This window comes from Lactuca saligna, chromosome 8 (assembly GCF_052625555.1).
Source record: "Lactuca saligna cultivar CGN05327 chromosome 8, ASM5262555v1, whole genome shotgun sequence".
Lineage (NCBI taxonomy): Eukaryota > Viridiplantae > Streptophyta > Magnoliopsida > Asterales > Asteraceae > Lactuca > Lactuca saligna.
Genome location: NC_136424.1, coordinates 102160111 through 102232199, shown reverse-complemented (window position 1 = coordinate 102232199; position 72089 = coordinate 102160111). Strand labels below are relative to the sequence as shown.

Genomic DNA, 72089 nt, shown 5'->3' with positions numbered 1-72089 from the left:
GTGTATGCGACAAGGTTATATAAAATTTAGACGCGATCGACTTGGAAATGGCTGGGTCCGCCTTAGATCATGTTCCTTGTGTGGTTGTGAGTTTTGGGTAGACCGATTATGTTTGATGGGTTATTCGATCTTGATTTTTATATAACTTCATACATTGGGGGATTTTAGATGGAAGCTATAAGACTTTCTAGGAGCGCACCATCTTGGCTCAAAAACTTAAAAAGTTTAGAGCAACCTCTACCTGAGAGCATGCATGCATTAGGGCTGTAACATTATGAAACTACATTTCACTGCTTTTAAGTACAAAACAACTTTCATTTTGGAAATCATGCATACAAATGGTTTTTATACAGATTAAAAACCTAGGTAATGTTACTACTTAAGAATACGATGGTATTTATACATTTTGGTCCAAAGGAACTAAGACTACAATAAATTTTTACCAAGAAAATATAGGATTTTTTTGGAGGAGCACACGAACATTTTCAGGGAAGCAAGGAACTTATTTTCTAAAACAACAAAATCTTATGAACTCACCAACGTAAAAGTTGACACATTTTCAAAAAATTTCTTGTATTCTCAGGAAACCAGTAGGCAGGTACTGTCACACCCCAAAACCGAGAACGGCGGAAACATTCTGGGGCGGAGGACGTCATGTAGTGTATCACAACAATGTAAAGTAGTAAACAAGCAACAACATCATCCATTGCATTAATAGTATAATTTTAATTACAAGTGTGTTCTTTCATAGTATAAGACAACATAATGAATAACCAAAATAAAAGAGGAGTCTTGACTGCTCCGTCTTCACAATACCTGGTCGTTGTACCTGTCTATTTGTGACCTGAGAATACAAGTTATTTTGAAAGCGAGTATCAACAATAAAGCTAGTGAATTCATAAGTATTAATGTGTCTTTGATTTGTAAGACTGGAAAGTAAAGACTTCTAAACATTTGGAAAAAGTTTGTATCAGTATGAACTGTTTGAAAGTAGTTGAAAACGTTTGAACACCCTAGCAAATCCCTATGGTTTCTATTAGTATAAAAAGTAGTCTTCTACCAAGACCTAACTGTTTTGAAAGTAGCCTTCTACCAAGACTAGACTGTTTTGAAAGTATCCTTCTTCCAAGACTAGACTGTTTTGAAAGTATCCTTCTACCAAGACTAGACTGTACGCCTATTGATATTATTTTCTACCTCATCGATTATGTGGATGTGGCACATGGTAAAGGTATTAATAATATATTACCCGAATTTTTAATCCGTCTACAATTATCGTATGCAAAGTGTAAGTACTGTAGTATTTGTAATAAGTGACTACTTTGTACCAATTTTCCTTAATTGAGGGTTAAGGTATAATGTGATGGATAGAACCCATACTATACGCTCTTTATCAGGAGATTCTGGGAACCAAACACGAACCTGCATTTCTACAAGCTGTGAACATCCACATTACTATGATCATGTATACCCAATATAATAATCACAATGCAGAGTGATTCATTGGTATACTTAGATCCTGTACTTGTTCCATGCTATAGCACCTTGTTATGTCTGTTCTGATATCGTGTATTGTAAGTGTAATTGTGTAAGCATATTTATGTAAGCATATTCATGTAAGCGTATCTATGTAAACGTATTCATGTAAGCGTATCTATGTAGATGTATTCATGTAACATGTAATGTATTAGTATAGACTCATCAATGAACTGACTCTTGTGTGATTCCTTGTACTTGGAATGGTAAATAGTATCTCCTAACTACACCTATTATAGTTACTAGTGACGTACGAGTATAACCGGGAGTACACCTTTGCTACCCAAAGGTACTGAACTGACTCAGGTAAACCTTTATACCTATATATGTATACATGATATATAATTAATATTTAGACGACATTCAGACGAGCAACCGATGCCCTAAGGCCACATCCCAACGAGGAAAAGGAAATAAAGCGAGCTAGTCGTCCTAAGTCATTTAAAGATTATTTATATAACTATACATATCTAGGCATGCATTTTACAATATAAAAGCATAAAACAAAGTTTTGTAAAACCTTTGAAAAGTTTAATACTAAGAAATGATGACTTGATGTCAGTTTATAAAACGATTTGAAAGTATTTTGTTTGATAAGACAATTTAAGTATAAGGAAAACCTTTGTTTGAAAACACATTTGTGATAGAGTTTTAAAGGAAACTTACAGTATGTAAGACAATTTGATAAAGAGTTTTAAACTTGTAAAAACAGTTAAGAAAGTCATTTGAAGAAATCTGTTTGGTAAAACAGTTAACGTATAGTAAATCCATTTGCATGCTACTTATTAATCACATGTGATTGATATAATAACTAAACACGATTCAACTTGTATCCCACCCATAAAGCATTTATAAACATTTAAATGGTTAATTAAGGGGTATGAACTCACATGCAGCGAATGGATCAGATGGAAGTGTCGGACACGTGTTCGGTGTCAAGTGCATACTTAAACACACACAATGATCCTAATAACATATGAAGACATATGTATATACACAATTAGTGTTTATTACACTAATTAAACATGTATAAACATCCTAATGTGAGGAAAACACTTTGGTTAAAGTGTTAGGAGGCTATCGGGTTGCAACAAAGGAGTGCAAGGCCTTATATGGGAGTTTATGGTCAATGGACCATGTCTTAAGGAGTTTGTGTTGGATTAGTGTCTAAGTCCATAACTATTTTGGTATGTACTTGACCCGATTATGAGCATGGTCCTTTTGGGTTGCCTTCACCATAGCAATATGTAGGATGATTTAAGGAGAGAAAGGTTTAAATATGATTTATTAATATATTATGAGAATAATATATTAAAGGAGAAATCATATTGTTTAATTAATATTAGTCAAGAATTAATTAAGAATTAATTTTGTGGCTAAAAGAGATTAATTAAATATAGGGGACTGGACTGCAATTATTGGATAATTGAGTTATTGGGCTAAGGAATGCTATAGGAATAAGGGGTGAACGAAATTGTGATGGAAACCCATCATATTTTCGTCCATAGCCTTGTCCAGAAGGTTCCATGGGCTGCTTAGAGTTTAAGCTGTCCATTAGGGTTTTGACTGAAACCCTAGAAGCCCACACTAGTATATAAAGGACCCCTTAGGCCCCAAAAACGTGTACAACACTTCCATTAGGGTTTCCAGCCGTTTTTGGTGCCTCCTTTTCTTCTCCTCTTCATCCAAGTTGCATATGGTGTTTGTGACTCCATTAGAGGTACTACACTTGTGGTACTTGCTTTCAAGAGCTAAGGAAATTCAAGGAACTAGTTGTTATTGCTATATAACAACAAAAGGTATGTATTCTAGCTTTATATATGAATTTCGAAAATTATAGTAACATGCCAGGTTTCTTTTTGTGTTCATAAAGTTGTATAACTAATAGTGAAAACATAGATCCAATGCTAGGGTTGCATGCACACATAGGATTGTTTGTATAAAACCCATCAGTGGTATCAGAGCCATTGGTTTTTGTTTTCAATTAGATTTTATTCAAATTTGTGAACTTGACATATTAGGGTTTATGGCTAATGAACCCTAAAGGCTAGGTAATTTTCGCAATTAGGGTTGCAAAACCCTAGATGGCGATTTTTGCTAGGGTTTCACAAATCCTTTCCTTAGCCTCCAAAATTTTGAAATCTAGGGTTATCCAACCCTTGGATTTCGAAATTACCTCCTTCCCCAAGGTTAGATCCTAAATTTTAGGGATTTGGATAATCCCATATCTTGTAATTATCTTTTAATTGTTAAATATGGTAATTAAAGATCTTGAATTATCCCATCCCTTATTTTCGAGATTTAGAGAGGGATTCAAGGGATTAGGATATCTTAGATGTATAATTGGTAATTATCCTCATGATCTAGATAATCCCTTGTGATTTAATAATTTAAATTAATTGTTTAATTTATGGTAATTATTAAATCAAGAGTTTTAATATTTAAAATTTTAATTTAAATGTCTTAAATTCGAAAACTTTAAGTGAGATTAAAACCTAATTGTTTTGAAGAGTTTCAAAACTTGCCCTCAAGTTTTGGAATTTAAATTGTTGATTAAAAGTTAATTTTGAAAGTCTAAATTCCAAAACCCTGATTTTGAAAAGTTCAAATTAAACCCTTATGGTTTTATTAAATTAATTAAGTGTATAATTAAAAGAGATTTAATAAATCCATAATGATTTTGGTTAATTAAAAGTATAATTTAAGCCACCTAGTATTTTAAAAGTGTAAAATACACCCTTATACTATATATAACATTAAAAGTTTAATATTATATATGTATAACCAAAAAGTCAGTCTTACCGTTAGTAGGCCTCATTCACGAAGCTAGTCTATAAGGGGTGTTTAAGGAAATTGCCTATAAAATGGCGATTGAATGGGTATCCACTCTTACCCACCGCACTCTTGACTAGTGGAGGGTCGTTAGCCGAACAGGTAGGATAGGACAGAAACCTTCCATTATAAGTATAATGAAGTACAAAGTAACTAAATGCTTTTTTCAAATTCCCAAATCATAGTTACTTTAGGCAAAATGTGAAATTGTATGCTAACCCATGGAATTACAGTTCGTACCCTTGTCAAACGTTAGTGGAGCGTGTGTGGTTAACCGGCACACTAATTTGGGGATGACATTGGTGGCGAAGGGTGGCTCGATGCTTATCATAGATCAATGGAGCGTGTGTGGCTAACCGGCACATTGATTAGGTGATTGTAGCATTGGGTGCACCACGTGATTCGTATGGTTATTCACACCTTGTTTGTGATCGTCGGCATCCCAGTCACGAATAGTAGGGCATAATCGAGATTAAACATGCCATTGAAGAGTTCAATGAGTCTCAAAAGATCTAGGAGTTTCAATTCATTTAAAACTTAAACGTCTTTTTCGTTTTTCATGGTGGAAATTGGTAAATCGTCATTTACCTACCTTCAAATATTCTGCAACTAGATTACGGCATCCCTCTTCTAGGTTGTAGAGTATTGTGTTGGATCCTAGCTTGATGTTTCATTTGGGTGTTGCATCAAGAATTCTAATCAACTTAACTTGAATTTTCTCCCGTTTTGTAGATGTCTGAATCTTACAATGGTCTTCCCAAATCCTTTGGAACAAGCTTTCCAAATGAAGATGACGTTCCGAGATACGATCAAGGAAATGAGAGTCATGCTTCACTTCCTCCACCTCCTCCAATTATTCTCCCTGACCCACAAGTTCAAAGGCTTGAAAAGTTCAAGCTCACTCAAGCCCTTTTGACAAGTAAACATGAAGATGGGAAACCTTTGTGTGCGCACGTCTTAGAGATGAAGTCATACATTGATAGGTTAAACATGTTGGGTGTCGAGATTTCAAGTGAGTTAGCTGTTGACTGGGTTCTTCAGTCACTTCCTGAATCATATAGTGAGTTCGTTAGAGAGTACTATATGATGGACCACGACGTGACCCTAATTGATCTCACCTATTTGCTTATAGCTGCTGAATCAGCAATGATTTGGCGTGCTGGTCAAGCAAAATTGTCTAGTGAATCAAACTCCCAAACTTCAATGGACACTGGCAACATTGGAAGTCTAGAAAGAACTAAGTCTGTGATTGTCCGATGTGTTGTGCCAAAGGAGTCTATTTGCTTTTATTGCCAAGAGAAGGGGCATTGGAGACGAAGCTGCCCTAATTACCTGAGAGATCTAAGAGATGGGAGAGTCAAGTAGTATGGCTCTGCTTCAGGTAAAATCCATTAACTAACTCTTTTAAGTTCCTATTCTAGATTCTTAATACATGATGTGATAAGATTACATTTTGATGTTTTGTAGGATCAAGGAAAAGAGAGGAAGCTTGAGAAAAGAAGTGAGCTGAATCTAATCATGAAGAAATGGATTTCGATCGCATTACTTGAAGAATGGATTCTTGAGCTACTACTTGGAGTTAGAATAGATTGTTAAGAAATATGTAATAACATAGTTTTTCAATTGAATTACATTGTAAGGACAAATTTTTCCGCAATAAAATAAATTTTCATTTTATCTTATCCTTGCAATGGCATGTATGAAAAATTGATGTTTGAATGTTTCTATTATTAGAAATAATGGATTTGATTCTTAATTGTATTATTTGTGGAAGTGTCAAGAGTTTACCAAGTAAGGAGAGTTTCTCATCGCCCAAGTTTCAATTGGATAGAAACTTGGAATCATGCAATGTGTATTGTATGATGAATGGAAAACTTTCACATTTGGGAAACTTAGACTAATTCTTTGGCAAAGTGTCAGTTGAAAGACTAGGAGATCAGGTACACTAGGTTGTGCGTTGATCAAGTCCACCACAAGAGTGACAAAGATATTCGTCATGATTTACTAAAGTTTAGTAAATGTGATTATACTTATAAGATTAAGTGTAATTCTGAGATTGATTGAAAAAGTTTCAATGAATAGTAGAACGAATAAAAAAGAATCGAGTAGGCAGAAAGATAAAAGTTTCTCTTTTCTAGGAAGAAGGGAGAGTACCTTTTATTGTGTTTTATGATAAGTCTTAAAGATTAAGAACCATGTCTCAATAGATCCTCTAAGTGAGTCTTAGTGCAATTGCATGTCTAAGAAGAGGAATCAAGTATTGTAGAAATGGTTAAATCAAGAAGTCAATCATACTTCGTTCCAATATCAAGTCTTAAAGTCAAGATTGTGACATTGAGTGAAAAGTCTTAAGTAGGTTTATAACACTCATCAAATGTGGAATTTGGAAAAGTTTTCTTATTCTTGCACATTTGAAATTGGTAAGTTGTGATGTCTTGGATAAGACAAAGACCAACTAGGACCAATTGTGTGAAGTGTTTTGTCTTGATAAATGCTTCACTAACTCTTGAATATTTGTTTGTCAAGAAATGTTTCTTGACAAGAGAATCTTATATGTCAAGAAGTCAGTGGGAGTCTTAATGGTCTTGAAAAGTTTCAAGAACAAATCAAGAATAAACCTTATCGATCATCACTAGCACACGACTTGAGGTTTACAACCTATCGTGCTGATATTGTTTTGTTTCTTTGCCATTCCAATTGAGTTAATTGTGTATATGAGTTCTATGAGTTCTCATTTGAATACACACTAAAGCCTTAGTCGATGGAAAGTAAATTGATATGTAAGGACAAGTTACTAAACTACTTGGAAGGCATGGTGGGCACTCGTGTTACCATAGGGCAAGAAATCAAGATTAAGAAAGTTCAGTCCATATGAGTTTGGATTTGTCGCAAACCTTGTTTTTGGCAAATTCACATGGACAGGAACTCATACACCATAAAATCTAAGTGTCATAAGATTCCCTCCTTCATGAAAATGACTGTGAGGAAATGCTTCCACTAAGAGAGATTTTAATAAGATAGCAATTGTGAAAAATTGTATTCTCAAATTCGATTATGGTTACGGCATCCCTTTCCATAGTTCGAATTGTGAGATTTGGCAATTAGTTTCAACATTTGGAACTTAGTAACATAAGTTATGAATTGTTTAAACACACATATGAGCTATCTAAGGCAAAGGTGTATAAGGTTAAGAAGCTTAGATAAAGGCTTATCGAAGCATCTGGTATTAGAAATATGAATTTCAGAGATTCAATAGGCATTGTTTTCTGGAAGTTCATGTCAAAGCTAGTGGGAGCATAAATGTTATGCTTATATGATAATCATCATGATAGTGGGAGCATAAGTGTTATGCTTGTATGATTGTTATGGCGAGTATTGCAAGTTAGCAATATTAATTATAGAAAAACAAAGATTCCATTTGCAAAGTTGCATGGGTTGAAAAGTTGTTTTGCTATAATTATGGGAGAGAATATTATACTCCGTTTCAATATCTAAAGCTTAGATTAAGAAATTTTAATATTTTCAGTCAAAGGATACATTGTGTGTTCTTAAAATTCGATTATGATTACGGCATCCCTCTTCATAGTTCGAATTTTGAGAACATGACACATAAAATATTATGGCAAAAGATTGGTAAAGTATCATATCTTTATGTAAGACATTATGCATCGTGTCCCATACGCTTCGGGTATAGGATCGATTGTAAATGCTATAGTATTTTACCATTCTAAAATTTTCCAAATGTCTAGCGCATTAAGAGGGAAAAAGGAATAGAATTGGTTTTGACTGAAAGAATTTAACAACTATCAAAGGACGATCCAAAGTTCGCTGAGGGTTGATCGCTTGTAAGTAGTTGGAAGTATGGTATTGGATGGACCATATCGACATTATTATGAATAGATAAGATTCTATTAAGAATGAGTTGTCATATGGCAAATGTGGAAATGTTTCCATATTGGGAGTTGGATATTGAGAGTCTATGCCTAGATTAGAAACTTTTATGCAAGAAGGATGTTCAAAGGAATGTACTTTGAATGTGAGACTTCACATCTATGGAATTGTCTTGTAACAATTTCTAAGAAAGTACTTTGTAATTTCATTAGCTACGTCTTGGTGACTTTTGTGCTATGATTTTGCAAAGGGATCGTTGCATAAAATGTTAGAATCTAGCATATTCTAGTAGTGGCAAGAACCTTGTGTTCTTACACTAATAATTAGGATTAAGGAATTGTGAAATGAGCATCATTGGAAAAAATTTCAGGTGATCTATTTCGCAAAGCATGGACCGTAGGAAACAAAGTGTGCATGTTTAGAGCATGGGACAATTGTTAGTATAATTCAAGTAATGAGTTGATTATCCGAAACATTAAATGATAAATAATGAGTAATCAATATGGTGGATAAATAGAAGGGTTTTATTTACTCTCACAAGTTTGAGGCCATATAGGATTAAGTATTGTTGTCATGTTTCAATTTGCATGTTTTGACTTCCAGAATAACTAGGTTATTCAAACATCCACAGTTGGTCATACGTTGGGAGTAGGTATGAATAAAGACTGTCATGAATCTGTCTGTAGATTGTCTGAAGTGTTTAGACATGGCACAAGTTTGCTGCAGAGTTCGTGAGTGCTTTGATAAGATTAAAGTATTGGATTAAACCCACGCTCACTTGGATCACTTCATGGATTCATCACGAGTGATTAGTGAGACGATAATATTGTATATTCTTGAAACCGAGACGTGTGAGTTGCTATTTGTTAATCGGTTACACATTGATAATAAGTAAACGCACCAGTAACTTGGTGTTATAAAACTTATTGTTGTGTGTGATTCGATCAGTAAATACAAGCGAGCATTTGAGTCGAAGTTTATCCATTCCTTTTACCCAAAGTGGGATAAAAGCGATATCTATGGGCCTCTCGATGATTTAGTGATGACACCTAAGCGCTTGGCCAAGCCGGGACTAAGTTGATGTGTTCAATTGTAGTCTGTTGTCAGTCGTCATAAATCGGAAGTCGGGAAACAGTATAGAGAGAATGATTGAAATTCATGTCTTATGTCTATACGATATCTTGAGAATGGAGGAATATATAATCCCTTATCTAAAGGACACGTTATCTGATAAGATCAGAGTTGACAGCGGCTTTTGAAAGCTACGATTGCTGATCAGGTTCTGAAGTCATACGGAAAATAGTTATTAGACTTATCCAAGTGGGAGACTGTTGGATTAGTGTCTAAGTCCATAACTATTTTGGTATGTACTTGACCCGATTATGAGCATGGTCCTTTTGGGTTGCCTTCACCATAGCAATATGTAGGATGATTTAAGGAGAGAAAGGTTTAAATATGATTTATTAATATATTATGAGAATAATATATTAAAGGAGAAATCATATTGTTTAATTAATATTAGTCAAGAATTAATTAAGAATTAATTTTGTGGCTAAAAGAGATTAATTAAATATAGGGGACTGGACTGCAATTATTGGATAATTGAGTTATTGGGCTAAGGAATGCTATAGGAATAAGGGGTGAACGAAATTGTGATGGAAGCCCATCATATTTTCGTCCATAGCCTTGTCCAGAAGGTTCCATGGGCTGCTTAGAGTTTAAGCTGTCCATTAGGGTTTTGACTGAAACCCTAGAAGCCCACACTAGTATATAAAGGACCCCTTAGGCCCCAAAAACGTGTACAACACTTCCATTAGGGTTTCCAGCCGTTTTTGGTGCCTCCTTTTCTTCTCCTCTTCATCCAAGTTGCATATGGTGTTTGTGACTCCATTAGAGGTACTACACTTGTGGTACTTGCTTTCAAGAGCTAAGGAAATTCAAGGAACTAGTTGTTATTGCTATATAACAACAAAAGGTATGTATTCTAGCTTTATATATGAATTTCGAAAATTATAGTAACATGCCAGGTTTCTTTTTGTGTTCATAAAGTTGTATAACTAATAGTGAAAACATAGATCCAATGCTAGGGTTGCATGCACACATAGGATTGTTTGTATAAAACCCATCAGTTTGCGGCCCGGGGGAGTTTACTCTTGGACATAAACTCTCAATTGGGTCACCAACTGAGGCTCAAAACTATTATAACATAAGTGGTTAAGTGTTCCAAGGCTTAAACAAGAGGTTGGGTGGGTTTAAGGTCCATGAATGGCGTTGTATGGTGTTTACGGCCTTGGGACCACTTACCCATGAGTTTACGGACGTAAAATCATGGTATGAAGTACCAAATCGTGTAATCAAGTCCCTAGTTCAATGGTATAAGGTTCTATGCTAAGTTCCAAGGCTCACTAAGGGGTTAGGGTGTCATTTGCACCCTTAAAAGGGGTTTACAGCCCAAGAACATGTCTTGGCCGTAAACTCCTTGAATCCTGTGATTCCTTATGTTTTCTAAGCCTTAAACATGATAAACCTAGTGTACAATGAGTTAGAACAAGAGTACTTACGATCTAGGAGCTTGAATGGTCGGTTTTGGCCAAGAACACGAGTGTGTGTTCTTGGTGGAACTTGAAGATCTACAAAATGGAATGATTTCATGGATGAAATCATGTAAGATTACTAGTTTATGCAAGATAAAAACTAGTTAAGACAATAAGATTACGAGTTTTGAAGATCGGGGACAAAGATCGGGATGATACTTGAGAGGATTTGGGCCAAGAGGAGGAAAGGAATGAACAAAGTAGCCAAAACTTGACCTTATAGGAGGAGTTTACGGTACACATGGAGTTTACGGCCGTAAACTCCCATGTGGTGGCCGTGAACTCCTGGTCAAGATGTTTCAGAATTGTTCATTGAGATATAGATTCAGCAGATAAACCCCGACACTTATTCCTTAAGTGTACAATGCTCAGAACGCTCAAATAAACTCCTAATTGTGCTAAAAGATAACAACAATGAGTTTGACTTTTAATGAAGTGTTTGACTGAACTGGATGGAAAATTTCGGGTTGTCACAGGTACCCACATAGATTTTTAAGAAGACGGAGCATGATAGCTTCTAGTCTTAGCTTTTACTATATGCATTAGAGTTATTCAAGTTATGTTTCAAATACAATGTAAAGATTATATATTCAATACAATGGTTGTTGTTGCTTTGATTACAATTATTCAATTGTGATGATATTGTACACGACGTACTCCACCCTCGAACGTTTCCGCTGTCTCGGTTTGGGGGTGTGACAAAATGTGTCAAATGCAAAAGGTACAAACACATGTTGATTTTCTATACATGCATTATCGTGCTTTTCCACTTCGCGCACAACGCCTTTTAAAGCGGCATGCCCTGCTGTGAAACCCTCGCTCTTCAAACCGACGAAAGGAGAGACCCTAGTAAGATCCACACACGCTTGCTTCCCTCCTACCCATGTAAAGACCAAAATGTCAGCTGGTCTAAGTATGGATCTTCCATCCTGCGGGTCCGTCAAAAAGTTCACTGGCGCTTCTTCTTCGCAGAAATACCAACACGCCGAAAAGCATCAAGGAGAACATCCCTAACCACATCATGTCTTTACTTGAAACCAGGGAGTTCTCTACAATGAACTGCATGCTCCCCAAAGGTATCCAAACATGCCTTGCAGCAGACTGGGCATATCTCATCAATTGGGAAAGAGGCATCATGAGGCGGTAACGAAGGATAGTTCGGTACTCCAGAGGAGACATATGTTGGCCAAGGCCATCAATGGGAATAGTTAGCAGACAATCATGAGTGTGAGGTGCCCGAAGGCACTCAAAAACTAATTTTCGTCTAACAGTCATTTCGAAGTCGACTTCCATATCTTGGACGATTTTGCTAAAAAGGGCACACACCAATGCTTTTTGGGATTTAGCGGGGTGTCCTTATTAGTGAAACCGCTACAGTTGAATCCCGGAATCGTCTCGTGAAGACGAGTCATAACACATAGGTGATCAGAGTCCATACCACATATGCCACTGTCACGTAAGATGTGGTCTTGTAATGCCAAGATTGGTCGCTCGAGGTTACAAATGCGTAGGAGGAAACCTCGTATGCTGAGTACAAACCGAAACCACCAAAACGAATGGGTAAGGAAGCCAGAAGCCAATGAATGTCTCCAAAGAAGGGGCCTCCACATACCACCATATTCTCGATAGACATGCACAGTCCTTTGTTAAAGAACAAAGTTGCCTTTTCTATGTGCACCGGCTGGCAAGTCCTTAAACCAAAGAAAAGTTTTGCAATTTCCATACACGATCGAAGAAAAAGGAGCTTACTCTGCGAGTCACATAGTTGTGGAAGAAGACCCATCAAATCAACAACATTGACCGCTCTCTTCATGACCAACCCGCTAATAAACCTTGCATCCTTACTAATAGCCCTCCAAAGAGCTTCACCCCTAAAAAAGGTCTCCCTATATCCATTGGGAATAAATCAGCACGAAGCTTCCTACAATCACAGGAGGACCAAAAAATATATGTTTTCTTGATGTTCAACTCAAGACCCAAGCCTAGACCATTCAACCGAACAATGTTCAGCACTCTAGCCACCTCCTCTGAATCCCCAATGATAGTCCCATCATCCAGATACCAAGCATGGAGAAGGAGCTTACAATTGTTTCTAATCTTGTGTACAAGCGGGTGCAAGTCGAGGGAAAAAAGAAGAGGGCCCAAGGGGTCACCTTGCTGCACCCCAGTGGCAGACCATATATGTTGGTCTCCGATATAAAGTCTCGCTGCTTGCGCGTACAAGAAATTCACCCACAAAGAAATTGAAGGGCACATCCTGTTAACCTCGTGGAGCAATGCTGATGTATCTACCAGGTTAAAGGCATGCGATAAATCCACTGTCAGCATTACAAGAGACCCATCACCATTGTGTTCACTCAACACCCTATTGGCACTATGTAACACAACCTCAGCACCCCCGGACACACCAACCCCGAACTGAAAATCATTAAGGTACTTGGACATTTCTTTACCAACACCTTTCATGGCAACCTTGGAAACGAAACATCTCCATATAATGTCTACTGCAATTGGACGAATCTCGTTGTCAGGTTTAAGCAGAGGCGTGAGAGGAGCATATGCAATGAACTCTGCCAAAATAGTTAGGCATCTTCCCGCTAACCATAAATTAACCATTGAAGTGATAGCACGTATGAGATCTGTGGCTATAGCAGACCCTTCTCCACAAAGGGCATCCAATAAGTGTTGAGCCATCAAGCCATCTCTCCCGCAAGAAGTTCCTTTAGGGAAAGATTTGATGCAACCAAATACACAGTCAAAGTCTGCTACAAGGGGAGGTTTAGAAATTATGGGGCTCGTCATTGATGGAGGTAGCCTGAAAGGGTGTTTGTCCTCCAAAGCTTTAATAGTATCGCCATTAAATGGTGCAACACCCGATACGCATAACTCTTTCACAGCTACGGTAAAATGCTCATTTGCAACCTTACAGAGACACTTCGTGATGTTGGTGTTACTTGATGTAGACTCCTTCTGAAAGATACCTCCACCCTGTCTCATGGCCCAAACCTCGAGATTGTTTAACATATTTTGAACTAACTTCTTGATACCATCCTCTTTCCCCCATGTATCCAAGGACTTCAGGATGGAGCTTTGCTGTAAGGATTTTCTATTCCCAAACCTACATTATTGTCTATTTTTTTTTTGCCTAAACACCTGCAGTTTGCAGCGAGGAAGAAGTAACAAACAAATCCAAGCATCAACTGAGCCAGACTGGGCAATCACCTTGTAAAGAACAGTTTTCAAAGCCTAAGAGAAAGCAAGGCGACAACTATGGGGGATACTCTTGATAGTAGTTATAGGCACTTTAAAACACGATCAAGGAGCCCAACATAAAAAACTGAACCCCCACGAGCGTTTGTCACTAACTCTTTAGTCGACGGCTTTAAAATACCGATAATGTACTGACTCGAGCCGTCAGCCCGGTAACAAACTCAAATTGCCCCTCCGGTTTCAAGTTTAGTAGGGCACTACGCAACAGATGTTAGTTACAAACAATTTACTATAATAAATGAAGGTTTTTTTTATCACATGTTCTCTTCTTCTTCATTTGGACACTTGACATTTTTTAAAATTTTAAAATTTTCTATTTTCCACTTGTCATTTTATTCTATTTTTCATTTTATAAAATTAAAATGGCACATTTAATGTGTAATGTAATATATATGTAAAATATTTATTAGAAAGAGTTTATATATGTAATGTATTCAATACATTAAAGTTTCAATAATTTTAAGAATTCAATTTTTTTTTCATTTTTCTTATAAATTCAAACTTTTCAAATTCTTAAAATTTCATATTTTTTGTAATTAAACTCATGTAATACATAGGTCTCACACCTAGTATTAAAGAAACTAAATCTCTCATTATCCAAAACTTCAAAAAATCACTAACAAAATTAGAATAAATTTTCTTTAAAATTAAAATAAGGAAACCATGTAAATGCTAAATAAAAGCATCTATTCTATTTTACAAGAGTAAATTACACGAATGGTCCCTATGGTTTAGGGTAATTTGCACGTTTGGTCCCTAACTTAATTTTTTAACTCGGAAGGTCCCTATTGTTTGTTTTTGTTACGTGCTTGGTCCATTTCTTATCTAAAAAGACTATTTTGCCATTGATTTTCTAATTTTTTAAATAAACGCATTCTCAATCTCATTCTCTCACCTTACCTTACCTACCTCACCATTTTTTCCTATTTAAATAATAATCTTTTAGGTAAGATAGGGACCAAGCGCGTAACAAAAACAAACTGTAGGGACCAAGCTTGTAACAAAAACAAACATTAGGGACCTTCCGAGTTAAAAAAATAAGTTAGGGACCAAACGTGCAAATTAACCAAAACCATAGGGACCATTCGTGTAATTTACTCATTTTACAATCGTTTGATCGAAGCTTTGAAGCTTTGACTCTAATAAAAAAAAATCACCCTAAAATATTATTGAGGCCGTCAGAAAATTTTCTCAAACCTAACCAGAAGAAGAAAACCGTCACCAGACTAACTATTCTTCTCCGTGAACTCTTTCTCTCCTCTGTCGGACTTCGGATTGATCTCCTCCGATGTATATTCTCTCTCCTCTGCAGAAGTCGCCGGATTGATCCCTTATATATAGTTTCTCTCTTTCACCTCCAAGAAGTCGCCATATTACCCATCACTAAACACTGTCGTGTGCTCCTCATGTTGTTGCTTTTTTCTTCGATCTCCTCCGCCTGAGTAAACGTATGTGGACTCTCTCTCTCTCTCTCTCTCTCTCTCTCTCTCTCTCTCTCTCTCTCTCTCTCTCTCTCTCTCTCTCCGAATGAAAAATATTGTAAAGACGTACTCAATACATCAATGCATAAAGGGTGATATGAAAACTAAAAACGCTAACTGAAAAGCTGCAAAATATTACTTTATTTTTTATTTTATTAATCTATTTTTGAAAGCAAATTAACAAAAGTTGATAAAATAAAAATATCATTAAAATATAAGTATGATAGTAAATACTTACGATCATAAAGCATACATTATTTGCTTGTTGACAAAACCATAATAAATTATGAGAATGATATATATGATTTAGACGGAACTGATATTGTTTTTAAGATAAAAATCCTATCATGCTTTTTAAGATTTTTATGTTATCCTTAATTGAATTATTTGTCAGATTATGTGATTTGTTATTTTATTTTGTTGTATGTTATAACTTTGCTATGTAGTATATAACTACATGAAAAACCAATATACTAGTGATGAGTTTCTACAAAGAAAACATCAAAACCCTGTCAAATATGTTTTGGATGAAAATAATTTCATTGTATTCTTAAGAACTGATCTAAAGTTGCTCATCTTGTTTTATAATTTTGAACCAAGTTAAACTTGTATATATAATATATTTTAAAGTCTTTGTTTTCGGCCCCCCTCCTTCGTGTTCCGCCTCTGTTGTTAGCCGACCCCATTTTGTTTATATGAATAATACTAGGAGTCTCGTCTAAGACGTATGTGGATTAAAGAGTAGTTTATGACTATATTAGATTTGTCGTTCAAAAAAAATACTAGTACTATTTAGTTGGGATAACGACTTAAAAGAGTAATATATTTTTCGATTTATACACATTTGGTCAACGAGTTTTTTTCCATCCGCATTTACCTATTCAACTTGTTTAAGCGGTACACATTTAGTTTGTATGACTGGCTACTCCAAGTAATCTGAAAAAATAACTTAATATGGTAATATATTTCTCATTTTGTATACATTTAATAGTTAATATTTTTTTGTATATGTAATCATTAATATTTTTGTGTTGCAAAATAAATCATTATTATTTTAGTACACATACAATACTTATGATCGGTTTGTTTAGGTCTTTCTCAAGGCATCATACGTGGGAAAATAATTAATAATGTGTTCAGGACTATTGATGTTTATGGCCACCACGGTCTTGGCTGCTTGATTGCTTAGGTCTTACGGTTTGGCTTAGGTATTATGTTCTAAACGTCGTAACTTCTTCATACAATCTCGGATTTAACGATTTTTATATCCATGTGTTCTTTATGAACGGATATAAAAATAATATATTTTTATTTTCAATCTTTATATTCATGTGTTCTAAATGTATGTATGAAAGTTTTTTTTATAAAAAACTTAATGGTTGAAGTAGTATTAATTTCAATTACATAAACATAAAATCGAATACATAAAAAATAATAACATGAGCACATGACATGGTTAACACCAAATAATATTTCAACATATATTTTTACGACTATTCCTTAAATACATAATTTAAAAATCATGAAGCTTTAATATGCGATTATATAATACTTTTATACCTTTCTAAATAGGTTAATACTCAAACTTAATAGTATATTATTAATACTACAACTACGTGTATATACATGAATACAAATAATTTTTGGTCTTACCATGCTATAGATGTGGGGGTGAGGAAAAACATAACCAAAAACCAAAAAACCGCAAAATAACCAAAAATCGGGACCGAAAAACCAAAACTAAACATAAAACCGATGGTGTAGTTTTTAATTTTAAAAAATAGCAATATTTGGTGCGATTTGGTTTTAGTTTGTATAACTGCACCATAATAACCGAAATAACCAACATATATTTATTATATACATTGAATTTATATTTTATATAATACTTATATCGAATTTATATATTATTTATTTAATACGTATATTGTCAAAAAAAAAAAACGTTTTTAAGTTTCACTCAGCTCGAAGCTAGGAACAATTAGACACATTGAAAATCAAAATCGCTTCTTGTGACTAAGACTCTAGAAGATCTGTTTAACCATTACAAGGGCAAAGTAGAAAAAATGAATGTACAAAACACACGCGATAATGTTCTTAGTGAAAATTCAAGTATCTTTGGTGAGATGGATATATATTTGGAGCTAGACTTTGACAAACATGATGATGAGAGTCAACATACTAAGAGTGAGATGGAGATCTATCTAGCAGATGGAAGAGAAAAAATGGCCCAAAAGGTTGATCTTTTGTGATGATGGAAACCAAATTCAATCAAATTCCCTATACTATCTACATAAGCTAGGCATGTTTTAGAAATGTTGATCTCGTCGGTTGCATCAAACTTAACATTTAGTATGGGTGGCGTAGTTATTGATAAGTATAGGAATTCACTTAACTCTGACACCACGGAAGCTTTAATTTGTACACAAGATTGGATAAGGTGTTCATCGGTGGATCTTGTGTAACACCCGAATTGTCAGGTAAAGCCCTTAGCCATTATTTCCTACATTTGGATCCTTGGGCTCGAGTACGTTGGGCGTACACATGGTACGTCGAACGTACTTGTCACACCCCCAAACCAAGGATGGCGGAAACTTCTGGAGGTGGAGGACTTCATGTATAGTATCATAACAACGAGTATAATAGTGATCAAAGTAAATACAATCATCGTAAATATAATCGAGAAAGTTACATGGTTTCATGAGTTACATGTTTCAAAATCGATTACAATCTAATGATTAAAAGAGTTTGTCTGATGTCGTAGCGTTCCATCCTCAAAAACTGGTAGTTACCTATTTTTATTGATTACTTGAGAATACAAGTAATTTTGAAAGAGTGTCAAGAATTAAGTTGGTTAGTGCATAAGCTTTTGTATATAGAGTTGAAAACCTTTCTTTGTAAATGTAGTGAATCTTCAAGAAAAATTCAATATTTTCCTTATAAAATGAGTTGTAGTCTTAAGACTAAAAGACCGAAGTGTACAAGTATTTACCATACTTATGATAGTATTTGCAGTTTTAAATAAATAAAATCCTTTTGAATGCAAGAATCCCCGTAAACTATATGTGTCGTTGTTTCCCTATGTGAGTTATTATAATTGTACAATTGACATAGTAAGCCTGTTACGACGTACTTCGGGTGTCGAAATGTTTTGACATTTGTCACCCCAGACCTGCCGGTCTAGCTGTTGCAAGCAACTAAGGTGCGGGATTGTCAGTCCTAAATATAGATCTATATACAAGTATCACACTCTCCCTACATGAGATTATGGTTATAATACAAGACTTTAACCAATACTCTAAAGAATACAATGAAGTAGTGTCTCACAAATTTGATTCAACGACTTTACGTGTAGTGTAAATGAAACCCCTTTTTAAAGTATGAATCGAACCTTCCTTAGTATGTTCGTAGTGTTAGAGTACCATAAACTATACCTATTATAGTTTATCATATATGTTTGTAGTGAATGAAAATCCTTATGATGAATGACTATTTCTGTTTCATGACATTAAACTAACATAAAATACATTCATATAGTAGTAATTTATTGCTATACACTTTGCTCAACATGTTACAAAGTGTTAAAAAACTTATAAACTGTTTTTACTAGTTTTAACCTTTCTATCATTATTTTTGGAAAAATCACAAAAAAATCATTGTAAGTCGAAAATTAAAACCGTAAACTCCGAGAGTTTAGGAAATGTGACTAGCTTGTTCATAATTTTTATTATGATTTTTAGTGGTTTCTAACCAGTGTGAAAATGTCCATCTTCACAAGCTGGTACGAATTCATTTCTGAAATGATAGGCAGTTTTGTAAAAATCTTCATAAACTGTAGAAAAATCATATGAACATGTGCAAGTAGTCATTAGAAAGGTACAAACCTAAACTATTTGTATATTGAACAGTTTTGAATAATATTAAGTTTAAGATGGTCAAAACAGTTTGTGAATAGCCCATAACTTTTCTGTTGAAACTTGTTGGTTGAGTTATAATGCATTTGAAAGTTGTAACATGTATTCCCCCCCCCCCCCCTTAAAACTTGAAGAAAACATGAAAATACAGGGGTATGAACTCACCTTGAGTGATTCTCTGAGGTGGAAAGTTGAAGAATAGGGGTTTTCAAGCCAAGAACACTTGAAGGATGCTTGAAGATTTGAAGATTCTAAGAACAGATATGTTGATATTTAAGTAACTAATCCATGATTTGTATGAAAAAGTGACGAATATTTAGAAGTATAATGAAGAATTTACCAAGAATGGAGGAAAAGTTAGAGATCTTCCTAGGAAATTTTGAGTTCCAGAGAGAGGGAGTGAGAGAGAGAGAGAGAGAGAGAGAGAGAGAGAAATATGTTTGCTTTGGGTGGAGGCAAATGAGATATTGGAAATATGAAGAATAAAGATTTCTTTGAGTGGATTTGATTAAGGAAATTTGATGGAGTGTTGGGAAGAGTAGAAAAAGAATAATTATTTGACTAGGTAGAGTGTGAAGAGTGACATAGAGTTGATGTGGTGATGGCTTGGTGTCATAACTTTATGGAAAAGTCAACAAGCTTTTAAATATTATCTTGAACAAAAGACATGATTTATAAACAATAATTCCCAAAAATAGGAATAAAATATGAGTTTAGGGGGTCTAATATGTCAAAAATACGAATTGGGTGAAAATCCCACATCAAAATCATCAATAACGGGCTTAAAACACAAAAGTGATTAAAAACCGGGAAAAGGATGTGAGGTTGTGAAGGTAGGTTTGCAGGGTGAGGAGGTTCGTAGAGAGGAGAGGGATTTGCACTGAGGAGGTTCACGGGTGGGAGTGCTTTGGGTGCGAGAGGATTCATAGACGAGTGTAGAATATACGAGAGCTCTCGGTGAGGGGGCTGCGAACCTAGTCAGGAGCGAACTTGTCTGGTTCGCAGCGAACGTCATACCTGCGAGCTTGTCTGGTTCGTTGCGAGAGGAGTCAGATGCGAAATTGTCGGTTTTAGGGTGTGAATGCGGGGTTCATAACGAGAGGTAGGTTCATGCGAGATTTTCGGGCTAGAAGCAGACATTAACTAAGAAGCGAACATGTCTTACGAGGATGCGAGGGTTCACAGGTATTAGTAACCTGTGAACCTTCAAGCCTTTTTTTGGCTTATTTCTTCCATTTTGAGCCATTATCGACGAAGGGAAGGTTGCGGATGATATGGATTTCATATAAACATTAGAAAAGGTAATTTTTATCACCAAGAGGTTTGAGAGAGATTAGGAGAGATTTTGAGAGAGATTTAGGAGAGATAGAGATAGAGTGGGAGAGGTTGAGGGAGATTTTGTTTGTAGCATTTGTTAGCGTTTGGCTCCGCAATGCAAGGTTTGTACACCCCATTATGCCTTGTTGTGAGTGTTTTACACCCCGAAGGGTACATAATAGTGATTTCTAGAGTCGTTACATCACTCACCTTGGTTAGCATTTAAAATCTTTGAACATTTGAAACTTCAGAGTGACACTTTGTATTATGATATATAGTTGTACATTAGTAAACATAGAGTAAACCCTAACATACAAGCACTATTTGAGTTTACCGGTTTGACTCGTTGACTTGGTCTGACTTTGACTTGACCATAATTGGCGGTTGTCACAGTACTCTAGTGGCTGCATTAGGCGAGGTGTCCCCAATGTAAGTTGGGCGTACCCATGCATACGCAGGGTGTACGTGAGCCAGGAGCAAACCCTAATTTTCAGGGTTTACACCGAATTTAAGCGCATTTAACTCTCCTAACCTTTCACCCAATCAACCTCCATTGTCTCTTGAGCCCTATCTCGAAACCCTAATCAGTTTTCCAAAGAGATTAATCTCTTATGTGTGCTTTGTGTGTGTATGGTGCTTAGTGAAGAAGAAGAAGAAGACTTGTGAAGAAGATTTGGAATCAATCCAGCCGACTCACAATCTCTTCTTCCCCATATCTCTACAGATCCCAATCAAAGAAAGGTACATTCGATTTGCTACTGTTATTCGATTCAATTGCGTGTTTATATTCTGAAATTTGGTTTTTGATCTTGATAATCAACTTTCTATTTCCTGAATTTGCGGTTTGTTAGTCTCGATTGTGGAAATCTCTCTTAGGTTGTTGTCTATAGATTTAAAATCTACATGTGATCAATCACATTGATAAACTGTTCTTTCTGATGCTTTACAAATTGTTGAAGTTTGATTCGAAGAGCGAGATCTCTATACATTTTGGACATTCTGTTCGGTCGTTTTTCAGGAATTTTTAAGTATGACTATGTTAAATAGCCTCTTTTTCAAGTAGATCATGTTCTTTCCTCTACTGAAGTTGTTAATTGAACATCGTAGTTGTTGTATTTCGTGGTATAACGCTTAAACCACACCAAAACCACAGATGATTTACTGAATTCTGTGATAAGGAAACTGCCCGATTAGTTTCTCACTTCAATAATGATCCCAATGTGATACATTCGTTCAAAAATCATAAGAGAAAATTGCCAAAATTCATTCATTGCTAATTGAACTCTTATTAAAACAGAGATGGAAACCTTCCTATTCACATCAGAATCCGTGAACGAAGGCCACCCAGACAAGCTCTGCGATCAAGTCTCAGACGCCATTCTAGACACATGTCTAGAACAAGACCCGGAAAGCAAAGTTGCCTGTGAAACCTGCACCAAAACCAACATGGTCATGGTCTTCAGTGAAATCACCAACAAATCTAACGTTGATTACGAGAAAATCGTTCGTACAACTTGCAGAGAAATCGGATTCACATCTCCCAAAGTCGGACTAGATTTAACTGTTTTATGCATTGCTTCTGCAGGTGAGTTTTTTTTGTTTTCCCTTCACTTCTTCTCAGTTGTTTCTCGAATGAGATAAAAGATTTAGGGAATCAAATAATTTTAGAACCAAATGTAATTTATACTATGATATAAATTTATGATTAGAAATATATTCATTTTTTGTTAATGATATATATATATATATATATATATATATATATATATATATATATATATATATATATATATATATATATATATATATATTCATGTATGAATATAATTACAACTATGGAAATTCATATGTATTCTATTTTTTGTTCATGTCTCATATTAATTTATAATTAGAAGTGTATTTATATGTGATATATTCATGTATGAATATAATTACAATTATAGGAATTTATATGTATTTTTTATTTTGTTCATGTCTCTTCATTTATAATTAGATGTCATATGTGTTTTTCTAAATCCTTTTCATTTAATTGATTGTTAATTTTAATTATTTATTTATTTGACAGTGCGTAAAGGAAATCGAGATGCATCTACAAACGGGATGTTGGAGTGCTAATATACAACCAAACAATACAAAGTGTAAAAGATATCGCCTTATTCATTTATGATTATATAATAATAGTTAATTATTTTTATTCGAATTTTCGTTTATGTTATATCCATATGTGATTAAAGAAAAATAGATATGTATTACATTTTAACTTTTGTGTTACTATTATTTATCAAAAGATGTATAATCTAGATATATATCCAATATGCTTTTATTTATTTATGATTATAGTTGTATTGTAATTTTTCTCTATAAATTGCGTTATATTCATTTATTATTACAACTTAATTCATCTATTCATTCATGATTACAGCGGATTCATATATGATTACAAATATGTTTTATTTTTGTATGATTACACATATTTGGTTGAAATGTTAAATTCATTAATTTTTTTGATATACTGGTAAAAAAACAAAAAAAAGTTTTTAATCATGGTAAAAAAGTTTTTTTTTTAAATAATCTATTTGATTAAAAATATATTAAATTCATTTATAATATTTAGGTAAAAAATCAATTAATTAGATAACATCTCATGATTGTAGGAAATCATTAATTATCCATATTTAATTACATTATAAAATTCTTTTTACGCCCTTATGGAATGATTGGTCTACAATTGTTCACACATTCTCAACCTTTTAGGTGTTCTCATTTGATCATCTCCATATATATATATATATATATATATATATATATATATATATATATATATATATATATATATATATATATATATATATATATATATATATATATATAAATATTCTATTTATTTAATTCGATAAAGTTTAAATTTAAAAGCTAAAATTATATCCCTCATAAGCTAGTGTTACGGTCATGCACTAGAACATATGTCAAGTATCTTTTATGTAACACCCTATTTTCACCTTTCAGTAGGATTCAGTATAAATCGTTGTTTATAAAAATTCGAAACAGAAATATATATATATATATATATATATATATATATATATATATATATAAGTCAATTAATCGTCATAAACATGTAGGAAACGTCAATATGATTTACGTAGATATATAAAATGCTTAAATCCGACTTCCTATGAAGGAGATATGATTCTTCGAAGTTTCGCAATTGAACTGACACGGCTCTATATATCGTAAAAAGTGAATATTAGATAGATTGCTTATTAGCCTAAGCAATCTAACGAAAGTTGTAATAGTCGTGAAACTGAAAGTGTGTATATAGAGAACGTCCAACTCTGACGTGGAAAGAGGAATATGTGATTTTTCAAAGTTTCAGCGCAACAGTGTGGATATAGAAATTGAAATTCAAATCGGCTGATTGTTAGCTAAAACAATATAATTGATAGTTGAAGATCTTGTGAATATGAACTCGTCGATATAAAGACAGTCAAGAACGGAGTTCGTATGAAGGAGTTATGAATTTCACACGGACTTTAACAAATTAAATCGGTCAAAATATGAATTTTAGTTAGAATGGGAATTAGTTAATGAGACCTAATTGAAAGTTTTAGAGTTCGTCGAGAGGATTCTAAGGATATAAAGAATGTCAAAAATGGAGCTCGTGTGCGAAAGTTATGGTCGTCCAAAGATATGCAAGAAAATACATATGTTGGTGATGTGGCACCACCAGGAGGCGCCACATGGAATTGTCGGCTTCCCCCTCCTCCGAGATACCAAATAACGTGGCGGTCAATTGCATGACACATGGATCATTCATGAGTCGACACATGGCAGCTTCTAGAAAATAGGAGGTGGATGAATATTGTGGCGACACATGGCAGGTTTTTAGAGGGTCCAGCCAACCAAACAGAAAAATGGGAGTGGTGTGCCCCGACAGTGTGTGTGGCGCACTTCTTGAAAATCAGTTATAAATACCCCTCTCCCCCTTGCATCCTTCTTTATCTACTCCAACTCTCGCATCTCTCTATGGATCTTTGAGTCGAAAATTCTTGAGTTCTTTCGGGGTTTTAGGGAATCTCTTTCTAGCAAGACTTTGAGGCAGAAAGTCGAGCAGATAAAAGTTCTTAGTATCGGGGTCCTGCCATCATTTTTTTTTTCACTAGAACTCTCTGTAAGTTAAGCTACGCTTACTTGGTTTTTAAGTATAACTTATATTTATAATCATAGTCATTATTATGAACATATAAAAAAGATTTATCAGTAATTCCAGTTATAATACTGACTGATCTACTTAATAGAGAGGTTTGGTTGTTAGATTTTAGAAAAATTATATGCTGAAATGATCATGTCTCCCAACTATCCTGTCTGGCCGATCCTTATTCGATACAACTCTCAATATTCATTAAGATTAGTGAAAGATCTAGCTTTTCATTATCAGACTGCCATAGGGACTAATAAGTATAGTATTATAGGTTAATACCCATTAGACACATTGTCTGCCAGTAGGATCACAGAAAGATGTTAATCTTCTGAAAAATTGTCCAGGTGAGTTATCTCACTATACCATATGTTATAATATATATTCATGTATGTTAGGACATAGAAGTTAGTAGAGTAGAGCCGATAGTAAGGCTTTTATATGCTTGTATCAGTAGAAATTAAGATGTCCTTCAAAATCAGTACGTTACAATTTGTTATCAGAGCCCTGGTTTGAGAGAATTGGATAAACATTCATATGATTCCATACACAAACCGAGGATATGAATATATTAACAATCTTTTTAAGGAAAAGAACTTTATTCATGAGAAAATAATGTGATGCATACAGTCAGCCAAATTAGCTTAGAAAGGAAAGTGATTCCTGAAATATCCATAATGTTATATTTGTTCATATTTGATATGTTTGAAATGCATGCTAGTATATAGGCTAGGGATCTTTTCAGAAATGGTAGATTGGAATTGCATGCCTTATAGCCTAGAATTGTTTGTTATTTGCTTCTTAGAACATATATTGATGTTGATTAGTTATTTGATAAATACGTTGGTTGCATGCTCCCATAATTAAATAGTTTTAGATCGTTTGATTTGGTGCTGGTGCTCAACTCTTGTTTGAATCCAAGCGTTACAGTGTGGGATCTCACAGTCGATAGACTGTTTGATTTTAGCGGCATGCAATTGTACTTTATTTGATAACTAGATAGAGTTGGTGGAAGTTCTTCCTCATCTAATAGTAGAAAGAAGCGGAAAGGAATCCTAGAAGGATAGTCTATGAAGTTTAATTCATTCTCGATAGGGCATATATTCGTAAGATAGGGAGTCGGTAGAGACGCAAGATCCGAGTGAAGTTTAGGAAAAGAAATAATTAGGCGCTTGAAACACTATGAAAAGACCTATCAATACCAGAGTGTAGTGACTTGGAAACCTTGGAGCAATTCTTGGATCTAGTATAAATAGGTGTGGAAGGTATTATGGGCTCATACTACTAGAAACACAGCATCCATACATAAATCAAGAAAATCCACAAAGTTGCTTAGGAACTGGAGAGGATTCAAATATCCCTTTAGAGTTAGTTCGAATTCGTATTAACCCATTCCCATTACGCCTTCAACATGGTAATAATCACAAGATCAAGCGGGTCGGATTGTGGATATAAAGGGTCAAGACCAAGCGAGGCTGATATACACGATTGGATAGATGCGGCGGTATCAACAGCAGTAAGAGAGAATTCTGGAAATGTTCGGAACTATTAAGACTCAAGTGATAGCTTTGTTTAATGAATGGTAAATTCAGAATATAATGCAACTCTAAAAGGTGCTCCATAAGCTAATTAAATTAGGAAGTTCATTATTGAACTCAAGTTTATAAGATTGAAGTGCTTTTGGAGATGTTTTGTGACTACGCTAGTACTTAGGTACTTGAAAAGAAACTAGGAATGACTAATGATAGTCTATAACTTCTATGAGTATCTGATTTTGTATAGAACATATGAACTTACTATTTTTAAAGTTCATTGTTTTGTTTATTTCACAAGTATCAGTCGGTTTGATTATTGTGCAATCAGAAAGTACTATGACGCTAGTTATATACAAACATATAGGATCACACACATAAAGACCAATAAGATATCGAATAAATAATATTTATTTGATAAATATAATTACTAATTAATCAAAATAATTAATTTAATAAAAGTTTTATATATCATATTGTTAAATATGACTTGAGCATTTAGAGCATTCTCATGGAGCATTTAGGTTAAATGGAGCACTTGTGTAACCTCCCAAAAGCCATGAAAAAAAAATTCAGTTTTAAAATACATTTTCATAAATCCAAGAGATACAAAAATATTTTTTTCAAAAACAAATCCATAGGAATCAGAGTATCAAAATAATTTCTTAAGACATAAATCAGCAGGAGGGTGTGTATGATCACGCCTTCTCCTTAGCCCGGTCATCTGAAGTACCTAAAAACATTTAAATCCACAACTGTAAGCCAATGCTTAGTGAGGCCCCCCAAAATATCTCACACAACAATACATATACAATTCATATACAATAAGCCTACAATACAAGGTTGTATTGCTCCTAAGCCTATAGCATATAGTTGGACCGCTCCTGTGTTTCTTAGCCTACATCATAAAGTAGTTCCACCTCAACCCACCCACATTATTTCAACATATACACAAAAAATTAAAAAGAAAGCATAGGTAATCATAGCAAATCCACCAATTAAACATGTCATTATAGAAAAACAACATCCTACACACAATGACACATATTGCAGTACAAATTATAGTGAGAAAACTCACCTCACAAGCTATCAGATATCCACACTAAAGGGTTTTGAGAATCCTAACAAACTTAAGGTGCACATACAACCCTAAATGTTTTGGATCTATGTTTTCTCTAATTATACATGTAAAATGATTTTCCAAATCATTTCCCTAACTAGCATACAAACTTGGGTACTTGTATAACAAAAATCTAGTTAGAACACATACATTTTCTTGTAGTTGATTCCTGGGACCTTTAAGAGCCTAGCACCTCATATGTGATGCCTCAAATGCTTCACACAACACCACCAACAATGGAAGACTTGAGAGATAATACTTGCACTCAAATCGTCTATGGATCATCCAAGAACACTTAGGTGCCGATTTTGGTAGCCTAGGGGATTCTTATATAGTGTGGCAAAATTAGGGTTAGACCATGTAAACCTTAATGGTCATGACCTTCCACATTCCTCATGCTCCATGGGTTTAAACCTCCATGGATTGTCACATGGGTTTAACCCAACACAAGGAATCATGGATCATTAGCCCACACGAAAAAAATGAATGATTTACCAAATCAACCCCTTATATTTAATTAGTCTCTTTTGATCACAAAATTAATTTCAAATTAATTATTGGTCAATACTAATTAAATATTATGATTTCATATTAATATATAGAACTTATAATATATTAATAAATCATGAATATCCTCTTCTCAAAAGTACATCCTTACAAATTGTTTTGGTGTCATGCAACCCAAAACGACCATGCTACTCTCAGGTCAAGTACATACCAATTATATTTATGGGCTTAGACACTAAATCCAACACACACAACCCACTAGAAGATGAGAACCGATACTACGAGTCACATATTTATCAAATGGAGACAATTCCTCAATCTATGGCCCTAATTCCCCCAAGTTGACCCAAAAGTAAACTTGGTCAAAAGTCAACAGTCAAATTCGACGGTCAAAGGTCTCACAGTCGGTTGCCATGAAAAGTTCAACGATTCTCAAAAATATCTAGGAATTTCATTTAAAAACAAATTTTGTTAAAATTCCGTTTTTCGATGGTGAAAATGGTAATCGCCATTTTCCTACCATTATGTAATTTACAATTATATTACGACATCCATTTTCTAAGTTGTAAATTATTTAGTTGTATACTAGCATTGATATTTCATTTTAGGTGTTATATTTGTTGGGTTTTAGCCATAAGAACTTTCCTATGTGCGCATGCAAAACCCTATTGCTCGGATCTAGGCTTTCTATCAAACATGCTTTTGAATCCAAGACTTCTAATGGCTAATTAGGTTAAACAACAACATTAATACATATCTAGAATCATACCTTTGAGTTCCTTGTTGATCTTCTAGTCTTGGAGCTTCTAGAGTCACAATTGTCACTCCTCTGATGGTTCACAAACACCAATAGCAAGCAAGATGATTTAGGAGAGAGGAGAGGGGATGGAATTCGGCCAAAGGTTCCTTTCTTTAGGTTCTGAAAGATTGTCCACGAATTCCACACCCCAAGGGCCTATTTATACCTTTAGACTCCTTAAGGGTTTCACCCTAAACCCTAATTGGATAATCTTCACTTAAGGCTATCCAAATCCAATCCATAGATATCCTTATGGACTATTTTGAGCTATCCTAAAGCTCTTAGAAACTGTCCAAAGTCCATCCTAATGGATTTATAGTCTAAAGTCTAACTATCAAACAATTGACAGTTTATACCCTCTTATTTAATTAATCTCTTTAAGTCACCAAATTAATACCAATTAATTTATGACTTATATTAATCAAATAGCTAAATATTATTCCTTATAATATTTACTCTCTCTTAACAAATCATCCTTCAAGTTGCTATGGTGAAGGCAACCCAAAAGGACCATGCACCACCGAATATAGTTATAGCCTTAGACACTATTCCAACAGTCTCCCACTTGGATAAGTCTAGTAACTATACAAGTATAACACGGTTTGCAATCGTAGCTCTCAAAGACGCTGTCAACTCTGATCTAATCAATCTTGTCCTTTAGATAAGGGATCGTACAGTCCTCTGTTAGATATCATGCTGACAATCCTATGGAATGGTTAGTCTAGCATTTAGATTTCTCGATCTTCGATTTATTTGACATAGAACTTAATCGAACACATCAATTCAATTCTGACCGGGCCCGGCACATAAGTCAAATCAAATCATCGAGTGGCCAAGATATCTCTTCTACCCTCTTAGGATAAAATTTACAGATAAACTTCGACTTATATGCATTTACTTATTCATTAACCAACTATACACAACAATGCGTTTTATAACATCAAGTTACTGATGCGTTTTCGCATTATCAATGCACAATCAAATAACAAAAAAATAAACCATATATCTAGGTTTTAAGACCATATGATATTATCGTCTTGCGATCACCTTTTATATCGTATTCCATAAGGTGATTCCAGCAAGCGCGGGTTTATTCCAATGCTCAAAACCAGTTTGTAAGCACTCATGAACGTTGCAGCAACTCTTGCTATGTCTAACACCATTTAGACACTCTACATACCAATTCACGACAATCTTCATTCATATCTACTCCCAACATATGAACGATTGTGGACCATTTGAATAATTCGATTATTCCTAATAAACTCAATTATTCTGGAAGTCAAAACATGCAAAGTGAAACAATAGTTAAACAACTAACATGTGATAGCAACTTTACTCATAAATAAAACTTCTTTATTTAATCATCAAATGTTAATTACATTTATCTATTATACGTTTCTAATACAATCTAATCTATGCTAATATCATCCTTCAGCCCAATACTCCTAGCATGCTGTAAGTGCTTAACCCTATTTAGTCCCTTCGTAAGCGGATCTGCTGGGTTATCTTCCGATGATATCCTCTTCACTACGAGTTATCCTTCTTCTACACGATGTCTAATGAAGTGATATTTTCTGTCGATATGTCGAGATCTACCATGATCCCTCGGTTCCTTGGTCAAGGCAACCGCACCTTCGTTATCACAGAAAATCTCCATGGGCTCCTTTATGGCCGGTACAACTCCAAGATCACCGATGAAGTTCTTCAGCCATATTGCCTCCTTCGACGCTTCGCTCGCTGCGATGTACTCTGATTCGCACGTTGAATCAGCTACGGTTTCCTGCTTGGAACCTTTCCATGTCACTGCTCCTCCATTTAGGGTAAAGACCCAGCCCGACTGCGAATGATAGTTGTCCCTGTCGGTTTGAAAGCTGGCGTCACTATACCCTCGCACCTTCAAGTCATCACTCCCTCCAAGGACTAAGAACCATTCTTTCGTTCTCCGAAGGTACTTAAGGATGTTCTTCACCGCAATCCAATGTGCTTTGCCAGGGTTCCCTTGATATCTGCTAACCATGCTCAAAGCGAAGGCTACATCAGGGCGAGTACAAGTCATAGCGTACATGATTGAGCCAACTGCGGAAGCGTATGGTACTCGGCTCATTTCTGCTATCTCGGCTTCGGTACTCGGACTTTGAGTCTTACTCAACTTGGCATTTCCTTGTATCGGTAGTTCTCCCTTCTTTGAGTTTTCCATACTAAAACGTTTTAGTACCTTCTCCAAGTAAGTATTCTGACTAAGTCCAATTAGTCTCTTACTTCTTTCTCTTACTATCCTTATCCCCAATATGTAAGAAGCCTCTCCGAGGTCCTTCATAGCGAAGCACTTCCCGAGCCAGGACTTAACCTCCTGCAGAGTCGGGATGTCGTTTCCTATGAGTAATATGTCATCGACATATAGAACGAGGAAGCTTACTACACTCCCACTGGCTTTGACATACACACAAGATTCATCTTCGCTTCGTACAAATCCAAACTCTTTGACTTTCTCATCGAAGAAAAGATTCCATCTGCGAGACGCTTGCTTAAGTCCATAAATGGACTTCTCAAGCTTACACACTCTATTCGGATGCTTCGGATCCACAAACCCCTCTGGCTGATCCATGTAAACATCCTCAGCCAACTTTCCGTTAAGGAAAGCGGTCTTGACATCCATTTGCCAAATCTCATAATCATGAAATGCGGCAATTGCTAGCATCACTCTAATAGATTTAATCTTCGCAACTGGCGAGAAGGTCTCATCATAGTCAACTCCGGGAGTTTGAGTAAAGCCCTTCGCAACCAATCGCGCTTTGTATGTGTGTACGTTCCCATCCACGTCGGTCTTCTTCTTGAAGATCCACTTGCACCCTACGGTCTTACGTTCGGGCACGTAATCAACCAAATTCCAAACTTGGTTATCGTACATGGATTGGATCTCGCTATCCATCGCCTCTTTCCATTTCGCAGACTCCGGGCCTGCCATGGCTTCCTTATAGCTATTAGGTTCATCAAGATTTATTAGTGTACCATCACTAATATACGTGTCCCCTTCGGTAGTAATATGAAAACCATAAAACTGGGGTTGAACTCGAACTCTATCGGAACGTCTAAGAGGTAAGGATTCGTCAATCGGTTCAACCGGAGTTTCCTCCTCGGGTTGAACGCCAGCGGTAGAGGTTCCTTCATCTATCGATTCTTGAATCTCTTCAAGTTCGATTTGCCTCCCACTGTCTCCTTGGCTTATGAGTTCTCGCTCTCGGAAAACTCCTCTCCTCGCAACAAAGATAACATTATCTTTCGGTCTATAGAAGAGATATCCAAAGGAAGTTTGCGGGTAGCCGATGAAAATACATCGCTCACTGCGAGGTTCAAGCTTGTCGTGAGTATCTCGTCTTACGAAAGCCTCGCAACCCCAAACCTTGATATGTGCCAACGAGGGAACTTTCCCCGTCCACATCTCGTGAGGTGTTTTGGCAACCTTCTTGGTAGGGACTCGGTTAAGGATATGGGCGGCAGTCTCTAAGGCATACCCCCAAAAGAAGATAGGTAGTGAAGCACGACTCATCATAGAGCGAACCATATCCAATAAGGTTCGATTACGCCTTTCTGCCACACCATTCAATTGCGGTGTCCTAGGAGGCGTCAATTGCGAAACTATTCCACACTCCTTGAGATAATCGTGGAATTCAAGACTTAGGTACTCTCCTCCTCGATCGGATCGAAGCATCTTCATTTTCCTGCCCAATTGATTCTCCACTTCATTCTAGAACTCTTTGAACTTTTCAAAGGTTTCTGACTTTTGCTTGATTAAATAGATATACCCATATCTACTATAATCATCGGTAAAGGTCACATAGAAGCGGTTCCCATCCTTCGTGGTTGATCTAAAAGGTCCACATACATCGGTATGTATTAGGTCTAATAGTCCCTCACCCCTTTCACAAGTGCTCGTGAAGGGTGACTTAGTCATCTTTCCAAGTAAACAAGACTCGCAAGTGTCATCTTCCCTAAGGTCGAATGACTCCAACACTCCATCCTTTTGGAGTTGGGCTATGCGTTTCTTGTTGACATGTCCAAGACGACAATGCCACAAGGATGCTTTATCCATACTAGTGGAAGAATCAATATTCAAAACATCATTTCCTAAGTTATCAACAATCATAACAGTTTCATATATTCCATTACATGGTATAGCTTCAAAATAAAAGACACCATTTAGATAAGCCAAAATGGAACCATTCTCATTATTAAAAGAAAATCTAAAACCTTGTCTATATAAACCATGAAATGAAATGATGTTTCTAGCCATTCTGGCGAATAGCAACAATTTTTCAAATTTAAAACTAAACTATTCTTAAGCACCAAAGAATACACTCCAATCTTGGTCACAGGCGACGATCTTCTGTTCCCCATGATTAGATTGATCCTTCCTTGCTCCACATCCCTACTTCCTTTTAGTCCCTGCACATTAGAACAAATGTGATAACCACAACCGGTGTCAAGAACCCAAGAAATAGCATGATTAGAATCGTTAGATTTTATTGCATATATACCTGCGAAAGATGGCTTGATCTTTCCTTCCTTGATGGCTTGCAGGTAGTCCGGGCAGCTTCGCTTCCAATGTCCTATCTTGTGGCAGTGGTGGCACTCTGCCTCCTTCGGGTTAGAGCAGGGCTTAGAGGGATCAACTTTTGTCCCACTAGAAGAGGAACCATCTCGGGCTTTCACCTTTCGATAGTTATTTGAAGAAGCTTTCCTCTTCTTTCCCTTCCCTTGACCAATTGCCAAGACAGGAGCAGCAGACGGATTGGGAGTTGGTGCAACAGACTTGTCCTTGAAATTGCTCTCAGCAACCCTCAAGAGACCTTGGAGCTTACTTAGAGTGACCTCCTCTTTGTTCATGTGGTAGGTCATCCTAAATTGATTATACATCGGAGGCAAAGAGTGAAGCACCATGTCGATCGCCAAGTCTTCGCCGAAGTCAACGTTTAACTTGCGAAGGCGGTCGACATACCTTTGCATCTTTTGCAAGTGCACGGTAAGAGATTCTCCATGACCCATCTTGGCGGAAATCATGTTGGTGAAGATCTCGTAACGCTCTTGTCTCGCATTTTGGTGGTACCTCTCCAACAAGTCTTGATGCATCTCGTATGGATACATGTCCTCGTAGGACTTTTGGAACTCGGAGTTCATGGTGGCGATCATGATGCAATGTACTTTCGTCGCATCTCGCTCATGGGTTTCAAAGGCGGTGATTTCAGCGGGAGTAGCAATTTCGGGGTTGATTTTCTCGAGCTTCTCGTCGAGGACATACTCTTTATCCTCATAGCGAGCAATGGTGCGAATGTATCTTATCCATTCGCCAAAGTTCGTTCCATCGAAGGTGACCTTTTGGCAAAGGCTCATCAACGTGAAAGAACTAGCAGCAGCGTTGTTTGCGTTCGACATCTATAGAAAGGACAAAGATAGATTAGAACAAGAATCCCTAATTATCACCCAATAAGAAAAATTAGGGCTAGGATCCAGCAATAACATTTACATACTAGAAAAGGGATGCCGTAATCCAATATGCAAATAAATTGAAGGTAAGTGAATGACGATTCACTAATTCTCCATCACAAAACTTAAACTTTTAGTCCTAAGTGTTTTTGAGAATTCCTAGGTTCGGATGAGATTCATTGAACTATTCGATGGCATGTTTAAATCTCGATATGCCCCTCTTGTTTGTGACTGGGATGCCGAGGATCACAAAGCGGGTGTGAATTACCATGCAAATTTACATGGTGCCTTCATTGTTACGATCACCTATTCGATGTGCCGGTAAACCACACACGCTCCACCGAACTATGATAAACAATGAATCACCCTTCGCCACCTTCGCTTAGAACCAATTAGTGTGCCGGTAAACCACACACGCTCCACTAACATCTTAGCAAGGTGCAAAGTGTAATTTCATGGGATTGCATCGATTCACTTTTCCTAAAGTAACTAAGATTGGGAAATTTAAAAAAAAAATTTAGTTACTTCGTATTTCTTTATTATACTTTTAATGAGCGGATGAGGTTGCCGTATCCTACCCGTTCGGCTAACGACCCTCCACCAATCAAGCAAGCGGTGGGTGTGAGTGTACACCCATTAAGCGCCATTTTATAGGCCGCAACCTTATACCCACCTTATAGATCGGCTTCGTGAATGAGGCCTACTAGCGGTAAGACTAGCATTTAGTTATACATATATATATTATTCTAATAATGTCATATAAGTATAGGGTTGTATTTTAAACTTTTCAAAATCTAGGGTTTGAAATTTAAGTTGTCTAAATTAAAGCTTTTAATCACAAATTTAAATTTCAAAACTATAGGGTAGGTTTTAAACATTTAAAAACATGGAGGATCAAATAACAAATAATTTCAATTAACAATTAATATCTTAATTATCTTTATTTGATTTATCTTTGATTTCTTTGAAGATAATTACCAAAAATAATTAAAACAATTAATTAATTATCATATAAAGAAACTAAATATTTAATTAGTTGATAATTACCTTTAACTAGATCAATATAACACTTATATTTATCAAAAAAACGGATTCATATTGATCTAATTAGTTTATGGTAAGTTTGGATAAGATAAACACAAAGAAATCCCGAATCTGGCCCTTCCTGACGCTTGGACTCGCCGAGTCAGGCCTACTCGCCGAGTCCACCATGGAACTCGACGAGTCAGTGACTCAAAAACCAAAAAATCGAATTTTGCAGGTTTGTTTCAGTTATACAAGCAACAATTTGTAGAAAACCAATCTAGGCTCTGATACCACTGTTGGGTTTTAGCTATAAGAACTTTCCTATGTGCGCATGCAAAACCCTATTGCTCGGATCTAGGCTTTCTATCAAACATGCTTTTGAATCCAAGACTTCTAATGGCTAATTAGGTTAAACAACAACATTAATACAGATCTAGAATCATACCTTTGAGTTCCTTGTTGATCTTCTAGTCTTGGAGCTTCTAGAGTCACAATTGTCACTCCTCTGATGGTTCACAAACACCAATAGCAAGCAAGATGATTTAGGAGAGAGGAGAGGGGATGGAATTCGGCCAGAGGTTCCTTTCTTTAGGTTCTAAAAGATTGTCCACGAATTCCACACCCCAAGGGCCTATTTATACCTTTAGACTCCTTAAGGGTTTCACCCTAAACCCTAATTGGATAATCTTCACTTAAGGCTATCCAAATCCATTCCATAGATATCCTTATGGACTATTTTGAGCTATCCTAAAGCTCTTAGAAACCGTCCAAAGTCCATCCTAATGGATTTATAGTCTAAAGTCTAACTATCAAACAATTGACAGTTTATACCCTCTTATTTAATTAATCTCTTTAAGTCACCAAATTAATACCAATTAATTTATGACTTATATTAATCAAATAGCTAAATATTATTCCTTATAATATTTACTCTCTCTTAACAAATCATCCTTCAAGTTGCTATGGTGAAGGCAACCCAAAAGGACCATGCACCACCGAATATAGTTATAGCCTTAGACACTATTCCAACAATATTGAGGATTACTCTATTCTTATCTAACAAAAACTATCCTTTCTACTCTTTCAGATGTCTACTCCAACTGATGCTTTTGGTTCCTCCTCCACCAACAACAACAACAACTTATCTTTGTTGAACCTCTTCTCGAAGGTGCAACTGGATGGCGCCAACTACAACGATTGGATGTGTAACATCAAAATTGATCTTCACTTTGAGGACAAGGAATACGTCCTTGCAAAACCTTTGAATGAGATCGACAAAAAGAATGCCACTCCTGAACAAATGGTCACCTACCTAAAACACTATAATGATGCAACAAAAGTTGCATGCATCATGGTGGTGACAATGATTCCAGAATTGCAAAGGAACTATGAGGATTACTGGCCCTACGAAATGAACAAGAACCTTATCGAGAAATACCATAAGCGAGCTCGTCAAGAAAAGTACGAGGTGGTAAAGTCCCTCATTTCTAGCAAGATGAAGGATGGAGAGTTTGTGAGCAACCATGTTCCAAGAATGCAACGATACGTGGAAAGCCTAATCAAGCTCAATGTGAATTTTGATGAATAGCTAGCAATCGACATAGTGTTGAACACTCTGACAAGTTGTTATGATCAGTTCATTTTGACCTATCATTTGAACAACAACAATGAAACTACTTTTTCACAATTACACAACCTCCTTCGAACAGCTGAAGTAGGAATGAAGGGAAAAAGTCTTGCCTCCACTCCTACTTGTACACCGGTTCTGCCCATAGGGCGAGGGAAAGGGAAGAAGAAAAAAGGTCCTCCAAAGTAAAACTGGAAGGGAAAATATCAAGTTGGGTTGTCAAGTAGAGGACCCAAAGGAAAATCCAGTTTTGATGCTCCCACTGTCTCTGACATTATATTCTCATTCTTGAGTCCTTGACACAGGATGTAGGTTTCACATTTCTTCTGGTTTGCAGAAGCTAAGAAGAAGTGAGGATGTGGATCATGGAAGATTGAATTTGATCATCAGAAATAAGCGATCTTCACATGTCACTAATATTGGAGTTTATAGCTTAGTGCTTAGTAGTGGGTTAGGTTTATATTTAACAAATTGTTGCTACTCGTCAGAAATGATATGAAACATCATTTCATTGCATGATTTATTTAAAAAATGTTTTAGATATTCTTTTAATGATAAGAATTGTTCTATTTCTACTTATAAAAATGGTGTGTTTAATTTTAAAGCTCTACCTTGTGATGGTGTGTATGAAACAGTGATGATTGTAGACAATTTAGAAAACAATGGTTTTCATATTGATTCGCCTAATTGTATAAACAAAGTGTGCTTGTGGCATTTCCATCTTGGACATGTTAACAAGAAACGCATGGCCCAACTCCAAAAGGATGGAGTGTTGGAATCATTTGACTTAAGGTCAGATGAGACATGCGAGTCTTGTTTATTGGGAAAGATGACAAAATCACCTTTCACTGGTTCTTGTGAAAGAGGTGAAGGATTGTTGGATCTCATATACACAGATGTGTATGGGCCCTTCAGGTCCACCACAAGGGACGAAAATCGATTCTATGTGACTTTTACTGATGATTATAGCAGATGTGGATATATCTACTTAACCAAGCATAGGTAGAAAACCTTTGAAAAAATTCAAAGAATTCAAACAAGAGGTCGAGAATCAATTGGGAAGGAATAAAAAGATGCTTAGATCTGATAGAGGTGGTGAGTATCTTAGTATCGAGTTCCACGATTAACTAAAGGAAAGTAGAATAGTTTCACAACTGAGAGGTGTTATCGAACCTTGTTGGACACGGTTTGTTCCATGATGAGTCGAGCTTCACTTCAAATATCATTATGGGGGTATACCTTAGAGATTTTCAATAGCATTCTTAATCTTGTCCCAACAAAGAAGGTTGCCAAAACACCTCACGAGATATGGACAGGGAAGTTTCCCTCATTGGCACATATAAAGGTTTGGGGTTGTGAAGCTCTCGGTAGACGAGAGAGTCACAAAAAGCTTAAACCTCGAAGTGAGAGATGTATTTTCATCAGTTACCCACATAAGTCCTTTGGATATTTTTCCTACATACCCAGTGAGAACGTAGTTTTTTTAGCACGAATGGGAGTCTTTCGAGAGAGAAAGAGAGCTCATATGCAAAGAGGATAGTGGGAGTACTATTGATCTTGAACAATTCAAGAGCCAAAAGATGAAGGAATTTCAGATAATACTAGGGCTTAACCTGAGGAAGAAAATCCAATTGAACCAATTAACGAGTCATTACCTCTTAGGCATTCCACTAGAGTTAGAATACAACCATATTTGTATGGTTTCTATATTACTTCAAAAGGTGATACGTTTATCAGTGATAGTACACTAGTTAATTTGGATGAACCTGCTAACTACAAGGAATCCATGGCAGGCTCTGAGTCAGCCATGTTTAAAGAGGCAATGGACAACGAGATCAATTCCATGTATGACAATCAAGTTTGGAATTTGGTTGATAATGTACCATGTTTTAAGATAGTTAGGTGAAAATGGATCTTCAAGAAGAAGACCTACATGGATGGAAAGGTACACACTTTCAAGGCTCGAATGGTTTCAAAAGGATTTACTCAAACCCCAGGGATTGACTATGATGAGACTTTCTCACCAGTAGCCAAGATCAAATCTATTAGGGTAATGCTAGCCATAGCTGCATTTCATGACTATAAAATTTGGCAGATGGATGCCAAAACTGGTTTCATTAATGGGAATTTGGCTGAGGATGTTTACATAAGTCATCCAAATGGTTTTGTAGATGCAAAGTATCCAAATAAAGTGTGTAAGCTTGAGAAATCAATCAATGGATTAAAACAAGCTTCTCGCAGATGGAATCTTTGTTTTAGCGAGAATGTCAAAGAGTTTGGTTTCTATAGAAGTGAAGATGAATCTTGTGTATATGTCAAAGATAGTGGGAGTATAGTAACCTTCCTGGTTTTGTATGTTGATGACATACTTCTTATAGGAAACGACATTCCAACTTTGCAAGAGGTTAAGTCTTGGCTTGGAAAGTGTTTCACTATGAAGGATCTAGGAGAGACTGTTTATATTCTAAGGATAAGGATTTTGAAAGAAACGAGTAAAAGGATAATTGGACTTAGTCAAAGTACATACCTGGAAAATGTATTAAACCATTTTAGTATGGAGAATTCCAAGAAAATAGAACTGCCTATACAAAGTAATACCAAACTGAGTAAGACTCAAAGCCCGGGTACTTATGCAGAGATATCAAAAATGAGTAGAGTTCTATATTCTTCCTTTGTTGGATCTATCATGTATGATATGACATGTACCCGCCCTCGTGTGGCTTTTGCTTTAAGCATGTTCAGTCGTTATCAAGGAAAACCAGGTAGAGCTCACCGGATATTAGTTAAGAATATTCTTAAGTATTTGCGAAGAACTAAGGATTGGGTCCTTGTGCTTGGTGGCGGTGATAACTTAAGAGTATATGGGTATAGTGACCCCAGCTTTCAGACAGACAGAGACAACTCTTGTTCTCAATCTGGTTGGGTGTTTACCCTTAGTCGAGGAGCAATAACCTGGAAAAGTTCTAAACAAGAGACGGTGGCTGATTCTACTTGTGAATCAGAGGACATAGTGGCAAGTGAAGCATCAAAGGAGGCTATTTGGTTGAAGAACTTCATCGTAGACCTTGAAGTTATTCCATCCATCAAGGAGCCAATTGAGATTTTTTGTGATAATGAAGGGGCAGTCGCCTTAACAAGGAACCAAGAGATCATGGCATTTCAAGGAATACCGACAGAAAATATCATTTCATTAGACATAGAGTAGAAGAAGGTCACCTCGTCATGAAGAGGGTATCTTCAGGAAAAAAAAAAAAAAAAAAAAAAAAAACTTGTAGATGCCCTAACAAAGGGTCTGAGTAGGGTCAAGCACGTTCAACATGCTAAAAGCATTGGTCTAAAGGATGATGTTAGTTTTAGTAGTTATATAGTTAGTTTCGAAACTTGTAACGAAATAAATGTAATTGACTTTTGGTGATTAAGTAATGGAGATTTATTTATGAGTTGGATTAATACCTTCTGTCTATTATTTATTTTGTGTTTCATTTTGCATGTATTACTTCCCGAATAATTAGATTGTTCAAACATCCACATTCGTTCATACTTTTGGAAGTAAGCAGTGAATCAAGACTATTATGAATTGAATTCTAGATTATCTAAATGGTTTTAGAGATAGCAATGATATTACTGCAATATTCGTGAGTACTTTGAAATAAAGATTTGAGTATTGGATTAACCCACGCACAGAGAATTACTTCATGGAATTTATCACGAGTAATTCTGAGATGATACTATCTTATAATCTTTAGACGGAGATATATGAGTTGTTGTTTATGAGCTGGTTGTGTATTGATGATACGTAAACGTATCAATAACTTGATGATATCAAATGTATTGTTATGCATGATTTGATGAGTAAATAGTATAAGCATTTAAGTCAAATTTTATTTGTTCCTTTTTACCCTTAGGTGGAAAAGTTATATCTTCGGGCCTCTCAATAATTTGGTGCTGACTAATAGTATCGGGCTCAGCCATGACTAAATTGATGTGTTCGATTAGTAGTTCTTTGTCATTACAAATCAAAATTTGGGAAACAAAGTATTGGACATGAGATTGATTATGTTCCATTTCTCATATCCACATTATATATTGTATAACGGAGGATTATATGATCACTTATCTTAGGAATCGTATCTGAATGGGTCAGAGTTCGTCAACGGCTTTTGAGAGCTACAATTTGCTAATCAGTTCTGAAGTTATACAAGAAACTATAGTTATTAGACTCATCCAAGTGGGAGATTGTTGGATTAGGTGTCTAAGCCTATAACTATAATTAGTATATACTTAAATTGATAGTAGCACAGTCATTTGGGGTTGCCCTCAAGACTAGCAACTAAACATGATGGCAAAAGAGGTTGATTTATTATTTGATTAATAAATTGAAATAAATAATTTACTAATATATTATGAAATTAATATATTAATTCTAAATAATAATATTTAATTAATATTTAATCAGAAATTAATTGGAATTAATTTTGGGATTAAAGGAATTAGTTAAAAGTGCAGGGACTTGAGTGAAATTGTTTAATAGTTGAGCAAAAGGCAATCTAGAACTCTCCATAAGGTATGGACGGTTTTCATAGCCCTTAGGGTTTCTAGAATAGTCTTTGGTGGATAAACAGGAAAGCGGATAATTACCCGGTTTACAATTATCTTAGATTAGGGTTTATCTAGGGTTTCTTGATTGCACTTAATTAAATATGCCAAAACCCTACAATTTCTGGTCACTTGCTTCTTGGAGGTCCTAGCCGAAAATTGAGAATCTCTCCTCTTTCTCAATCACCTTCCATTGCTAGTGTTGGGTGTGAACCACTAGAGACATGACATTTATGACGCTTGCTCTCAAGGCTTTATCAACACAAGGATTTGCATTGTTATTACTATATAACAATCAAGTTATGATCTTATAACCCTAATTGTGTGTTTCAAAAATATGATAGTATGCTAGGTTTTCTATTTTGTTTTTTGAAGTTGTATGTTCAATTAGAGAAAACATAGATCAATTCTTAGGGTTGCATGTACACAAAGGATTTATATGTTTTGCATAATACCTATCATAATTGACTTTAAAATTTTAACATAATTATCACCCAAAGTGTGATGTAAGTCAATCAGAGAAGACTTGCTGGTACAGTTGGTTTGAGGTAGTATTTTCAAGGTAGCACAATAAAAAAATGATAAGAAGATGAATAATTTAATAATTTCATTCCATATTCGAAAAGACTTTCATTTTAAAACAAATTTAATTGACTCAATTCTTATTATTTGTTTCTAAGTTGAGTTGAAAAATTATCCAAGAATGAATCTTATAAGGTATATGAGATTGAATTTGAAAACAAAAATCATTTTTTATCACCAAAATATTTGATATTTATATGGTAGGATAACAAATGTTTGAATTAGTGGACCAGCTACTAGGGGTAGATGATTGTTAAACCACCTTTAATACATCTCTTTTAATTGAACTATAATCCCACGGCCAGTTAAGCTCAATATACCCAAACCCTACCACTTATTTTAAGCCTCAATTATTCTAAAATTGATCATTTCAAGCATGGTTATTCAATAATCTTGGCTTCGCTCTTTGTTCAGTTTATATGGCAACAATAAACTATAACTTATAAGTATTTTTTTTTTGTATTGGCAAACTATATATAGTTGTAAAACGATTAGAAAGAATAATGAATGAAAAGATAGAATGGAGTGGGTAAAGATATTATAGCGAATGGAAAGATAGGATGGAGTGAGCGTATTTTAGTTTTTTAATTCAAAATGCTGAAGAAATTAGGAGAGTTTACTGCTTGATAACAGAAGTTTCAAGAAATTAGGAGGAATCAACACTTAAAACACATTATTAGTCTAATGTTTGTCGCATCACAACTAACTGATAAGCTAGTTTATTTTGCAAGTTTTTTTTATGTTGTCATATTTGGTAAGCCACAAAGTAGCTGGCAAGCTAGCTTATAAATTAGTTTTTTAAAAAAACTACTTAGACTAGCTTTTTATGAGCTTTTTTAAAATTTTCAAAATATATCCTAATTAATTATAAGAACACATTCATTTAAAATTTCCTTTATGTCATTTTATATATTTCAGCTAGTTTATCAATCGTCATTTTTTATCAGCTAGTTTTTCAACTGTCAATTAGCTTTCTATTTAACAGCTTCTCAGCTAGTACATCAAACATAGTCTTGGTTGTTTACAAAGGTTATTGTCAGGATTAACGACAATAATCGACATACACAAAAAGACATAGTATTTATCATGGTTCTGTCGATGTATCTACATCTACACAATATGATTCTTATTGACAAACTTGAAATACGATAATACATTACAACTCAAATCCTAGCTATGAATCCTTATAAGAATTATACCATAAAAGTCTCAAGTTTTATCACTTTAACCCACTTAACTAGTTTCGTGGTCAACTCTGTTATCTTTCTTGCAAAATTGGTCCATGTGGTTAACTTTGTCGTCTCACGTTGCCACAGCCACCTGCAACTTCAAAATCGACCCCCTAAACTGCCGCTCAGCCACAAATTGAAGCCTCGATTGTGTTCGCCCCACCCTTGTGACCATAACCTAGCCAGCATCGTCGTCTCTAGTTCCACCGGAGAGCCTTGCTGCTGAAAACCCACCCTCTTCGAAAAAGGGATGTTACAACCTCCACCACCACTCCATTCTCCAAATCTCTATCACCTTTCTACTTCTCTCCCCATCACTAACAAACACATGCCCTCAATTTCAACCTCCTGTTACCGGAAAAGTCTTGCCATAGAAGCTTATTCTAGCCATAAAATCTCAAAATTAGTCATAAACTACAAGAACATATGGTGTAAGTTGAAAACTTTTTGGACATGTGCAATTTTTTGCAAACTAAAATGACTAAATTTGGATTTAACCCGAATGTATGACTGATTTTGCAAAAAGATAACAGAGTTAACTATGAAACTGATTAGATAAACTAGAGTGATAACTGTAAGTAAAGTTATAACCAAAGTCAATCAAAAATATTATGGGTTTTTCCAATTACGCATGTAAACTTGGACTTTTATGGTATATATCCATCATTATATATATATATATATATATATATATATATATATATATATATATATATATATATATATATATATGCAAACTGCAAAGCAGATATGTAAACCCTAACTAAAACATGATCGGACCCTATCTACATAGATTAATGTTGATCCAATCAGTACAAGTCTCCACCCACCGCACCCCGTATAGGATAAGCATTTGATGTGTACATCTTTAGGTCAATTGGTCTCAGCCTACTCCATAAACTCATCCCATTAAATATCGGTGTTGGGTTTAATTCGGATATTCTCCTATAAAGTCAAATTTAATCGTTATTTTGAAAAGCCATATTGAAATGCCATGTTGAAGTTAACTTCAAAACACAATCCCAAACCTCTAACTTGGGTATTTTTAGTATTTTATGAAATTAAGCCATGGCATTTAATACGAAACCATTATGTGATTAGGTATGTCAAGTGAGAAATGGTTCCCTTTCATTGTGCTATTGACATCTACCAAAGGTACTTAAATTCATTTCAAAATTCCCTCCTTTTCCTGAATCTATCTCCAGAATCACTGGAAATTGATGGCTCAATAAGAACACAATAGAGAACCTCAAAATCTTCAAAATGAGGTATGATAAATCCATGTTATTATATTGAATTTGCTTTATTTTGATTCTAGAGATGTGACACAGGTTTTTGTAGTGTTATGTATGAATCTCGAGAACATATATCCCATCACAATTTTAGAGCAGCAATTAGACGGAATTCACATATCAAAACAAAACCATAAACCTACTCGAGAGCAACACTCTCTTAATGTACGAAGTTGTATAAACAAGAGTCAACAGTCGTGATGCAGCTATTAAACTTAGAAATTGGGCAACAATTAAACCATAAGTAGTTTCACATTTGAGAATAATAACACAATCGAAGTGAAAACTAACATGAAAGTGAGTTTAAAATTCATCTTAAATCGAAATCTAGCTTCAGTAATACCGATATAACTAACATCTCTACACAATAACTAACCAAATCGGAAACGTAAATGAAACAGGATACCAACTAATTTATAAACCTTAACTAACCCTAACCACCGAAACCATATAGAGTTCGTCCCTGACGCTTCAAGGCATAGACAACATCCATGGCAGTAACAGTTTTCCGACGAGCGTGCTCGGTGTAAGTAACAGCGTCACGAATAACGTTCTCGAGGAAGATCTTCAAAACACCTCGTGTCTCTTCATAGATAAGACCGCTAATACGCTTCACGCCGCCACGCCTCGCCAGACGGCGGATCGTCGGCTTTGTGATCCCCTGGATGTTGTCACGGAGAACCTTCCGGTGACGCTTTTCTCCTTCCTTTCCCAATCCCTTGCCTCCTTTTCCTCTTCCAGACATTTTTCTCTATCTGCTTTCTGTATCTCTGTTAATTGAGTCGAATTGTATGTTCTGATTTGGGGGAAGGGTTTTTTGTTTTATATATTGGATTGGAAGAAAATGTGTGCTTTATAAGAGATGTGTATTAACTGTCAGATTGATGGATAGATAACCGTTAGATGGTGATCCGTGTATGCACACAACTCGGCCTTTGGTTGGTCGATTAACTGAGGCACGGATTTATCTTAGAATTGCAGGACATGTGAGGAACTATGTATTTTGTAATCTATGTATTTATCTTAGAGAGCCATTATCCTTGAAAAAAAAAGAAATTGTAATCTATGTATTTTCTCATATACTGGAGCAAAAAAAACGAATATTTTTTGGCTTTTTTAATGTTTTTTCTTGATTTTCGGCAAATGACAATAATTTAGGATGTGTTTGAAGAAAATGATCACAAAAATGGATGTTTCGGAAAATGACCAAAGGTTCCGCAGAAAGGGTTCTGCGGAAGCACAAAATTCTCTGCGGAACCATTAACTCTTATGCGGATAAAAAAAAACACCGAAAAAAAGCATTCCTTGTTACTCGACTGCGGAAGGAAGGTAGGGAGCTTGCTGCGGGGTTCTGCGGACGTGTGATTGAAACGGACAAAAAAATGTCAAGGCGAGCTCGATTTGTGGAGCAACACTCCGATGTGTTATCAGATGGATATGGCACTCAAGTAAAAAAAATCCTAATTTTTGTTTAAGAACTCAAGTAATCTTCGTAGAAATCGATTATATGATTTGGAAATTGATTGGTTAAATGTTATTTATAAACATATATGTTTGTTAGGGTGTAAAAATTGGAAATGAAGTGGTATTTTACTTTATTACCCTTGTTTTATTTCCCAACATAACATTTATCACCACCACCACCTTCGCAACCACCACCACTACTCACCACAACCACCCACCACCACCATCAACACCACCACTTACCATCGACACTATTGCCACCACCACTACCGCAACCGCAACCGCCACCACCACCTGCTACCGTTACCGCCACAACTACTATTGCCGCCACCACCACCATCCACTTATCGCCACGACCACCGCCATCACTAACACCATCGTCGCCACCACCACATACCACCTATCAGCACCACCACCCGCCACCTAACACCGACAGCATCACCACCACCTGCCACCACTCACCTACCACTACCATCACTAACTATAGCACCACCACCTTACATCATCACCGTCACCACTACCCACCACCCTCAACCACCATTACCACCACCATCATCGTCGTCGTCCACCATCATCGTCACCACCACTACTAGGGGTGTGCATGGGTCGGTTTGGGTCGGTTTTGGACTCAAACCCAACCCAACCTATAAATGGTCGGTTTCTGGTTTTTAGAACCCAATAGGATCGGTTTCTGGTCGGTTCGGTTTCTTGGGTTCTGAGGTCGGTTTGGGCGGTTTTTCGGTTTCTTGGGTTCAACCCATACACTCACGGGTTCTGGGTTTAAACCCATGGGTTTAAGGTTTTAACCCATTTTCCATAAATGAAGCAACAAGTTAGATACTTAAAAAAATAACAAATTTAAGTTAAGTACTTCAAAAAACATGACTCTTACACAAATAGTCAATTACAAGTTACAACTAAAGCCCGAAATAGTCTATTACAACTAAAACACAATCAAGTATGGGTGGTTTCTTGGGTTGGATGGGTCGGTTTCTTGGGGCGGTTTGTCGGTTTTAAGTATGGGTCGGTTTCTTGGGTTGGATGGGTCGGTTTCTGGTTAGAAACCGAACCCGAACCCGATTTTTCGGTTTCTAAAAATATCAAACCCAAACCGTCGGTTTTGCTTCGGTTTCGGTTTTTTCGGTTTCGGTTTTGTCGGTTTTAGTCGGTTTCTCGGTTTTTTGGTTTGGGTTTGCTCACCCCTAACCACTACCACCACCATCATCACCGATGAATGTTCAATTAATAAAATGAAAACTTATTATTTTTATATTTTTTATAATATATATTTACATGTAAGATATAATTCAAAGTAAGATTAAGTAAATCAGATAAAAGAAATGGCAATTTTATCATTGTACATGGATTCAAATTTCTTTTTCTGCTAACCAAATAGAATCTAGAATTAATTCTAAATCCACTTCCTGCCAACCAAACAGTATACAAAAATAGATTCAAATTATTGACATATTCCTTTTGTAAATACTTTATAAACATTCTACGAACCAAACAACATTAGAGATCAACTAAATCATTTGCCTAGGAAAGGAAGCATTTATCATATATGGCAAGTTAGTATTAAGGTAGGAAACAAACTAAGATCACACACACATACATATATATATATATATATATATATATATACATATATATATATATATATATATATATATATATATATATATATATATATATAGGTTTTGATCATCAGAAAAATGAGAGCAAGAGATAAGAGATCGTATTTTCTGAATTAGAATATAAATTTATTACTTTCGTCTGAATCAGAAAAGTAGTTTAAATTTATGGATCATAAATAAAACTGAAATATTTTATGAATAGATTAGAGTTATATTTAAAAAATATGAGAAATACAATAATTTTCAGTTAATATTTATATATCCTGGGACCTGGGTTGCAATAATCATTTGCCTTTAGTTATCGGACTGGGCCTTCATTTTAAGCATTTTTGTACGTCTTCAAAATTGGCCTTTTTATCATTAATTTTCTTTTTATGAAATATTAGGTCTGATTAGACTTAAAAATAAGCACAAAATTAATTAAAAAATTTATATGAAGTTTTAATAATTATTTTTTATAGTGAAAACCACATATTATATTTATCTAACGAATTTAAACTGTAATAAACTGCTACCATAAATGTTCAATATGCATTACCACGTTCATAATGACTTATTTTATCTCTAATTTATTTATTTATTCATATTAATAATGGAATTGTTGAAATACAGTTATATAAGCTTGAATAACATTGATTCACGATGTTGGCATTTTTTTAATGACCGTTTCCGTACATATTCATCTTGTTTCATCACATTGTCTGTTTCTTGGCATCATAATCTTATTGGGCTTTGGAACTTAAGAAAAAAATTATACCAACATAGATGTATTTTATATTTACTGAATCATCTGAATGTAATTTAGAAGTCAAATAATCGATAGGATCATATTAATTTTGTATTAATTTCTGACAATGAATTTCAAGATAAAGATGATGACAGCGACAAAAAAATGAAACTCGACTTCTGAAGGTACAAAGCAAAATTGGACAAAAAAAAAAGGACAAATTCAAGAAATGAAAGATTCTTTTCCCATAGAAATGAATCATGTTTTAATAAATTGGAGAAAATTGTATGTTTGGTTCACAAAATATGATTGAATTTGTTAAAGAATCGAAATCTTTCAGGTATTGAAATTCAGTTTCATGTTATGTTTGGTTAGTATCGGTAAGAAATGAAATTAAAATCCAGTATTTTGTTTGGTTAGATATCATATTAATTTGATTTCAATAATATAAAATGATATAATTGTCCTTTTTATTTTTTATGCTTAATTTTACTTTAAGTTATCGCATTTCGAATCCTATTTTTGAAATTTTAACATAGATAATCATATGGTTGGCAAATCTTCCATGCAATACTCTAGTTCAACTGTCAATTTTTTCTCATGGCTCATCCTTATGATTTTAGTTTATTGCGGTGTTGATCCCCTCGTGTCAAATTTAACAACTCACCGGTTAACTTTTATTAAAATGATCAATCTGCTTTTGGAAAAAAAAAATTATATACATTAGTAGGGCTGTTAATCGGGTTTCGTGTTAAATGGGTCGGGTTAGTCGGGTTTTTCTAGAAAAAAATATTCACCCGAAACCCGACCCTAAGAAGGTACGGATTAGTCGGGTTCGGGTTAACCGGGTTTCGGGTTTGTAGGATCGGGTTAGTCGGGTTGAAGTTGAAATGAAAAATGAATTTATGTTGTGCCATTTTAATATATAATCCACATGTATAGGGACTTAAAATGTAAAGTTGGTATACGATATGAATTTTTTAAGTTTCTTTTACCATATTAGTAACGTAAACAGTGAATAAAATTTGTAAAACTGTTACAACACAACCTTACCGCACTAAGAAGAGAGGAAAGTTATGTTATTTTATACATCTCTACACATAGTAATTTTACAATCTGGTTTGTTTAAATAAAAAATATGTATTAGTTGTAAAATCTCATGAGATCTTGAATTCATATCATTCAAGGCAGTAAAAAAAGTTTTGGTAATAAATTCTTAATCGGGTTATTCGGGTTGACCCGAAACCCGAATTGTTTTGAAAAAATCAACCCTAATAATAATTCGGGTTAGTCGGGTTAACCCGAATAACCCGATTAAGAGTTTTGACCATATTAAATCCGACCCTAATTACCTTATTCGGGTTCGGATTAGGTCGGGTTAATCGGGTTCGGGTTTTTTTGACACCCCTATACATTAGGAACAAATTTTGTAATTACTCAAATTTTACTATTAAAATACAAAATCTAAATACTTTTTTTGGTTACTTCGCTCACCATCCTTAAAATAACTATTTTACTTTTAAATTGGTGTACAAATGGAGTCGAGCATGTTGCATGCTTGAGTTAAGAAGAAAGCAAAAAAAGAGTACTATTTGACTATGATTTCTTAGTTTTAGACGCCATACTATCCGACCAATGATTGAATTTCATCTGCCTTTCTTCTTCTTCATCATTGATTCAATTGTTAATCAGTCCATAAACATATTTTTTCATCAAGGGAATTAGAGAGAATGGTTTTACATATTATAATTGGTCTTGGAGAAAGGAAGTAGTTTCTAGTTTATGAAAAGTAATTGCAAAACAGATTAATCAAACACCTCTTTAATTAATTGGAAAAATAACTCAAAAACCAATATTAGATACAATCTTTTCTATGATCCTATGCTCGATCTAGACATGTATTTATAGGTTCTAATTACCAACTTGAATTAGAATACAATTAGAAAACTATGACCAACTTGTCATAATCCCAAGTTTACTTGGTCTCCAAGTCCTACTCGACTTAGGATTCCAACAATCACCCTCGAATCTTTAAGTCTTTCTAGAGAATTCTTCAATCCTGACCCGTTTTAGAACACACACTCATCGTTGTCGTCACGTTCCAAAAAATCACATTCATGTAGTTTTTGGAGTTGTTCCGGACATTCAGAGGCGAAGTGACCTGGTTTGTCACACCGAAAACAAATCACCTTAGACCGGTATTTTTCCATATTTTTTCGATTTTTGTCACAACAACAATTACATTTTTTGCAATTGTTGGAATTGGGTTGAGATAAATTAGAATTGGACGGTTTATTGGGCCGATTACTTTGAGAAACCCTATTATTCCCTTTGGGCCCGCCTGACCCAAATAACCCACCAGATCCGGATCTACTTGACCCGTCAGTCCCATTAAACTCATTCGCATTATTAGACCCATTCGTTCCTTTCCACTCTCATTTCGCTCCGCTGTGAGAACTAGTCTGTTTCTTTGCACACAACACCTTCGACTGATCTGCCTCATTGATCTCTTCTTCCCTAATTCTCTCTTCGCAAGCCTTTAGCCTTCCAACATCATCTTCAAATCCTACCGTCTTTAGGTCCAAGACTTGCTCAAGGGAGGCAACGATTTGGATAAATTTCGACCTAGGAAGAGTTTTGAGGAATTTATTTACCAACTTCGATTCCTCAATCATCTCACCGAGTGCCGCCGATTTGGATGCGATTCCAGATAGCTTTCCAGCATAGCTATTGATTGATTCAGACTCCTGCATCTTCAGTCGATCAAATTCAGTATTAAGGATTTGCAATCGAGCCTCTTTCACACGATCAACACCTACATATCTCTCCTTAATCGCTTCCCAGAGTCACTTGGCAGATTCCACATCTCTGATTTGCATGATTAGATCCTCCGGGATTGCCTAATACAACAATCTTATTGCAAGGTAATCTTTTTCTTCATTCTTTTCTGTTCCCGGATCAATTACAGTCCATACCTTATGGATTCTGAGAACTACCTTCATTTGTAGGGCCCAAACGGTGTAGTTGGTTGATGATAACATGGGACAAACAACTGTGGTGGATCCAACTTCCTTCATATTCACTGGAGTGGCTCCTCCGTCTTCCCCTGTATTCGACATGTTGACCTAGCTCGTCAACAGGTAACAAGATCGATCTAACCAACCTTCGGTTCCTTGGCTCTTTAACGATTTCTATCAAGAATCACAGAAGCCAATTGTCAATCACCTCTACTTAGGATAACTTGTATTTGTTTATGTCGCAGGATGTTTTAGCTATGATACCAATTCTAGTTTATGAAAAGTAATTGCAAAACAGTTTAATTAAACACCTATTTGATTAATTGGAAAAATAACTCAAAAACTAATGTTGGATACAATCTTTTCTATGATCCTATGCTCGATCAAGACATGTATTTATAGGTTCTAATTACCAACTTGAATTAGAATATAATTAGGAAACTATGACCAACTTGTCATAATCCCAAGTTTACTTGGTCTCAAAGTCCTACTCAACTTAGGATTCCAACAGTAGTTGTTTTTCTCTAAAATTAATATGATCATAACCAAGAAAAACTTTTTGATTTAGTTGTAATTTATTTTAACAAATTATATAAAGTACTATGTAAAAATTTAAAAATCAAACTCGTAACTTGAACAACTCTCCTTTATTATAAGAACCAGATCTCTTTACTACCACAAATCAAACATTTCTACATTCACACTCGACACTCTCTCTCAAACTAACAAGAATAATCTCACTACATCATTTTTCTAATCTACACTAGACCTATTGTGACATCCCCATTTTCACGGCCAGAAAAGACCGATTTTGTTTATGCTTTAAAAAAATCAGAGTTCTTTTAATAAAAATGTTGCGGAATTTGTTCCCAGAAAAACATGATAAATACGTTATTAAAACATTTCCGAAGAAACGTACTTTATTCATTTTAAAACGTTTGGGATGTCATCGTCAATACAGGAACATAAGCATAAACAGAACTTACATTTATTTACACTAGTGATCTACATCTCTTTAAATCTCTCAGTGTAAAGTGACTTCGTATCAACACCTGTGATATAAATAAACTGAGTGGGTCAGGTTGGGAAACCTGGTGAGTACATAGGGTTTTCAACCCATAATAATATAATTATTATGTTTAAACAATCAAACAATCAACCCAATTACCCATCCCCATTATCTTCTTTAGTCTTAAGGATCTACCCTAAGAATCAACTATTCCTCGTTTATTTAGTCCTAAGGATCATCCTAAGGAATCGACACGAAGTCCATCATTACCAAGGCTTATAGAATATAGCTGGTGAACACGTAGTCCGAAACATCTGGTAAACACTTAGTTCAAAAGTAACTAGTGAACACACTTAGTTCAAAATACCTAGTGAACACACTCAGTTCAAAGATATGTAGTGAACACACTCAGTTCAAAAATACCTAATGAGCACCTAGTTCAAAAATACCTACATGTTACGAACCTGCTATCGTTCCACTGGACCGTCTAGTATCGTCCATAGTTGTCATCTATACTCCACTAGATGACTGGATCACTGACAACACTGATGTCTCCCATCGTATTATCACAAAACAACTATTTCATCTACCCATGTTTTACCCAACACATTTTGTAGATATAAAATACATATACAGTTTAAATCATTGAAAAATGTATAAAAATCTTTCATCCAGCATAGACAGCAAGTATTCAGACAATATGCACACACAGCACGTAATTTATATTAAAATACTTCATATCTATGTGTAAGATGAAAGGGACCATGCACTCACAACACGTAAATTATATAATAAATACTTCATATCTATGTGTAAGATGAAAGGGACCATGCACTCACAACACGTAAATTATATAATAAATACTTCATATCTATGTGTAAGATGAAAGGGACCATGCACTCACCTGAGAAGGTGGTGACTCGGTACTCGGACAGCGCTTCGTTTACTTTAAAATAATTTCCTTCGACGAAACCTAGTATTATCACCAATAGATTTTAGTTTATTATTCGCCGAGACTAATTAATAGTCTAGCTATTATTACTATTATATAAGCGTTAAAAAAATACTTATATAACCCATAATAATAGCCCAAGTATTTATTATATGCTCTTAATAACGTTAATATAAAAACTATATTAAAAATAGCGTAGGCGTAGCTCACTTACAGCGGGTTTTATAGAAAATCAAGATTTGCTTGGAGCAGCGTTTTCGAGCCGAAAAGATCTTCTTCTCGGAGCCGTCGAGCACTCCGAGGCTTCCGCCTCGTGCTAGGGAGGTTCCCTAGGATTTTCAGGGGATTTCGGGGCTAGAGAGAGGTTCTAGAGAGAGAGTAAAGAGAAGAAAGAATGGGAAAGGTGTGAAGAAAATGAGGGTGGGAGAGGTGGTATTTATAGGGTGAAAATGGCTGAACTTGGTGCCACATGTCACCATCTAGTGGCAAGACTTGGGGAGAAAGCAATGGCCAAGATTGTGCCACATCACCTATTTTCGCACAGCACACTTCGGACTTCTAAAATCCGTAACTTTCACATACGACCTCCGTTTTTGACGTTCTTTATATCCACGCGTAGGTAAAAATAATATCTACAAATTTCATTTTGACTCCGTCAGCTAATTCTCGACCGATCTTAAATTTAACAGTATGAAGCGTTTAGACTGTTAAATCTCGACCGATCTTAAATTTAACAGTACGAGGCGTTTAGACTGTTAAATGACCGCGAAGAATTTGTAACTCCTTCATACGGACTCCGTTTTCGTCTGTCTTTTTACCGTTGAGTTCCTATTAATGAGATATTCAACTCTCATTTAAGTCGCATACGCCAAAAACCGCTCGAACTAAAATTCGAGTTTTGGGCTGTACACTGCTAAGCCGAATCTTAGAAAAATCATAACTTCTTCATACGAAGTCAGATTTAGGCGTTCTTTTTATGGATTTTCTCGGTTTAACATATTCTACGACTTTCGTTTAGATCACTATGGCTAAATCTCGCTCTATCGTAAATTCACTTTTTACGCTTTCCGGTGTCGTGCCGGTTCCGTCGCGAAACTTCGACGGGTCATAACTTCTTCGTTATAACTCGGATTTCAGCGTTCTTTATATGTACGGAAACCTTGTGACATATACTACAACTTGGTTCAAATTATTTATTCTAAATAATATTTTGTCGAAAAGTCATTTTCGACCTCTATTATCTCTAAATTGACTAGCCCGGATCTACGGGCGTTACACCTATAGTGTTAACTAAGTTGATTAACATATCTAAACCTAAGAGAGAATAAGAAAGTTAGGGTTTCGCAAAGGAGAGAACATGACCATCTTTTTAGAGAGACCGCACACAAAAAAAAACCCTAAAAAAATTACTCAAAAGATAATAAATCAATAACATTATATATGTTTCAGTATTTTAGAATTGGCCCTTTAAATTTCCATAAATGATCCATTTATCCATTGCCTTTCTATATCCAACTTCTTGTCACTTTAAGCCCTTCTAATCGCACTCTCATAGCAACAAGTCACTTCATTTTCCATTGTTTATAAGTAACTTCAACAAAACAATAAAAAACAATAAGTCCAATATATCTATAGTTTACCATTACAAGATTGGAACAAATATTTCTCATGAAACTTATTATATATATATATATATAAACAAATAGGTTAGAATGATAAACAATCTTCTTTTATAGAAATGATTAATATATTAAAGAAAATTTGACTGATTTTTTCTAAAATGTTCTCTATATTTAAAAGGACGATATCATTAAAGTTGATAGAATTTGGAGACATGTTATGCGAACAAATATGTGATTGTTGTAGGAGGATAGTCTAGTAGGTGATGGTGGAAATTTGGATTCCTTGTGGATCATGTATGTTCACTTTCCAAACTAATATTTTCACCTTATGTTTGGGTTACAGAAAATCCAAACTAAGATAATTTAAAAGGACACTTGTGTATCTAGGAACAGAAACACAAGCCAAATCGTCAGAAGGTTTTGAGTTCGACTAGAAGAAGATGAGTTGATAAGGGTTCTTTTAAAGGCTCAATTAAGGAGCTGTATATATGTGATACATATTAGGGTCTTCGTCTTCTATATTAGTTAGGAGAATCACGAATTTAATGGCATAATCAATGGTCACCAAAATTGATAATATTTGTCAATTTTACCATAATCACCAATTAGAATTCAGTATTTCAATAATGTAAGTAATTCAAATTTCTGAAGACATTTTGGGGCTGCCCTAAACCCTGTGATACCACCGCCAGAGCCCAGAGGCTCTTCCCCTTTGAACTCCTCTTGGGGCATTGCCCCTAGGACCTTGCAAAGGGATGCGACCCCCTTGACGCCCACATTTTTGTTGTACTGACTTATAATTCGACATTATATATACATACACTCTGCATTCTCCAAACATATAATATAAAGTAAAAAATGATAAGCCCATTGGCTCACATATTAGTTTTAGTTACATAAAATGTTTGGTGACACTAAAATCACCACCAATTACATAAAATGTCTGGTGACACTAAAATCACCAACAATCCTCCCCCATTTTAATGTAACCATGAACTAACATAAAATAATCTAAACAAACCAAACTAGTACATAAATGAAAATGTCGAAATGATTGAATTCCCATTTTAGTATCAAACAATTCAAATACTCGAGAATCAGGGTGTTCTAAGAATTGAAAACGTCAACCCAACTAAATACCTAAAGTAGAATACATACTAGTTTATTGAGCATTATAGTGAAATACAACTTGACACTATTATAAAGTTGTGTGTCCTAAACCTCTCATGATTGTATCAAGGCCAAGTCCTCAACCTCTTGAAATATGGCTACACTTCACAATCACATAGGTAATTCCTTTACTTCATGTATTTGAATATACATTTTTATCAAATGAATTATTAAGAAGTTAAACTTCAACCTGCCTAACTTGCAGAACCAAACACATACATGGGATGCATACTTCATGTGTTCCAATCTATAAGTGTGAGCTTTCCACATTGAATTTAACTCCTAATGTCGTATTAAAATGGAATTAGGTGTCTCACAATTACATAATTAAATGGACTTTAATCTTATCCATATAACAGACTTGTGCAATAAGTCTATTGTCATACCTTTAGTCAAGTGATCTGCCAAATTTTGTTGCGATTTCATAAACTCTACCAAAATCACAATTCATGATTAGTTCTCTAACCATACTATGTCTAACACCTAAGTGTCTAGACTTTCCATTATACACCTGGTTGTAAGTCTTAGCCAAAGCGGTTGCATTATCACATAAGGATAGATATAGGTGTTATTGGCTTTGACCACAAAGAAATCTCTTAGACCAAATTTCTTAGCCATTCTGCTTCTTTACCACCAGCAGCTAATGCAACAAACTCATATTCTATTGTTGAGTTTGTAATGCAATATTGCTTCGTGGAAGCTCAGGAAATGACACCTCCCCCAAGCAAGAACATCCAACCAGTTATTAAGGAATGTTCCTCTATGTTGGTTATCCAACTTACAGCCGAATGACCTTCTAAGTGCGAAGGACTTCCCAAGTAACTCAATCCATAATCCATGGCTCCGTTGATATACTTAAACACTCTATTAACTGTTTGCCAATGTTGAGCACTAGGATTACTAGTATACCTGCTCAACTTTCCCACTAGATAACCAATATCAGGCCTTTGGACCCTGTCATCGGGCTCTGCCCATTGTCTTCCAGTGGGACCATCGCCAGGGGATCTGCCCTTGGACCCCGCTAGGGGCGTTGCCCCTAGGACCTTGCAAAGGGGTGCAACCCCCTTGACCCCCACCTTTCCGTCATACCGACTTATAATTTGGGGGGTGTTTGGGATTTTGTTTAAAAATACTTATTTGCTTATTGACTTTTTGAAAAGCTAATAAGACAAAAAAAAAGTGTTTGACAAACTCAAAAGTACTTTTCGGAATAGTTTTTCATAAGCTTCGGAAAACATTTTTTATTAAGAATATAAAACGTGGCTTTTTGAAACTGCTTATGACTTTTCAAACAAAATAATTTCAAAAAACACTTTTTAAGCCAAACATTTTTTAAATTATTGACTTATTGATTTTTTTCACTATAAAAACTTATTTAAACACTTTTTAAAAAAACTCATTTTACCACCACTATAAGTAAATAAACACTTCTATCTAAAAACACTTTTAGAGTTCAAAAAGAACTTCCAAACACCACCTTGATCTTATATATGCATGCATTCCGTATTCTCCAAACATATAATATAAAATACAAATTATAAACCTCTTAACTTATATATTAGTTTCAATTATCTAAAATGTATGGTGACACTAAAATCACCAACAATTGTTATCATCTAATACAGTAAGGGTTTTAACAAAAGTATATACTATCAATACAAAAACATAATTCATTATCATTACATATATTTAGTATTTATATTAATTTTACTTGAACATGTTATAAAAATTAGGGTATTCATGCTAAAGATGCACCCTTGAGGCCTTCACATTATGTTATATCTAACATAGATTTGTCCCGAGTTCCCGACACAAAGTAACACATCAATTAAACGATGCTATACGTGGTAGAGTTACACACAAGAATACAAAACAATTTGTTTTTTTCCTAAAAAGTTACACACATAACATACATGCCGTTAATTATTTCATTTTCTCATTTCATTGTGATTGGGGTGTTAAGGTATCATCGGATTTGAAATTTGGAGGATTGTATGTGTTCCCCCTCAATCATAACACTTGTGTTACAAATTAAAATTGTTATAAGTTGGTGGAACGAGAGTTCAAATGCAGCTGTAGCCAACAAATTATCACCATATACACCTTGGCTCCTAAAAGCATCTTCTATAATAACCCAATGATATGTGGACAGATATGTGATTGTTATCATCACATGCAATGTAGTAGACCTTCTTTCTTTCTTTATTAAGTTCGCTTTTGTTAATAACAATAATACGTTTAAGAATTTGATATCTTATGGTATGGTAGAAATCATGGGCATGGACCTTATTGTTTATTTATTGTGGTTTTTGTTCTTTAAATGAGAATATCATTTTTTTTTCCCTATAACAGCATGGTTGTCAAATTTGTATAAATGCTTATCTTTTTCATATACTTTCTTTTCTGTTCAAAAATTTTAATAATAAAATTGATAGTGATTTTTGCAACTTTTCTATTTTAATTTTACATTTTTATTTTTATGTATTTATGGTTAATTTATTAAAGAATTTACGTTTGATACAAATGTTTACCTTTTAAACTGACTCATAAAAGCATTAAAGTTATTCAGTTTTGCAGAAATTCTATAAAAGAATATAAATTTGAAAAAAAAAAGTTTGCAAACATCCGGTTTAAGAAACCTAATATCCACAAAAATGTTAATTCGTATATTTCCGTTAAATTTAAAGATTTTTATGTCCAACTTAAAGTATTAGTATCAAGAGGATTTAAATTTGTTATTTATATTCTAATTATAATTATATTTCAGACATAAAAGAACAAAATAAACTTCAGGATTATTTTATTTTTTACTTACAAAAATTATCGTTTTTATTTATCTATGTGAAATTTATATTATAGATTTATATTTTTTTTATTATTATATAGAATTTTGTCTATAGTTATTTGAACAGTGTTTGTAAAATTTTGATTGATGACGATACCACGTACAAAAATGATACATGTGGACCTATTATTACAAAAATGATCGTTACTTTAGTTTGTTGTGTCTCAAATATATGATAAATACCAAACAATTAGTATATTTAATTTTTTATTTTTTATACAAAAAATATGTTACAAAGTAAAAGATTATAATTGTTTTTGTATTATTGAATTTGTGTGGTGGAATGATGAAAATGTCTCATTTCCAGCTCGCAACATAACCCAATCATCCATAATTCAGATTTCTTTGTTGTTGTTAGTGTTGTTGTTTTTTTTTTTTTTAAATAAATTCAACTGGATAATTTACTAAATGTGTATTATGTTTATTTATTTTTTTAAAAATAAAGCAATTGCAAATATGACCACAAAATTACGACAGAAATAAAAAAAATAACTTGACTTTTGTTTATTTACTGAAATGACTAATCATTATCTATCGAAATGGTGCAGTTTGGATTTAACGATGGGATAATGACTTAGGAGGGTAATAAGGTTTTCAGTTTGTCCGTATTAGGTCACTAAGGTTTTTTTTTATGCGTATTAGACCAGTATGGTTGTTGTTACCGTTTAGAAATAGTCCTTTTTACCGGTTTTAACGGTTAAAAAGGAATATTTCTAAACGGTAATAACAACCATATTGGTCTAATACGCACAAAAAAACCTTAGTGACATAATACGGACAAACTGGAAACCTTGTTACCCTCCTAAGTCATTAACCCTAATTTTAAAGACATTGAGAATATATGACCATCAACAGTAAACTACTTCGTTTAGAACTCGCGTCGTCACATATAACCTGCTACTCCGCTATATGGCGAAGCTCTTCATCTATAGTCGTCCCTTTGGGGACATCCGATAAAATTGGAACGATACAAAGAAGATTAGCATGGCCCCTACGCAAGGATGACACAAACAAATCGAGAAATGGTCCAAAATATTTTTTAACCCTTCGTCGTCTTCTCTGGAACCCTAATTCCCTTTTCAAATGCTAATAGAGTTCAATTGCAATTCTTACGTTTCATTAGTTCATATACTGAAGTCATGAGCAGACAGCATGTGGATTCTATGGTCAGATTGATCTTCTTGTTGATGTCTTCAACCATTTGTGGCAAGTAAAGGTGATCTTTCTTTCTATAAAGTCTCCTTTAAGTTTTTTACTTTTCCTGTCATTAAGGTTCATGCTTTATAAACTTCCGTTTATGTGTTGTATATAGTATGTATGTATTTGTTTATGTGCTGATTTTTTTATTCATTTTGCAACTTCAGTTTCTTAGTTCATGTTGTGGTTTTACTTTTTATAAAATAATTGATAATAGACATCCTATACAAGTCCCTGTTGGTTTTACATTTCCATTCGTTATCAAATGTAGACATTGATGGGAGGTATCAAAGTGAGATTTTGTTTTTGTACATATGGATGTGTTCATGTAAACATTTAAATGACAAGAAAGAAGTTATTGATAAAATGTTGCATATTTATGTAATGAAGATCATCAATCATATGAGTTTCAGGACTTAGAAGTTCTGGAAGGGTTGTGAGATAAGTTTAAATGGAAGCAACTATTTTCAGTCAAACAAATCATTCACATTGATTAGTAAGCATGTTTTCTAAATAATTAGGGTTAATGACTTAGGAGGGTAATAAGGTTTTCAGGTTGTCCGTATTAGGTCACTAAGGTTTTTTTGTGCGTATTAGACCAATACGGGTAAAAAGGACTATTTCTAAACGGTAATAACAACCATATTGGTCTAATACGCGCAAAAAAACCTTAGTGACCTAATACGGACAAACTGGAAACCTTATTACCCTCCTAAGTCATTATCCCTTTAACGATACATAACATGTATTTTTTTCATTTACATCTAATTTTTTTTTAAACCTGTGTACAATGATATTATCAGTTTTCAACTAAATTGTACATTTATGCCATTATAAGAATCTATTTCATTTTTGTTATGTTTCTTTAATTTTTATTTTGATTTCAGTAAAATAAAAACAAACATTTACTTGAAACTTCAGCTGTATTTTAAAATCTTAAAATATACTTTTTTATGTCTACAATATTTAATGTAAAATTTTAAAATCTTAAAATATTGTGTGGTTAGCAAATAAAAATATATTGCTCAATTAAAACAGAATAACTATTTTTCGAAAATGCCTTTATTGCCTCATATAGTATAATCATATGCGGCTATAAATGAGTAAATAATCTTTTTTAAATAAATAATGGTTCTTTCTATTGATGTTCTGGGCCCCACAGGCCCATAGTGGATGGCTGGCGTGTATGCATATTAATGTACGTGGAACCGTTTACACCTTATCATATTCTCTTTTTCGTTCACTAATCCACCAGCCGACGCCTCTATATTTTACAATCTCACTAAGCCTGGATCACCTGCTCCCCTGACCACGTAATTTATCCTATACTAGCATCATTTACTGTTTGCCGCGTGTCTTTGAACCAGGTTTGAGCTCGTTTGGATGCATTATGTGATTATGTCGGCTCGAACTCAGTTTAGAAACTCCAAAATATGTATAAAGTTATGTTTGATGATTTAATTGTTCATAAACTCACTATAATTGTGCATATTTATTAATACGTATATTGAGAAAGTCAATATATATCTGAGTGGAATTCTTATAAATAAATAAGAAAAAAAAATTTATTGAAAACCATCAAGGTAGTTGTAACAAGGATGAGAAATTAAGAATAGATTTTAAATAAAAAAAACACATTATAATTTTCTTAAATTAATCAAAACAGCTCTTGTTAATATGGCTAAAATCTTCAAATCACAACCATAACCAGGACTATTTATATAATATACATTTCATAAATAATATAACATTTGACTTATATTTAATTTAATATATTTTATAATAAACAATAATATATCTTACAAATTTATTAACAAAATAAACTAACATATTTTTTATTAAATTACATATAAAGTTATTACACATGCTTTACAGGAAAACGAGAGTTCATTGTTTCGAATGTGGTTAATAATATCCCATAAGCTGGCGTCTTTCCCTCATCCAACGAAAAAAAAAAGAATTAAAAAAACACTCGTTTTTTGTAATTTGCAGATGAAATATAAAGAAAAAGAAACCATTATACCTCTCACCCTGTCTCTATCTCTGTCTCTCCCCTCTCTCTCTTCCTCCTCCTTAGCTTTCTCTCTCTTCTTTCTTCTCTTCTTTGCTTAAAGAAAGCAAAGAAGAGAGGAAGAAGAGAAACCCCATCGTAATCCAACCTCCAAATTTTTTCACGAAACATATACCAAAAAGATCAAAAACAAACGAAATCCCATTTAATTTTTGAGAAATTCACGAAAATATGTTGGTAGCAAACACCTTTGATCTATGGCAGAAAGACATCTTCTTTTCAGCCGCAGAGGAGGTTCAGGCATCTGCAGATATGTATGTTTTCTTCTCAACCTTCACCCAAATTCATTTAGGGTTCTTGTTGATTCCTTTATTTTGTTATCTGGGTATCGTTTATTTCGTTCAATCCCTAGTTTTTTCCGTTCGATTTTGTGTTAGGGCATGTCGATATCTTTGACTATTTATGGTTTGACCCTGCGTCAGGGGATTTTCTCTTCTAGACATATCATTATTCTTTAATTTTTGATGTGGGTTTTTCATTTCAATCCAAAAGGTATTAATTTTTACGAGATGATTCTGTTGTTTTTTGAAAATTTTAGAATGGAGTCAGCTTATAGGACATGGGTTAGACAGAAGAGGGAAGGGATATCATCCATTGCTGTAGATGAGCTTTGTAGGGAGCTTCAAACTGCTTTAGCCACAGCAAAATGGCAGGTATGAACACGATCATACCCAAAATTCAAAGGATTTTGAAACATAATCTATGTTGTTAAACTTTAATTCTCGAATTCAGTTGGATGAATTTCAACGAGCTGTAAGAATGAGCTACAGAAACATCGACGAAATTAGGTCAACGAGACACGAACAGTTCGTTTCCGCCATAGCTACCCAGATTTCAGGAGTCGAAGAAGCATTGAAAGAGTATTTCAGTGACGGAGTCAGAAAACCACTTCGTTGGGTGAATTTGGATGAAGACGAACGCGATGACTTAGCTATGTTTCTCTCCGGGAATCAAGGAAGCTCAAATAGCACAAAAGACTCGGATTCTGGTATTAAAGATTCTTTGAAAAAAGATAGCCCAAAAAAAACAAATTATATCACAAGTTGTAAAGATGTTAGCCATGAAGTATTGGGAACTAGCGATGGTTCTTCATGTGATAAGAAGGCAAGTTCTAGAAGAACATGGGGTTCACAAGATGTTGGCACACTCAAGATTACAATTGGTCATGATAATGAAGAAAATAAATCATTAATGGTGAATAGTGAATCCACATCGAAAGATGAAGGTTATTTATGGAGACCAAGATATGGAAATTATAGGATCAATCAGGTTAGTTGTATACTGTGTTTGATATACATTGAACTGAAACTGACATAATAAAAAAGATGGAAGATATCTTGTCTGTACAAAAAGACGTCAGGTTGTTTGATATACATTGAACTGAAACTGACATAATAAAAAAGATGGAAGATATCTTGTCTGTACAAAAAGACGTCAGGTTAGTTGTCTACTGTGTTTGATATGCATTAAACTGAAACTGACAACTGACATGATAAAAAAGATGGAAGATATCTTGTCTGTACAAAAAGACGTAAATGTCATGTCACACCCATATTCAGTTCAGTCTAATCCAGTTCAGTTTTGTCATGTGTGACAAATGGAGGCTTATTGACATTTAGTTTAATATTCAAAAGTGAATGTGTTTACAGATATTTAAAAGGGCTGTTGGTGGTCAAAGGCAACTACAGACCTCAATACATTTGCACAGAAGTTGTTCGTTTCGAATCATGCTTGTTTCAATGCTAACAATCTTTTTGATTGGTAAGTATTTCATCGATTTTCACTTTTTTTCTCCCAAGTTTATACAAAATCCTAGATTGAAGTTTGACTAACTAGAAAAATGAGCCTTTTTGATATCATGTTTTCCAATTCTTTACTCTACAACTGAATTTTGTTAAAAAGTATTGAGTTAAATAGATGTGTGTTTTTAAAACAATACTAATTTGTTGTATGTGTGTTTTCAGTGCCATTTGTATTCATAACGTATTCCAATTGAGCATGATATTCCCAGTTCTCATCAACAAGATAAAAGGAAGTAAGGAGATCTTTCTATATTAAGTTCATAGTATCTAGTTTTGTCTTGTTAAGTCCATTAAGTAAAAAAGAATTAGTTTGAGATAACAAATAGAAACTAAAACTATTTCACTTTTTTTGCAGGTAATACTAGAGGTTGAAATCAACAAAGCTATCAAGACTTCTACAACTAATGTTCAAATGTAACCATGAAAAAACCGAAAAGTTTTCAAGATTATATGGTATAGCTTCTAGGGCATGTGGTAGGGTTATATACTTGTAACAGATGATGATGTAATGTGTGCCTTCATAAATGCAGTTTGTGGAACAATATTCTCAGAATGCAATTAAACTTTTCTGGCTATAAAGAAGAGTATACAAAAATCATCATAAATCAAAACATATTAACGATGAACCCTATGGCATATATTAAATTCCCCCACAGAAAAATCAAATGTAATGTTAAATAAAGCCAATAACAAATGGGCATTCTTGAATTGCTTTCAAATATGATAACATTTGCTAAAGAAGGTAATCCCATTTCTTAAAGACATTCATCAACACCAAAAACACCATCCCTTCTTATAACAAACTCACAAGATGAATGAGGTAAATGAGGAGCAAAAACAACATGAAGTTCCCTCCTTTTTCGTCTACTGACATAACCACTATAATCAGAATCAGGTAAACCATTTTCTACACCTTCTATTACCTCGTGTCTTGACAAAAACAGTCTTGAGTTAACACAGTTAGCCCAAGACAATCCCAAAGCTGGAAGAACTCGTCTTCCAGATGTATACATAGACTCCAGATTCCCAACTCGGACACCACTTGATCCATTATTGTCGTCCATTGAGTCAACCACCTGGTTTGTAACCACAATCGCAATCCCACGACGCCTAGCGTGTGACTTCAGAATGGAGGAGATCTTGAAGAACAAAGAGGACCTCCGCTTCAGATCTGTCGGATTGTTGTCAAAATCGCTTCTGAATAAAGCAGCAATCGAATCAATCACAATCAATTTGATATCCAAACGGGTCTCCTTTGGTCTCTCAAGACGAGACTCCAAGAGGAGCAATACGTCGAGCAGGTCTTGTGCAGTCTGACAATTGCGGGTGAATATGTAATCACGAGGGTCACGAGAAGAGGCGAATAAGATCGGATGAGACGACCGGAACGATTCAACGAGTTGGTCTAGCCGGCGGTTGGGAAATGGGTACTCGGAGTAAAGATATAGAGAGGAGGCGGAAAGCCCGTTGAGGTGGAGAGGAAGTTGAGCGGTAAAGAGGAGTTGGAGAGAGAGTTGGGTTTTGCCGCAACCGCTTTCGGCGACGAGTTCGGTGATTGAGTTGCAGGGGATTCCGCCGCCGAGGAAGGCGTCGAGGATCGGACAGCCGAGAGTGCAGTATTGGGTGTGGGTGGGGCGGTGGAGGAGATTCTCTGGTCTCATTGGGCGGATAGAGAAGAAGAAGAAGAAGAAGAGGGAATTTGTGTTGGATTGGTTTTGTTTTCAAAGTTTGGATCGAACCATTTCGCGGGCCATTATCGTCTTTTTCGTTTGTATTGAACTCCTATTATACTTGTTTTTTATTTCATTTAAGAAACCGATAAGTCTAATGATTTTATGATTTTAATTTCAAGACATTTTCCTCAATAAAATCTACAATTTTTTTTTCTATTTTGCTTGATTATCAAATTTGAAAGTTAACTTTTGCTCAGATGGGAGGGTGTGGGTAGAGATGGCAAAAAAACTCGTACCCGATGAGTACCCGAAACCCTAACCCGAGTTGATCGGGTAAATCCTCGAGTTGATCGGGGATGGGGACGGGGATGGGTATTACCCGAATACAAAAGGCGGGGATGGGGATGGGGATGGTTCACATGTCGGGTACCCATACCCGTACCCAAACCGGCCCCGATGGGTACCCGATATATATATATATATATATATATATATATATATATATATATATATATATATATATATATATATATATATATATATATATATACACAAAGTGTTACTTATGTTTTTATTTTTAATAATGCATAAGAAAATGTTCAGTAGACAAAGTAAGCTTTTTTAATAATCAATCGTATAATTTTGGGAAGACTTTTATGTCTTTTTTTGAAAAAAAAAATGATTTAATTTATAACCTTGAATGTTATTATTCGTGTTTGAAGACATTCAGTGATTATAGCGTTTTATATTAGTTATGTTAGTTTTTGTTTTGTTGGTTAATATATAATTATGAGTTATTTTTCATAAAAGTTCAAAATTTTGTAATAGGGAAAAATCTCCGATTACCCATTGGGGATCCCGATACCCATTGGGGATGGGGATGGGGATAGATTTCTAATCCCCGATGGGATCGGGTCGGGTATAGGTATGGGGATGGGGGTTGGGATTCGGCTATGGGGATGGGCAACACGAAACCCGGTATACCCGTACCCATTGCCATCCCTAGGTGTGGAGGGAAGCTTTCCTCACTTTTTCTGGATCATACCCCTCTTTCCCTCGCCTAAAACCCAAGGAATGAGTGACAAGTTTTTCGCTCACTTTTTTTTTAATTAAATAATTTTTTTTAATTGTTTATAATTTTTAAATTAATACTAAACATAAAATTTAATTAAAAATAATAAGCATTTCATTAATTAAAATAAAAATTACATTAAACCTAATATTTAAATAAATAGAAAAATAAAACAAAACGCAAAAAAGGAAAGAAAAAAAAACATAGAAAACATAATTAATATCCTAATTTTATTTAAACCAAAATACATCACTCGGAATCATCGTCTTCGTCGTCCCCCTCATCGTCCTCATCATCGCCTTAATCGTTTTCATCATTCTCCTCAGCGTCACTCTCGTTGTCGGAATCTTCACTCTCGACGAACATATCAGAATCCTCGTCTGATTCGTCAAACAAATCATCGTGAGAAAACTTTAACGAGGGCTAAATATGAGCTCTATAAATGTGCTCCACCAAATCAGCATGAAGGGCGTGATGAATGGCGTGATTATGTACTTCTCTTCTATTCACCCTTACTCTTGTGTACCAAAAGCTACATCTTCGACATTTAGCAAAACTTCATTTTCGTTGTACCGGCATATTGCTCTTCCTTCGTCTTCAAGAATCATATTATGCAATATGATACATGCATACATTACGTGATGTAACCTTTTCACCTCATATGACCTTGCCCCGACTGTTAGTACTTGCCAACGTCTCTTAAGTACAGTAAATGTTCGCTCCACATCCTTCCTAGCTGACTCTTGCGCCTCTTTAAATTTTTTTCTTTTTTGGTAGTTTAGACATGTAAACGATTTCACAAAAACAGACAAGGGAGGATATATATCGTCAGTAAGATAGTAGTCATGCTTATATGCTAACCCATTTGCTTGAAAATGTACATCGTGCGACTTTTCAAGGTAGATATCGTTGAATACCGGCGGCTAGTCTAGCACGTTGATGTCATTGTTTGCACCAGCTAAACCAAAGAATGCATGTCATATCTAAAGATCATGTGATGCGATAGCCTCTAGAATGATCGTCGGCTCTTTGTGATCGCCTCTCATGTACTGACCACGTCATGCGTTAGGGCATAATGACCAACTCCAATGCATGCAATCGATATCACCTAGCATTCCAGGGAATCCATGTTTGCCTTCATGCACCGTGTACAATTTGTGGATATCGTTGATAGTTGGTTTGCGCAAATATCATTGTCCATAAACAAAACATATCGCTTTGCAAAACCTATACACACACTCCCACACGGTACGCTCTGACATCCTAAAATACTCGTCCAAGGAAAACACCTTGTTAGGTGTTTGCAAAAGTTATTATTAACACAATAATCAACATACAAAAAAAACGGTATTTATCTTCGGTTGATATTATGTATATCTACAAAGTATGACTCTTATTCCCATACTTGAAATAAGATCATACAATACAACTCAAAGACTAACTATCAATCATTATATATGTGCAAAGCAAATATGTAAACCCTAACTAAAACATGATCGAACCCAACTAAACAGATCAATGCAGGTCCATATACTACAAGACTCCACCCACCACGCCTCGTATAGGATTAAGCATTTGTTGTGTGCATCTTTAGGCCAATTGACCTCGTCTACTCCATATACTTATCCCACTAAAACTCAGTGTATGGTTTAATTCGGATATTCTCCTACCAAGTCAATTTTAATCGTTATTTTGAGTATTTTATGAATTTATGCCATGGCATCTAATAAGAAACCATTATGTTATTAGGTATGTCAATTGAGAAATGGTTCCCTTTCACAAGTAGCTAGCCTAACATTGTGCTATTAAGTTCTACAAAGGTACTTATACTTTTTTCAAAATTTCCTCCTTTTCCTGATTCTATCTCTGCCATAATCACTGGAAATTTGATGGCTCAATGAGAACATGATAGAGAACTTCAAGATCTTTCAAGTGAGGTTTGATTAATCCTTGTTATTATACCAAATGTGCTCTATTTTGATTCTAGATATGTGACTATGGTTTATGTTGTGTTATGTATGACGTCTCGAGAACACATTCCATCACAACATCTCAACAATTGTGTTCAGGGATTTTGACAAAATCATATCGGAAGGGATTTCTGCTTAAACTTAAAACAGGTCGTATGATCACAATTTTAGAGCAGCTATTAGACGGAATTCATATATCAAAACAAAACCATAAACCCACTCGAGAGCAACACTCTCTTAATGTATGAACTTTTATAAACAAGAGTCAACAGTCGTGATGAAGATATTAAACTTACAAAGTGGGCAACGATTAAACCATAAGTAGTTTCAAATTTGAGAATAATAACACAATCGAAGTGAAAACTAACATGAAAGTGAGTTTACAATTCATCTTAAATCATAGTCTAGCTAGCTTCAGTTATACCGATATAGCAAACATCTCTACACAAAAACTAACCAAATCGGAAACATAAATGAAACAGGATATAAGCTAATCTATAAACCTTAACTAATCTAACCACTGAAACCATACAGAGTTCGTCCCTGACGCTTCAAGGCATAGACAACATCCATGGCAGTAACAGTTTTCCAATGAGCGTTCTCGGTGTAAGTAACTGTGTCACGAATAACGTTCTCGAGGAAGATCTTCAACACGCATCGTGTCTCTTTATAGATAAGACCGCTAATACGCTTCACGCCACCACGCCTCGCCAGACGGCGGATCGTCGGCTTTGTGATCCCCTAGATGTTGTCACGGAGAACTTTCCGGTGACGCTTCACTCCTCCCTTTCCCAATCCCTTGCCTCCTTTTCCTCTTCCAGACATTTTTCTCTATCTGCTTTATGTATCTTTGTTAATTGAGTTGAATTGTATGTTCTGAATTTGGGGGAAGGGTTTTTTGTTTTATATAGTGGATTGGAAGAAAAATGTGTGCTTTAGAAGAGATGTGTATTAACCGTTGGATTGATGGATTTATAACCGTTAGATGGTGATCCGTGTGTGCACACAACTCAGCCTTTGGTTGGTCGATTAGTTGAGGCATGGATTTATCTTAGAATTGCATGTGACAGACATGTGAGGAACTTGACAGCCATTCTCCTTGAAAAAAAAATCATAATCTATGTTTATTTTTAACAGCAAAATCACATTAAAACGAAACTAGCGAGACGCTAGACAAGTTACAAGTTATAACATACAAATAAGGGAAACGGGAGATTTACACCAGTAAAACCAATTTAGAGAACTAAACCTTTCTCTACATTTCAACCAATTGAAAGAGATTAACTGAATATCATCGATTGTCTTCATTGGGTTGATCCTGAAACTTTTGAAAATTAAAGCATTTATAGTCTTCCATATGCTCCATAAAACCGAATATATGATGGCCCATAGCAATGTCTTCCTTTTTTAATTCAACACCAATGTTTTTACGACCCCTAACATGTCTGAAACATTCATAGGAGCAAATTTCAATAACATCGACAAGTTACAGAACTAGATCCAAACCTTTTTTTGCAAAACTACACTTAAAGAACAGATGGTCGACATCTTTATAGTCAGTACCACAGAGCGGGCAAAGATACGATGGCAAAGTCACACCTCTAACAAGAAGATTATCGACATCGTAATCTATGTATTTTCTCATATAGTGGAGCAAAAAAACGAATCCTTTTTGGCTTTGTTTAATGTTATTGTTTTTTTTATAAAAAAATAAATTGCATAAAACATATGATTAATGAGTTTTTTTTTAATTGTTTGTTTGGTTCGCAAAATTATATGAGTTTTATTGATGTGTAATGAAGTGAAGTTTTTTGTAGAGTTTGGTTTGCTTGCAAATTTATCAAAACAATTTGATTGCGATTTATGAGAACTAGGAAAGAATCCCAAGTTACGGGTGTTGGAGTTGCGGTGGTTGGAAGGTATTTCATAGCCATTGATTGGGCCTTGGGTGGTTTTTGGTAGATGGGTCTTGTGGATTATATGGTTTGGGCCTAAGTTTTGGTCTAGGTTAGGTTAGAGGTAAAATTGCCTTTTTACCCTTATTATGTATTTATGGATGTGGATACGAACTCAATTGTTTATTGGGTGTTGCTTTGATTTTGACACTTCGGGTGTAACATCCTGAAAATACGACTTAACATTTTCATTTTATTAAGTTTACCAAATTCATAAACACAAAACATCATTGATTCCAAAACCATGAAAATACAATATGGATGTAATGTATAATCAAGACAATCCGTAGAAAAACATTATTAGAACATAAGTCCCAAAATATTTATTGTGGAAAATCATAGTGTGATGTGGCACAATCAAATCGACCCATTCCCCTTCGAGCTTAAAGTACCTGAAACACAACTGAAACAGTAAGCATCAAACTTAGTGAGTTTCCACCACCATACCACATATAACACAAATATATTATCAGACATATATAGCCGCCCAACCTACTATGTCGAGCATATATGGGTTCTCGACCTACCATGTCAGGCATATATGAGTGTCCGACCTACCTTGTTGTAACTGTTGGATTAGTGTCTAAGTCCATAACTATAATTGGTATGTACTTGACCCGATTGGCATGGTCCATTTTGGTTGCATGACATCCGGACAATTTGGATTGACTTTTATGGTAAAATGATAATTATGATTTTATTAATATATCTTAAGTTCTAATATATTAATATGAAATCATATTATTTAATTAGTATTGATCAATAATTAATTTGAAATTAATTATGTTATCAAAATGAGACTAATGGAATCCTTAGTATTTTGGGCGTACCATTAGTACATTGGTCGTACGCAATTAGTTCCTAAACCTTATTTTCGTGGTTTAAGCCATATTTAAGCTCGTTAACTCCCCCCGAACCCACTCCATTCTCAACCTCCACCCCTCCAACACCCCTTTCATGAAACCATAACCGTAATGAGCCTTTTGAGCTAAAAGAAGGTGATTTTGAGTGCTTAGGAGTATGCATGGTGCACCTTGGAAAAGAATGTACTTCTTGTAGAAGTGTCAGTTGCATTGGAG

At 35.0% G+C, this 72089-nt stretch overlaps 3 protein-coding genes and 1 non-coding gene across 4 annotated transcripts; 2 read left to right on the top strand and 2 right to left on the bottom strand.

Annotated features, from left to right (window-relative positions):
* Positions 1-45149: 45149 nt before the first annotated feature.
* Positions 45150-45603, bottom strand: LOC145012558 (histone H4-like). The gene has a single exon (XM_078971358.1). It carries the CDS (start codon positions 45570-45572, stop codon positions 45261-45263), a length of 312 nt encoding a protein of 103 aa, XP_078827484.1. The 5' UTR covers positions 45573-45603; the 3' UTR covers positions 45150-45260.
* A 14601-nt stretch (positions 45604-60204) lies between these two features.
* On the top strand, positions 60205-60307 carry LOC145013754 (U6 spliceosomal RNA). Its single transcript, XR_013665273.1, has one exon. It is a non-coding gene; the product is annotated as a U6 spliceosomal RNA (small nuclear RNA).
* Positions 60308-62471: 2164 nt separating this feature from the next.
* LOC145009329 (uncharacterized) lies at positions 62472-64893 on the top strand. Its single transcript, XM_078968037.1, has 6 exons — positions 62472-62792; positions 63077-63191; positions 63271-63807; positions 64188-64299; positions 64503-64573; positions 64696-64893. Exons 1-5 carry the CDS (start codon positions 62710-62712, stop codon positions 64532-64534), a joined length of 879 nt encoding a protein of 292 aa, XP_078824163.1. The 5' UTR covers positions 62472-62709; the 3' UTR covers positions 64535-64573; positions 64696-64893.
* An 80-nt stretch (positions 64894-64973) lies between these two features.
* XRCC3 (homolog of X-ray repair cross complementing 3 (XRCC3)) lies at positions 64974-66081 on the bottom strand. The gene has a single exon (XM_078968036.1). The coding sequence runs from the start codon at positions 65999-66001 to the stop codon at positions 65096-65098; it is 906 nt and encodes a 301-aa protein (XP_078824162.1). The 5' UTR covers positions 66002-66081; the 3' UTR covers positions 64974-65095.
* Positions 66082-72089: the final 6008 nt, after the last annotated feature.

What these genes read in the sequence shown, in the direction of transcription:
- LOC145009329 (XM_078968037.1), top strand. Translation starts at nt 62,710, where the DNA reads ATGTTGGTAGCAAACACCTTTGATCTATGGCAGAAAGACATCTTCTTT. An exon ending in TAGCCACAGCAAAATGGCAG is followed by an intron (nt 63,192 to 63,270) that starts GTATGAACACGA and finishes TCTCGAATTCAG; the next exon opens with TTGGATGAATTTCAACGAGC. An exon ending in GAAATTATAGGATCAATCAG is followed by an intron (nt 63,808 to 64,187) that starts GTTAGTTGTATA and finishes ATGTGTTTACAG; the next exon opens with ATATTTAAAAGGGCTGTTGG.
- XRCC3 (XM_078968036.1), bottom strand. Translation starts at nt 66,001, where the DNA reads ATGAGACCAGAGAATCTCCTCCACCGCCCCACCCACACCCAATACTGC.
- LOC145012558 (XM_078971358.1), bottom strand. Translation starts at nt 45,572, where the DNA reads ATGTCTGGAAGAGGAAAAGGAGGCAAGGGATTGGGAAAGGAAGGAGAA.